The sequence below is a fragment of the Lepidothrix coronata genome, unplaced genomic scaffold (assembly GCF_001604755.1).
Source record: "Lepidothrix coronata isolate B3197 unplaced genomic scaffold, Lepidothrix_coronata-1.0 Scaffold279, whole genome shotgun sequence".
NCBI lineage: Eukaryota > Metazoa > Chordata > Aves > Passeriformes > Pipridae > Lepidothrix > Lepidothrix coronata.
The window spans coordinates 239,353-300,300 of record NW_016690459.1 but is presented as its reverse complement, the minus strand read 5'-3'; the positions used below and the strand labels follow the sequence as shown (position 1 = coordinate 300,300).

The window sequence follows — 60,948 nt, the reverse complement described above, 5'->3', positions numbered from 1 at the left end:
CTTCTTCCTCTTCTCTGTAAATAATCAGGTCTGACAGCTGTTTTCTCAAGCTGTGGTGGGAAAGTCATCTCCTGCAAAGTGCTGAGGCAGAGAAAGGCAGGATGACTGCTGCTGTGTGCCCGTCCTGGCCACCCCAAAAACACCCCCTGTACCAGTATCCCGGGAGTGATTCAGATGAGTAATGACAGGTGTAGGGCAGAAGTAAGAAATAATTAAAATTGGCAGTGCTTTGATGAGTCCAGTACTGACCAACCTCAGCACTAATAGGTCATGAGCCCCGGTCCTGCCAACACAGGGAAAACCACAGGCCAGGTCCTTGGTAGGTGCAGGATTGGCTTTAAAATTGCTTCACTTCGTGGGGTGTGTGAGGGAGTTATTTTCCTTTCTGTCTCTTCATTCCTGAGCCTGTAGGAATCGGGTTTTGAGGCGTTTTGCAACGATCACCAAGGACGGAGGTTTTTATGCGGAGGAAACTTTCACATGATGGGATGATTACAGGAAGTCAGGCTTTGAGAGGCAACTAAATAAACTAATAACAGCAAGTATCAGCAGATTTGTGATGAAACCGTGGAGGCCTGGCAAACCCAAGGCATTATTAGTTCCAGATGCTGCTCACAGATAAGTATCTCTGGCCTGAGCTTTTCTAATTACCTACAGAAACTAAGCTGTCACGTCAAGGTTCCTTTCAAAGCTCCCTGAGATTCGCTACAGTCCACCAGGATGGGCTGATATTCATTCGTATTTCCTCTTTTTTGTTTGCTACTTCGGAATTTACCGAATGAAATCCCATTTCTGTGCTGTGCTTGGGTTCAAGTGGGAACTGGTGTCTCCGCAGCGGCGTGAAGGGAGCAGACAGCGGGATCCAAACCCACTGGGTGCTTCAGCTGGAGCCTGAATCCGAGCCCAGTTGGGATCTGACAGTGCTGCCTGATAAGGGTAATTTATTCTGAGCAGCTCGGGACACCTCTGCCAGTGCCATTTCCATATCTCTGCTCACGGAGGGCTGATTAATGAGGAGTGGAGTCAACTGAGGTACCCGAGACCAGACTCATCTCTGCTGGAGCGTCACTGCCTGACATCAGATAACTTCCTGCAGGGAGGCAGCTTTGATCAGGCTGCAGCAGTGGGGGAAATGGTTGGGAGCAATACCTGATGTTTTGCATCTGGTCCATTGTAAAAACTGTTTTCATGTTTAAAAATAAGTTTCTCTCGGGGAGGAATCGCAGCGCTGTGGTAACTGTGGGCCCAGCCCTGAGCCCTTCCCTGCACTGCTGGCGTTGCTGACAGCACCTCCTGCTCCTGCTGGGCTGATCACCCAGGGGGAATTCAATCCCTTGTGTTTTTGCAGGAGGAAATGTGCTTTTGTGTTTAGAGTTGGATGGGAGGGAAGCCCCCTAAGCTGGTATGACTAAAGAGCTGCAGCATGTGCCTGCTGTTGGGTGCTGGGGTTAGGAGACAACATTTCCTTGGAGCCTGTGTGAAGTCCCTTTTAAAGAGGACACAGTTTTCCTCTGAGAAACCTTCCCCTGCCTCCTTCCCTGTACATGTTTGTAGCTGAACATCACAGGAACCCTGAGCCTGGGCTGAAATGGAGAACATCCTTATGACATCTCCAGCCAACACCCTCCCTTTCTAGACTAACCTGGGATGTCCATCCCTGCTGTGGGATCCTTCCAGCTGGGTTTGGATTGACAGTCAGCTCCAGAGAAAGCACAGGATGAGCTCAGGCCAGAGAACACAGAGAAAAAGTGAAGCTTCTTCCACCAAGAGAAGGTGGCTGGGATGGGGGGTCATGTTTGTTTGTTTAACTGGAGGTCCCTGCCCTGAAGACTCTCAGTTGGGTCAGTTGTTTGCAACCCAAGCTTGTTACTGCCTAAAAACTGGTAGAACTAGATAAAGACAAGAGGAATTTTCCTATAGCCCCGTGGGCTACAACAGATAATAACAAACTGGCCTGACTCTATTAAAAAGACATTTAAGCATCGGGTCATGTTGTTCAGTGGTGCTGGGATCCAGCAGAGCCAGCTGGATTCCCAGAAACCTTGCTGCACCCACTGGAAAGCAGCTGCTGGGAAAGGGCCAGTGAGGGGTTTGTCCCTCGGGCTTCAGAAGGCCAAATTCTCCTTTTCCTTTTCCTCGTTATGACTCTGACAATAGAGCTATAGAGGCACTTCTGGAGCCTCTGCTGTGCTGTACAAACAGAAGGAAGGGCAGTGCTGCCAGACTGAGCCTTGCAGCCCAGGGAAGTCCCAGCTCAGCTTTTTGTTCTGCCTTCCCAAGGAAAAGGCTGTGGGAGACACTGGGAAAGATTGTCTGCTTTGGATATCAAAGGTCTCTACAAACTTACATGGCACAAGCTGAGCTTTTTGCTGGAAAAGCACCTGAAGCAGCCACATCTCCCTTTGGAGAGCAGCTCACTTCAACCTGCTCCAGGCTGCTTCCTCTTACTGACTATTAATTGTTGAAGTGTTTTAATAACCTTTGCTCAAAGACAGCTGAAATTCCTGGCACATCACAGGACAGCTGGAGAGGATGTTTGACAGCTGTCAGTGGGAAAAGCTGTGTATCCTAAAGGGATTAAAGCCCTTGCTTTGAAGTTTCTTGCAGGTTATACAGAAAAGAAGCCAGGCTGGGAACGGGGAGTGCAGAATGACTTATGTGAGGTCACACTGCACATCAACAGGGGAGGGAAAAATTGGAATATTGGGATGTCACGGACACAGGGCCACTGTGCACCTTGGGCAGCTCCTCCAGGTGCAGCCCCAGCCCTCTCCTGAGGGCTGGAGACCCGCTGAGTGATGTTGTCCTCAGTCACTGAGCTGCTGATCTGTCCCCAATGAAATGCTGCTAATCACAGTCTGCCCCTGGATGTTTAAAGAGGGTTTAACAAGCCAAACACGAGTGCAACCCTGTTGCCTTAGAGAGGGTGTAGCTGTGAGCAAAATTTGGCCCTCTCTTCCAAACCTTGCAGTTTGTCTTGACTGCTGCATGCTTTATTTTTAGAGCATCATAAAAGGCTTTTGTTCCAAGGTATATTTAACAGGGGAGTGGAAGGGAAGTGGGAGGGTTTTGTGCAGGGAGAATGTATCTCTTGGTCTCTTTCTTCTAAACCCACCCCCTCACCAGATACTCTTGGAGGGTGGAGTATAAATGAAAAAAAAAAAAAAAAAGAAAGGAAAAGAAAAAGAGAGAGAGAAAATAATAATTAGAAATACTGAAATCACAGTCAAAGGGATTGTCTGGGCGTCCAGGCCTGGAGGCCTCTCAGGCGCCATAAAACACACACATTATCCCAGAAAAGACACACATTATCCCAGAAAAGGGGATGGAAGGGGCAGGGCAGGGGTGGTCCCGTCTGGCAGAGGCTGGTGGAGGAGGCAGCTCAGTGCCCAGGTGGGGAGGGCTGTCCCTGCTTCCCACCAGGACACATCACACCCACACTGGTGCGTGCTGGGCTGGCCTAAAGCTCTCTCAGGGCAGGCTGTGAGGGTCCTGTCAGGGGGGAGGTGGATGGGGAGAGGGAAACATTTTCCTCTGGCCTTGAAAAGGTGTTTGAGAGAGCTCTGGTGGTACCCAGAAGCAGCCAGACATGCACAGCCCCACAGAAGGGGCAGGTTGGTGCTGGGAGTGATGCTCCCCAGGCACCGTCATTCCCGGGGGCTGGGAGAGCCCCCAGTGCTGGGGACAGGGACACAGGGAATTGCATGAGGGATGAGGCTGGATGTGAGAACCAGCACGTGTCTTCCAGCCTGGCCAAGTCTCTTGTTCAGTAAGATCCTCTCAGGAAAGGAGGTGAAGTCCTGGAGCAAAGCTAAGAAGAAACTTAATGCTAAAAAGCAGAATTAGTAAAACTAAGAGAGTCATTCACAGCTGTCCTCGGGGAATCCCAGAGAATTTGTTCAAGGAGAATCTGTGCTTTGCCTTCCCACGAGGGACCTCGTGGCTCCTCAGGCAGATTCCAGACAGGGCACAAAGCCTTGCCAGAGACTGTCAGGCAGCACCAGGAGCCTGCTAAGGCCAGACTGGCCCTGTCTGTCCCAGTCCCACCCGAGTGGTGTTGAGCTGCAGGTGAAGCAGGGGTGGGCTTAGACCCCCAGAGGTGGAGCCAAGGCTGTGCCAGAAGCACATTAGTCACAGACCTTGGCTCTGAGCAGGCAGAAGGTTCTGGTGGGTTCATTTTCCTCCTGTCCCCTCTCCTAAAGCAGCAGTGTCATCCCTGCTGGTCTGCAAAAGGCCAAGGCTGAAAACCTGAACCAAATCCAGAGGTGGATTTGGCCTGGCAGTGGTGGCACAGGACACCTTTCACCCGGGCAAAGCCTGTCACTGCTCAGCTTTGCCAGGCACGTTTCTCCCCCTCTTTTCTCTGACATGGGCTTTTCCCCACAGAGGTCAGAATCCCATGCCCTGCTGTTCCCCTGCATGGGCTGGCTCAGGTAGTGTTTTCTCCTCCTTCACTTTTGTTTCTGGAATTCAGTAAGTCTCACTGAAAGGTCAGAAGAAACTTGGAAATCCCCTCAGGGGATGGTGCTGCTCTGCACTACCCAGAGTCAGTGAAATACTCTCTGCCTGGGTCCTGGTAAAGGACAAGTACCCAGGACTGTGACTCTGGTCATCATGAACTGGGCAAAGCTTCATTAATTTGGACACATAATCAGAATATTGATCAACTAATGCCACGACTGCATAAGATTTGTGCTTTCCTTGGCTTAACAGGACATGTCCCTGTAGTTGGTAGGGCAGTTGGGAGTGGATTATCTTAAAGGTCCCTTCCAACCCAAACCCCTCTGTGATTCTATAATTCTATATGGGTTCTCTTCTCTTCTTTCTTTGTACTCTCAGCACTGCAAGGTCTGTGCTGTGGCATTGGTTTGATCACCAGCCCTCATGCAGCTGACTTTTGGGTATTGCTGTCCTGTGCTGTGCAAGCTTTTGGCAGCTGCTGCTCTCCAGCAATCCCGAATGGAGTTTGCATTGCTCCAGACCTTTGGTTTCCATCCCCAGAAAACAGCCTTTGCCCAGCCCCTGGCTGCCTGGCAGGCAGGAGCTCACACAGCAGAGTGGAGGGGGATCATTGCTGGCTCAGACAAAGCTCAGCCCAGCAGGTCCTTATCAGCAGATACACCAGGGTCACTCCTCGTGCCGCGCTCCGAGCTGGCCCTGCTGAGCCAGGAGCCACAGAGATGTGTTAGAGGGTGTTGTACCCAAATTAATGTGCTCTGCCTTCACCTGTGCCTGTGTGGACACGCCTCGTGCCCGCCCGAGTGGGCTGGGGAGGCTGTTTGTCACCGGGGAGAGCTGCTCTGACTGTTATGTGAGCACCTCCAAAACCTCCAAACCTGTGTTCACCTGCTGAGCAGGAGCCCAGTGGGACAGTCAGTGAGTGAGACACGATGGGGGGTGAGGACGAGGGGTGGAAGCCTTTCTTTTTCCCTTTGTTTTAAGGCTTGTATCAACTTGCCTCGTAAAATCCTCTCCTGCCTTCCAAATCCAGTCAACGTTGAGTCACGGCTGAGCCCATCCTCTGCCTCCCCATTGCAACACGGATGACAGAAACCATCCAACAAGAGGGCTCGAATCCACGATGAGTTTTGTTCTGTTGCATAAAACCTTTTCCCCATTTACAGGTGAGTTGCTACAAAGGTGTTGCCTGCGTGGTATTCCCGCAGCCAGTTCCCAAAACGGTGCCTGGACTTCCCGCTGGAATAACGCTCGGCAGAAGGCAGGAGTGAACGGTATGGAAAAAGGTCACCCCACAGACCTGCTCCTTACACATCCAGTGTAATGCAAGGATTCCCTGGGCCAGCATGACTTGGCATCTAAAGTTAGGAGGGGGGAATGTTAAAGTTATTTTTTTAAGAGGAAAATTTTAAGGGGGGGGGGGAAAAAAAGCCTCCACATCTACAGAGACATTCTGGAGCGAGGAGCTGAGGGAAGGTGAGGAAAGGCAAGAAAGGGTTATCCTGTACAATTACCACGTAGGAATGAGAGGAAAATAAGAGCCTTTTCTTCTTCCCTAATTTATTCCCTTATATATATATATAGAGAGAGAGAGAGAGTATGTATTTTTATCTGTGTATTTATATATAAAGAAACAGCAAAGGACAAATCAACCCCCGATTCATAAAAATGACAGTTCCTTGGCATCGCGGGAGATGGGAACGCGTCCACCAAGCTGAAACTAATTATCACCCAGCTGAATACCTGATTCCACTCCTTTATCCTACCTCCTTCCCCCCGGAGGGCTTTTCCCTCCTTCCCCACCCACCGGCCCGTCCCCACCCTCGCGGGCCGGCAGGCAGAGGGTTACGCTGCACCTGTCTGGGTGTACCTGTCCCAGGGCACCTGTCCCGGCAGCCAATCCCGGCTCCGACCCACCTGTCAGCCAAATACCTGCACGGGAAACCTCCGCATAAATCAAACACTTCGCAGGCAATGTCTGTCTTCAGCAGGTACTAGAGGAGAGCGGTCACCGGGATTAGCTGTCTGCGAGCATTTGGGAGACCCAGGGGAAATATGTCCAATGAACTTGAGTAAGTGGAGTTGGTTTTTTTTTTCTCTCTCTCTCTCTCCTCTCCTGCCGGGGCTGCTCCGGGGCTGGGGGAGACTCCTGAGTTCTCTGCCTGCCCAGCTGTTGGCAAGTGCAGTTTTCCACACTTTCTGTCCCTCGGTGACCTGTTGCTGCTCTGAGGAGGAATCGCTCCGTAGTGGTTTTATTTAGGAGTTGTTTAAAGTCCTGGTTCCTTTTTATCCCCAGCCTAAAACTTGACACATGGGGTTTCTGTCTAGAGGCAAGTCTGCTCTGCCTCTATCCAACAAGATCTGACAGGAGCTACAGCATTTTATTTTATTTTATTAATTTTAGAAAATGCCTACCACAGTATTTACCAGTTTCTAGTTTTTGAGGGTAGGGGTTGTTGTGTCATATTCTTTTTTTTTTTTTTTTTTTTTGTCGTGGTTGGAGGAATTTTTATTGGGGTTTGTTTGCTTGTTTGGGAGGATTTGTGTTTTGCTTTCGGTTGGGTTGTTTTGTTTTGTTTTTAAGTAAATGGATTCACACTGTGACCCTACCAAAGAATTATAATTGATTTTTTCTTTTTTTTTTCCTTTTTTTTTTTTTTAACAAGAAAAAGAATTTTAACATATTGATCCTGCATAATTCTCGCTTCTAATTTTGGCACTTCCAAAACATTTTGGACTTTGGAGGCTGATGGTATCAGCGCAGCATATTATGCCTCACACCTCCGAAATAAAAGGAAACAAATGTCACATTGGTATGACAGGGTGTAAGAAGGGCTGAAGGAATACTGAATAATGCCGGGGAATGCTGCTGTCAATCGAGTGGTAAAGAGCTGTCTGGGCGTAGAACCCTGTGTGAAATACTTGTGAGTGAAATAATTCAGCAAGAAATCTATGTCTATATATATATATAAATAAATAAATATATAAAATAGGTATGATTACAGATATGGTGCTTAGGAAGGTGTTTTTTTGGATGAAAACCACATGCCTCTGTGTGTGTGTGTTTACAAGCCTGGCAGAGCTGCTGTGTCAGCTAATCCCTTCCTAATTAAGAACCCTGAAAAGGCGCAGCAGTAATTATTATTTTATGTAAATGCCGGGATCAATCTGCTTGGATTGATTAAGACCCAGTGACTTTAAGTTTTCGCTTTCTGAAGTTTCTGGGTATTTGACAGGCGATGCTTTACAGATTCGGGAGTCGTGTTTCGCTCTCAGAGTGCCCGGAGTGTGTGTGAAGGGCTGCGGAGGGACATTGATGTATTTATCACTAATTAGGGCCCGGGCCATTACGTTGCCTGCTGAATTACACGGTTGTTTGGCTCCTGCGCTGCTAACGGGCCGTTAACCCCGCGCCTTTCCATGAGAAAGGGGAGCCGAGGGAGCAGCACCGCCTTTGTCATTCACATCTCGGCTCCAAAGGCCGCTCTTTAGGACAGACCCCCGGGATGGGGCTGTGTTTGCTCACCCCTGAAGGTAAAGGGCCCTGTGCGAGGTTTTTCCCTAAATTGATGCCGAGGACACGCCTGCAGAGCTCCGTGAAAATTCCGCTTTAGTTCACTGGGGGGGAAAATTCCCTCGGGAGGTGGGTGCGGCGACCCCATCCCGCTGGTGCCTGGGCAGGGGGCAGGAGCTCCCCGGGGGGACCTTTTGGGATCACAATGGGCCTGGAGCACCTCATGGAAAACTCCCCAGGGGCTGACGGGGAGCACTGATAGGAGATAAGGGAGCTGGGAGCAAAGGAATGGCTGAAACCTTCGACTTTGGGTTTATTGTGAGGGGGGAAAGGCGTCAGGGGGAGGAGGATCCTTAAAAAGGCTGCTAAAGCCCCTCATCTGAGCAATGGGGCTCTGAAGGAGCTGTGAACTCCTGGGTGTAGCTTTCCAGACACCAGGAGCAGCGCTTGGAGGATCTGGAGTGGTTCTTTATCCACTCCCTACCTCGGAGGATGGATCTGAGCCCTGAACATGTGCCCAGATGTGGCTGATGTTAAGGGAGCCGTGATATCCCCATGGACTGGTCCTGTCACCCAAAATGACAGGGAGAACAATCTCATCTCTCCCTCTGGGACTTTAATTTCACGGGAAGGACGGGGGAGAGACTGGCGTGCCATGGGAGAATGGGATGTTTTGCCTATTGTAAAATATTCTAACTGATAATTTCCATAGTCTTCTAAGCTGAACTTCTGTCTAACTCTGGCAGTGTGTGGGCTTGAAAGAGTTAACCAGGAGTTACTCCCAGTTGTGGTTTTGTGGTCGAAACCATGATCGCCAGAAGCAAATTTTTGTCATGCATAAGGTGTGTTATTAAAACTTGAGTTATGCTCCTGGTGAATGAAAAGTTAAAGCCCTTTTATAAAATCCTGGCAGCAAAGCACACAAGGGATAACCAAGCTGGAGCAAGTGAGCTTTCAAGGGAGGCTGAGTTGGAGTTGTTGTTTTTTTTTTTTTTTTCAAGTTATGTAAAGAGAAGGAGAGATTTGTAAATTAAAGAAGCAACAATCAAATAACTGCTATGCAATTCCTAACAAAGAAGTAAAAGCCCTCTGAATAAACTCCAGACTCAAAGCAGGGGTAAATCAACATTTACATAGTATCTCTGCTTTGATGCTCTGGGTCACATTTTCAACTGATTGGTACATGGGAATGATTCCAGGGAAATTTGTGGAATAGAGACGGGTCACACTGATGAGGATCTTCTCCTGCTTTGTTCTGGCTGGTGTTTAAATTGTTGATCATTGTCGGGTATTCATCCAGAAATGCACTTGTACTTGGATTGCACCTGTGAGCACTTTGGTTCAGCTGCCTGGCAGGGAGAGGGATCCTGGAGTAGTGTGTGCTCAGGGATGAAAAACACATTAATCACTGGAACTGGTTATTTAACATATGGTTGTATTCCATCTGAGGCTCCGTTGCTAACAGCCAAGTTTGAAAGATGAGAAATGTGAAAGACAGTACTGGGAAAGGATGGATATAGATTGGATATTGGGAAGGAATTCTTCCCTGTGAGGGTGGGGAGGCCCTGGCACAGGTTTGCCCAGAGAAGCTGTGGCTGCCCCATCCCTGGAAGTGTCCAAGGCCAGGATGGATGGAGCTCTGAGCAACCTGGGCTAGTGGAAGGTGTCCCTGCCCATGGCAGGGGGTGCAACTGGATGATCCTTAAGGTCTCTTCCAACCCAAACCATTCCATGGTTCTGTCGTGGTTTGTTTCTTGTTGTTCTTTAGGTGTTGATGTTGTTCTGGCTGGTAGCTGGTTATGGGGGGTGAGGAGTAGCTCTGATCCAAAACTAGTCCTTATCCCCAGCGTGTTCTTAACCACGAGTGTTCAGAGGACAAGAGCAGCTGTCATTTACCCAGGCTCCAGCCTCCTGCTCTGTCAACTTTTTGTTTCTTTTCATCCTTCTGCTTTTTGCAGTCCAAGTGCTGATGCTTGTCCCTGCTCTCCAGAAATGCCTTGTTTCACAGGGTTATACCTGCAATGGGATGAATCACTTTTGTTTGGCAAAAACACTGTTTGAAGCACATTATGCTGGTTTGTTGTTTTGTTGGTTTGGTTTTTTTTCTATTAACCAGCAAAGCAAAAGCCTTGTTGACCTTGGGGTGTGTGTTCACAGGACACTCTGAATCACAACAGCTTAGAGGGTATGTGCAGAGTGCATCAGCCAGGCACGTTCTCAGAGATGAAAAGTCTCCCAGGATGGGAAGACAGAGATAAAAACCAAAGGGCAGAGCCCACCCTGGCTGTATCCCAGCTCTGCAGACAGTCCATGGTGCAGCTGAGGGAGGAACAAGGATGGAACAGGACAGGGCAGGGGAGCAGCTGCTCCGTGTCGAGTGTCCTGCCCTGACACGGCCTCCTGGAGCCTCTTGGGCAACAGGACTCACCTTCAGCCAGCCTAAATCCAGGTGCCAGGTTTGATCCCTGACTGAACTTGCAGGCAACAGGGAGAGGTCAGCACATCCCAGACTAAAACAGGAGGACCAACTGTCCTGTTGGCTCTTGGGGCACGTTGGGAGTCCGAGGCTCAAACCAGGGCTCTGGAGTTAAAACCTCCTGGGTGTCAATGTCCATCTCTGCTCTCACTGATTCCTTAATTCTTAATTCCTTAATTCTTCTTTTTCACACAGAAACATCATTTAGTGTGTCACTGCAGGCTCCTCTGATAGGATGTGATGAGGGAAGCATGGAAACTTGGGTAAAACTGGGCTCTGCTCTCAGTACAGTAGCACATAATAACTGGATTAAAACCAGATTACCTGAAGAGCAGCAAAAAAAGAAACACATTTTCTTAAAGAAGATTTCACGTCCCTTTATTGCTGCCATTTTTTTTTTAATCCAAGTCTTGTAAAACTGATTTTTTTTTTAATTTTATTTTATTTAAAAGCCAAAGCTCTTGGAGTTAGGGACTAACAAAAATTAAAAAAATAAAACAGCAAGCAGGAGGTAGGATTTTGCATGTGAAAGCCGGGAGAGAAATTCATAGGCACTGAAAACAAACAAAAAAATAACTGAAAGCACCTAAACTCTTGGAGTTATGAAACTCTTCTCATTGTGTGCAATCTTCCTTATGGTGTGTGAGGGACTGGGAGCTTCAATGCAGAGTGTGTTGTGTGTTGGTGAGATGAAGGTTTGTGTCCATGAATACATGTATATAAGGCATCTTAACTGTCCATAATGAAAACAAGAGAGTGAAGTTTACACTGATATCTCACAAGTGCCAGGTGGCAGCAGATGCTCAGGGCCTGGTTTTGTGCCCTCCCTTTGGAGGCAGATGGTCCTGAAACTCAGGGCACCCCGAAAAGGAACTGTCTGACATCACAGACTGCTTCTGGGAAAAAAAAAATCAGCCGTAATTCCTGAACTGCAAACTAATTCTGTGCTGTAATTTGTTTTGTTAGGCAGGGGAGGCACTAAAGCAGGAATCATTTGTGAAATGGGATTGTGTGGGTGGATCCCTCAAGGGTGATGTTATCAGGTAAAACACAAAACCAGCTGGTGTCCCCCAAACATCACTCAGCAGTGGATTGTCTCCCGGAGCCCTGCAGGCTGAGGAGGCAGGAACCAGAGCAATGGGAAGGTTTATAGCAGAGGTTCAGGGCTGGTTCTGTTCTCTCATCTTGGCTGGGCAGCCTGGGATAAGGCATTTTAAAAATCCCTGTGCCTCGGGTTCTCCTCCTGGGAGAGTGAAGAGCTACAAAAGCAGGGAGTTAGGCTGCTGTGGAAAAAAGGAAGAATATTGAGTTTAAGGGTTATAAGGGTCCTGAAGAGCTGTAAGTAACCTAAAAAGGCCAGGAGACAGCTGAATTCCCTGGATATTCCCCAGGTAGCACCTGCCCCTGGATGGTTTGTCTGGTTCCACCATGGATTCAACCCTGCAAACTGTTCCAGCTGGTTCCAGCTCCACAGGAGAGCTGGAGTTGGGGGATTCAGTCCAAGAGCTTGGCAGGGCTCTGCCTCCAGCACAACACATCCCCAGTCCCCCCTGCTCCATCCCATCACATCCCACCGAGGACACACCACACCTTCCCCATGGCATGGCCAGAGCCAACCCACCTTCCTGGGGTGCTGAGCTCCACTGGCCACCCACTGAGCCCTTTTGGGAACCAGGAGCCACTTCCCAAAGATGCTCACGATGGCCCCTTCTCTTCCCATCCCATCCATGGCACTGTCCTGCTCTGCTCTCCCTGCAGTCCCTGCCCTGTGCTGTGCCCTGTGCAGGGCCCAGGCTGGCTGGGATGGGTTTCCTGGCTCGTGCCTGTGCCACACGGGGCTTCCAGGGAAAAGAGAAGCTCCTGCTCTGTCTGGGGGTGAGCCTTTGCTGAGGGATGGCTGGGAGCACCAGGCTGTGCTGAGTTAACAACCTGCACTGCCCCAGGGGCACAACCTGAAATGCCCCTGCAGGACCAGTGACAGAGCCCACATTGTTCTCCAGCTGCCAGAGAAAATATTCCAATCCCTTTGGCAGAGCAGGTCAGGGGCTGTGAGATTATGGTATCCTGGGCCTTTGCCTATGGATTGACACTCTGTTGTACTTGGCATGTAGGCAGAGCTCTGTGTCATTAGTCTGTGTTTGTTGTGTTTCTTTCTGTGTTTTTTTTTTTCCTGGTTCTGTCTCCGTTTGGATTTTTACCTGACTGGGAATGGGCCTGTGACAACACACTCACTGCTGGCTGTGCTGTCACCTTGTCTCCAGGTGTGCTTGTTTATTGAACTTGGGCAGAAAGGGTAAAATCAGAATTTAGCCGAGAAGTTTGACTTTGGTTACGAGGCCACTTTGTGGGATGCTCTTCTTCCTTGACAAGGGTTTACAGGCCAAAATCTCCTCCAGAAAGCATTTCACTGGCCTTGCTCTCTCCAGTGCAGTGTTGACCCTCCCTGTATTTCTGATAAGAGGCTGCTGGGGAACCATCAGGGTTATTCAAGAGGGAGGTGAGTGCAGTGCACAAAGCCAGAGCTAAAGAAAGACCCCTCCTGAGCTGCCTGGGGTACCCCTAAAGTCCTCCAGGCCAGGGTCTCTATTCTGTGGCTTTGAATTCCTGCTGCTGGTTGCCGTGGATTCCCTGCTCCGTTTACAGTGTGGTGTTGCTCTGTAGCCATCAGCATCTGGCACGGCTGATGTTTAGGTTGGAGGCTTAATCAGTTGTAGGGGAGAGAACAAAGACAAGCAACACAAAGCTTAAAGGCCGGCAAAACCTCCCACAGAAACCCAACAAAAGGCAAAAGGAATACAAGGGTTTCTTTCCTGCTTGGCTGATCTCCCCACTGAGACCCTTTGGGCACATTCTCCTGTTTCAGCATAGCCCTGAGTGTTTATTCATCACCAGGAGGCCACTGTTATGGCAGATAAACAGGGGAAACAGAGATGGGGTGGGATGGAGCGGGAAAGGGGGCCGAGATCACCTTGTGTCAAACTCGGAACTGTTTGGAAACAAACAGGCTGCTCCCTTCCCAAAACCCTGCTCTGCTTTGCACATGACCCCGAGGCTCCAGCAGGCAGGGAGGGAGGGAGGGGGGGAAGGAGGCTGCAGGTCCCACGTGTTTGTGTTTCCCTGGGTTTGAGCCACAGCACCGGGAAAGGAGCGTTTGCTTTGCCAAACACAGCAGGGAGTTTGCAATGGGCAAACACGGCCCAGCCACAGGGAAGGGGCACCGCAGGGAGCGAGGAAAGTAAAGTTCAGGTGTGTTTGGATCTGGATTTGGGTGCCTCTTTCCTGCATCTGCCCTGCACAGAGGTTCCTAATGCGATCTGTGCAATCTCAGGTGCTGTGGGAGCAAACTGGTGGGACGGGGTCCTGTCATGTCATGGACTGAAATGCATCTGGTGTCAAAAAGGTGCCTTAAACACGTCACCATATCTGCTTATCTCCTCACATCACCCTCTCTTCTCAGGTACTGGTTAGCCCTGTTGACCTTCTGGAGTAGGGTCAGAGCAGAGCTGGAAAAGTAAATGGGATGGGGTCTGCCCTGCACCTCGTCTGCAGAGTGTGCTGAGGTGATTCCCGTGGCTCCAATCACGTAGTTCAGCGACTTCAGGGATCATACAGACTCTGGAACAGAAACAAGGTGGAATATTTGTGCAGTCCCCATCATTCCACCTCTGTCCAAGTCCTCAGCGGGTTCCAAGCATCACAGGGTGCCTGAAGCTCCCAGTGGTCCTACTGGAGTATCCTAAAATGCTGCTATCCTAATCCTCCCATCCCTGGAGTTTCTGCTTTGTGACAGAAGTGCCACGAGGCAAAGTGTGCCCACATTTCAGCTCTCTCAAGTTCACTTTAGGACAGTGCCTTTGCTGTGTGCCAGGCTGAGGGCGAGGCAGGTTTCCCACTCTGCTCCAAGGATGGTTCATCCCAGCAGAGTTGTGGGGCAGGCAGGGATGAGGGGGAGATGTCTGTGAGCTGCCCCATGAAGCTACATCTGAAAATGAGATGCTGGGTCCAAGGGCACTTTTCAGAACTTTGTGTTCTTCACTAACTGAGACCTCAAGCTCCCCCCCAAACTTCCCTCTACCCCCAGAGTGCAGAGCAGGTGAGAAATGCTGACAAGGGGACAAAGCAGGGAGGCAGGAGGGAGTCACACAAGGAATGCTTCGGGTGAGGGAGAGTAAAGCTCCAAAGCATTTTTTTTCCTTGTCATATCTGTGCTTTTTCAAGCTCCTGAATGCTCTGTTGCTACATCTGGCCCCGGTGTGTTTATCTGTGTTGATTACGAGTGATAGGAGCCGAGTCTCACCCTGAGCAAGCCCTGGTGCTGCCTGTTCTTCCTTGAGAAGATGGGATTGAGAGCGGGTGAGGATTCCTGTCCAGGCAGGACCCAACAGCCCATCGCCGAGTCGGCAGCAGCGAAACCTGAGTCACGGCGACTGCTCTGCTCGGAGACAGCGGCGGCACTGGAGGGGAGGAGGGAGGGAGGGAGGGAGGAAAGGAGGGAGGAAGGGCTGCGTGAGAAACGCTGGGAGGAAAGGAGGGAGGAAGGGCTGCGTGAGAAACGCTAAAGACAACGAAACTCCCCAGCCACCCGCTGAGGTTTCATGGTGCTGGTGCATCACCCCGGCGTGAGGGAGAGGAGGAGCAAACTCAGCATCCCCGTTATCCTGCTGGGCGAGGGGAGCAGGTGGAAGAGCTGCTCCCTGGACCAGCCTGAGCTCAACCACGTGAGCACAGAAACCAGCGGGATTTGGGTGCCTCGGGCCGCCAGCAGAGCTGTTTCCAGCTTCTCTCCCGTGCAGCTCAGGTGTGGAGGGAAGAGCAACTTATTCCTTAATATGAGGTGACAAGGAGAGCAGAGGCAGCCCTTGATGGCCCCATCCCTGCTGCTCAGCCAAGGAGAGCTCAGGAGCGTCGCCAAAGCTATCCCTGTGTGGTTTGTAAGTGTATTCCCTGCTGGAGACGTGGCAGTGGGAGAGACGGGGGGGTGTGCAGGAGTGAAGCCAGGCTGCCAGGGAGGATGGACCAGCATCCTTCACCCCATCCCAGGTCCACCTCCGTGCCCCTCCAAGGTTCCATCCCAGGAGCATCTCCTGAACCCTCAGCTTTGCCCCTGCCAGCGTGGGCAGCTCCCACAATGCAGGCTGGCACTACCTGTCAGGGTTTCCAGTCATGGAGAGTTTCAGAGGTGCCAGGTTCCTTTCAAGAGGAATTATTGTTCTCCCAATGATTCACTTAAAAGTCTAGACCAGGACTTATTATAAACACAAGGAGAGTAGCTTAATGAAAACAACATATTCCTTATAAAAATGCCATTAAAATGCAGCATTCACTGCCTTAATTCCTGTAGATTTTCTTCACCTTCCCATAAAATACATCAGCAACTGATGTCATGATTTAACCCCAGCTGGCTCTTGGCGACTTTGGAGATTTAAAGAAATCTTCTTATGATTTTTTTTTTAAACCTCTTCTGCTAAAAAACCCCTGTTTGACCCTGCTGAGCATTTCCACTTGGAGGTAGAAGTAATTTTTGTCCACGGACTTGTTATTTTATGCTGAATAGTGTGAGCTGTGGCGGTGACACCGTGTACACGTGGCTGAAGGGTGTGACAGGAGCACAGCCAATGGCTCATCCTCTGTGGTTTGGTGGGTATTCAGTCAAAGGTTGGACTCCATGATCTTAGAGGTCTTTTCCAACCTTAATGATCCTGTGATTCCATGATTCTGCCCTCGGAGCAGGGGGAGCCTCCAGCACGGAGCACCCAGGGAATGCACGGAGGTACTTCTGTGCTGGCTGCTGGTAGGGCTGGCTGGAGGAAAAGGAAAGATGACCAATGTTTGGGTAATTAAGTGTCTGACAGTTTATTAACATAAGATGGAGAGGCCTGGAGAAAGTGCCAGAAGAGAAGACAGGCAGGGCATTACTTTGGTGTGTTGCTTCCCAGCTCACGTAGTCCCATGAGCCTCACCTCTGCCAGGAATTTTTCAGTGGAAGGGAGGGGGTTGTGATCTGCCTGTCTGCTTCCCTCAGAGAAAAATCACATACAAATGATGGAAAAAACCCTAATTTAGATTAGGACTAAATTTAAAACCCGTGAACTGCAGCAAAGAAAAATGATGAGGTTTGGTTTCGTCTGGGCAAGGCAGGTTCTCTGAACACGGAGTGACAGTGTCTAACTGTGGGTTGCACTGGCCTGTAGCTCCAAATTCAAGGAAAAATTGTGAGTTTCCTGATCCCTTTTTACTGACCAACATCCCCCTGTGATGTGTGTGATGTGAGTGGCTGGTGGTGTGTGCTGAGGAAGGAGCAGGCGCAGACAATGCCGTGGTTCTGCATCCGTGGGGCAGGAGGAGGGAGCAGAGGCACAGCTGCCCCTGCACGGCCTCATTTTGGACACAGTTACAGGCAGGAGAGCTGGTATTCCCAAAGACTCTGGGAGTTAAGGACAAGAAAATCATCCCTCCTCCATTCCAGAGTGCCTTTGGGAAGCCCTTTGTGTGTCCAGCTGGGTGACAGGGAAATGGCCGTGTGGAAAATTCTCATCCTTCACTCCTGGTTCCCTCTGTGTGGCTCAGTTTTAGGTCTGTGCGCCTGATGAAGAATGACACCATGAACTTCCAGAAATTCCCCTACACCAATGAAGATGAAGCCTGGAAAACCTACCTGGAGAACCCCTTGACTGCAGCCACCAAGGCCATGATGAGGGTGAACGGGGACGACGACAGCGTGGCCGCCCTGAGCCTCCTCTATGACTACTACATGGTACATCCCCCTGGGAATGGGGCTGGGGGGGCTTTGGTCCCAAAGGAGAAGTGTGAAGGGAAAATATGTGTAAAATATGTGGAAAATATGTGTAAAATATGTGTAAAATCTGTAGCACAGACCCATCTCCTGACCTCCTCCTGTTGTTTGTGTAACGATCCTCAGAAGACCCCCCAGTGCCACAATTACCCCAGGGCACACAGGGGGTAAACTGAGGCACAAACCATCATTTTGAGGGGATCCAGAACATGTTGAAAAACTGAACCCAGGTGTCTTGAGTCTCAAGCTGGTGGGTTTTTCACCCCACAGCTTTTGAGAGATGTGGGGCTGGAATAGCTGTCACAGACCCCAGCAGCTTTATTTTTCCAGTGCTGCTGTAGGATGGAGCTTCAAGAAATGTGGATATGATTTATCCCTAATTGAAACCAATAGGACTGATGTTCCCACTCACTTGGGTGCTTTTGAAGGTCCTTCCCAGAACAAGATGATGTGGCTTGCCTAAGGTTACTTGGGAATCCATGGCAGCAGCCCAGCAGGAGAGCCCAGCTCTGCTGTGTTTGTTATTCACACAGTGTTTTATCTCTGAGACTTCACTTGCTCACAGACAAGGCTAATTTTTGCCTCTGTTTTCCATTAATAAAATCTAACAATAAACAAACCCTTTGTTCTGCCTCGCTCCAGGTCCCGAAGGAGAAGAGGATTCTTCCAGCTGGAATGATGGGACGCAACGAACTAGGAAAGAGGTTGGCTGCAGTTTGTGCTCTCTGTAGCTGTCTCCTTCTCCTGCAGCTGCTGGCAGGATGGGGCTCTTAGCTTGCATAAAATAGACATCAAAGCACAGTGTTATTACCAACAACAGTGCAGGTTATTAACCCTGAGACATACATTAAAATTCTTTAGGCCAGATCCCAAGCGGGCATAAATGGAGCTACACCCATTTACACACCTGAGGATCTGTCTGGCTGTGCTCAGAGGGGTTGTGCTGATTTGCAGCAGCTGAAGAATTTGTCTTTATTTCCTGCTTTGTGACAGCTGGAAAGGGCAAAAGGATTAAGCACTGGCAGCAAGAAGGGAATGGCCAAGCCCTCTCCCATTCCCTGGGCTGATAAGGGTTTCTGTTTCACTTCCTTACAGTCTCCCAGGGTTCTCTTCCCGTGACTCCATTTGTCCTTTGAGGTTTTCAGATAATTAACTATTAAATTAATGGCTCATTTGCCACTGTGAGTTCAGCTCCCCTGGATGTTGTGTACTTTGGCAACCTTTTCTGGTCGTCAGTTTTTAACTACTTGACAGAATAAGCCTCTTGAGTGATACTTCATTCCTTCTTCATAAGTAAACTGAGTTGAGCTGATTTCTCCTCTCTGAAAGGCCTTTGCATTCTGGGCAGTGCTACAATTTTTATTAAGTGTGGATATTTCAGCAAATACCTGAAGGTGAAGCTCAAAGTGGGTGGGAGCTCCTGGCTCACCCTTGGGGTGGCTCCTGCTGCCAAGGGGTTGCTACTGTGGGGGTTGGTGTGTTTTCTGAGCCTGGTAACAGGGGCAGTAAATCCCCTTTTCCCAGCTCAGCCAGAGCTGCAGAGTCAGCAGGTCATGGAGTCACTGCTGCAGGAGGGACCAGTTTGGGATGCTGCACAAAGGGATGGTTTCCCTGTGCAAGGAGGGTGGTTTTGTAGGTTTTTATCACTTGGTAGCTCCTGCACTTTAAGTATTTTCTACTCTGAAGTGGCCACTTCCAACACTGCAGCCTTGTTAGATTTTCACTGATCTTGTTCTTTGGGAATTTTGCTTCCTAAGATCCTGGAGTTTGTGAATTTGTACCAGAATTGTTTTTCCTTTAAAAAAACAAAAGCAAAACCCCAGAATATAATAAAAAAATCAACTTTAAGCATCAATGAGCCCTAAAAAGACTGAGATGCAAAGACCACATAGCAGTTATCTTTCTTACTGTCCCTGCTGCTCTGAGCATTTAATAGCCTAAATAAAGGAATAATGGATGTAGGCCCTGGTTGTGCAGCCTCAAACCACGTCTAAATCATATTCTCTGATCCCATGTGATCATCCCTTATCTGCTGAGCACCTCTGGCTCTTGCTGATTGCACTGGGAGGTGTGGGTGGAGATCACCCAGGGGCCTGTCATGTCTCCCATGCCAAGCAGGAGCTGACTCAAGGTCACCTGTGCAGTTTGCTCCCCAGCAGCACATCAAGGCACTTGGTTCCTGCTGTGACAGCTCACTGGGGTTGTCCACGCTCTGCCCCAGGCTGAGACAGGCCCCTTTCTCCACCAGGCACTGCCACGGGATGGACTACGACCCGGAGATCGGCTCCTTCGACGGCTCAGCCCATCTCATGAAGCTCCTGTCTGAGAACGTTTCCATGACCCAGGAGTACTGTGAGCCACAGAAGAAGAACGGCTTGAGTCTGGAAGGCGTCCCTCCTCCTCCTCCCCCTCACAAGCCAGCCCTGCTCCCTCCAGGCACCAGCAAGCTGGAGGCCACCCCAGACAACTACCTGGTCCCTGCTGGGGACGTGTACGACAACAGCTCGTTGAACTCCCTCTTCGAGAGCCTCCCCATGGCCCCGGCGCAGCAGCGGTGGCAGCCAGACAGCACCTTCAAAGAGGACCCCCAGGAGGTCAGAGCCCTTTCACTGCAGGATTTTGGGGGTCTAGTTTGGGCTCTGCTCGTGCTGGAGTCAGAGGGAGCTTTGCTTTTGCGTTAGGATGCTGCTCCCATGGGATCGTTGGGTTTGGAAATGGGATAAGGCTTTGAAATGGGGGTCTGTGTTTTATCTGTGGCCTCCGTTGGGGCGTCTGGGAGAAGGTGGATGGAAAAAGCAATGGAAGGTTCTGCTTCTGACTGTTTTGTTGGCACTTGTCTGCAGTCGCTGCTCTTCAGTGACATCCTCAAGCCGCAGCCGGAGCCGCCCTGCCCCGAGAGTTACAGCACGGACGGTGTGAAGAGGTAACTGCCAGTCCCTGGGCTTGGGCTTTCCAGTGAACACTGGGCTCTGTGTCCCTTCCCTGGGGAATGACTTCATCCCTTCCCTCTCCCCACTCCAGTCTGGGCAATGACCAGTGCAAATTATAGGGCTCGTGCTTTTCCAGACAATTTGTGTCTCCCCGGTGCCTTTGGAGCAAGTTGCTGTCCCATGAGCTTTTAGACCCAAAGCAGTTCATGTTCTCTGTACAAACTGGTGTAAATTTGGTCACATCTCATGAGCACCTTGGCCCTGAGGTGTCCATGTGAGGATTTTTGTGTTCCAGCCCCTTCCCAGGGAGCACTGCCTGGCTCCTGTGATACAGCCAGATCCAGGTGGCTGCACCATCTTCCCACAGGCTACTTGGAATGGGGCAAATGACAGAGAAAACAAGGATTGCAGTTGATGAGGGTGATAATTACCCTCCTCCTAATCTAAGGTTTAGGTTCTCACTTAGCACTGTTAGTCAACCTTGATTTTAGAGGGTGCCAGTGCCTCTCATTCCTAAAACATGAGAGGGATGTCTTCCTCCTTTCCACCCCTCTCTCAGGCAGAGCCTCACTGCTCTAGATACTGCACCAAACCTCCCAGCAGGTAACATTATTTCACCTCCCACTTTTTATTTGCCTCCTGAATCAGCTGACTGGGTGACTCAGCTGTCAGACGTGGGGATGTTCACACAGACACCAGCTCGTCTCCGGGAGCGAGAGGCTCTCTGTTCCCTATTTGTGCACTGGAGTTCTCTGGCTCTCCTGGCTCTAGATAAGAGGAGCTACCAAGCCCATCTTCAGAGGTGGAGCAGGAAAAAGATGGGTTGGTGACTGAACAGGGCACTTGGAGGGTCTGTGTGAAGACTCCTGCTCAGATTCCTCGCAGCAGAAAGCAGCTTGAGCTGTGGCCTCCTGGTTTGAATGCTCAGAGGTGCTGGTGGATGCCCAAGAGCTTTTGAAAATCAGGATCTTCTCTCAGATTTCCTTGTCCACAGTGACACCTTTCTCTGTGTGACACAAATCTTTTCTAGCTTAAGACCCTGCCCACCAGGCTGAGGGTTCCACAAGCTGGGCTTCTTAGTCCAGCTCTACCTGGATAATCAAGCAATGTCCTGCAGGTCCTCCTGCTTCGACAGGACCATCAAGGGACAGTACTCCTGGCTCAGCCATTTATGGGTGTGAATTTGGAGACAGGAATCTGAGTTTAGCACGTTGTAAAAGTCTCATTGTGGGTACCTGGTGCTCTGGTTTATGGTGTTGGTTGAGCAATGGTTCTGTTGCCATCCACAGAAAAATATTGGTTACAATCATGTCCAGGGATTTTTAAGCCAAAACCAAAGGGTAAAATGAGCCTCTTGGAGAACTGCTGCTCCCTGGGGTGTTGGGGAGGATCAGAATGTGCTGTGCTGGGAGGTGCTCGGTGCTGTCGGGGTGTGTGAGATGGGGAGCAGAGCAGAAACTCCTGTGTGTGCAGTGTCTGCAACCTGTAACCTGCAGGGGTGGAGGCTTCCACGGCTCTTGTTTTGCTTTTTGGAGTGAAACAGCAGCGTGTGCTTATTCATCATTCTCTCTTTGTTCCGTACAAGTGACTTTGAATACACGCTGGGGTCACCCAAAGCCATTCACATCAAGTCTGGGGACTCTCCCATGGCCTACCTCAACAAAGGACAGTTCTACCCCATCACTCTGCGGACAGCAGGAGACAGCAAATGTTTACACTTGTCCTCAAATAAAGTGAAGGTAAGAGCCAAGCTGACAATTCTGCTGACACGCGGAGTCGGACATGCAGCAATTCCACGGGCCTGGGAACAGAGCTGAGCGTGAGGAGTAATGGCTCTGTGGCTTGTGTTGGCTTGAAGGGATGAATGGCTTGGATTCACTCACAGCAAGGGAATCCTCTGATGCACAGGCCATGTCCCTGGGCAGCTGGAACCTCTCACAGTGAGACCAGGGGTGCACAAAGGGCTCCCGAGCCCAGGGCTGGCTGGGGGCCCTGCTGGGGAGATCTCTGAGCTAGGGAGAGGTTCCTAGTCTTGTTCCTGGGATGTGTGGCCAGGCCTCAGAGCCACCCCTGGGACTGTGCTCAAATCCCTTCCCTTGCCTGCCTCAGTTTCCCCAGGTATAAAACCTCCTGTTTTCTGTGACACTTGGCCGGGGCACGGATGGAAAGGGCAATGCAGGCACCAAGCCCAGCCTGCTGTGTGTGCTGACCTGGGCTGTCCTGGCTGTGTTACAGAGCGTGGTGATGATCGTTTTTGACAACGAGAAGATCCCCACGGAGCAGCTCAAGTTCTGGAAGCACTGGCACTCCCGCCAGCCCACGGCCAAGCAGAGGGTCATCGACGTGGGTACGAGCTGGGTGGGCTTGGGGACTCCTGGCACCACTTTATTAAATCACAAGGCTTTTTTTGGCCTTGGAGGGGCAGGATTTTGGGGAGCTGGGGAGCCTGGGGGATGCCTTGCAGCCTGAGTATAAACTGCCTCTCCACTGCCTTCCAGCTGACTGCAAGGAGAACTTCAACACGGTGCAGAACATCGAGGAGTTGGCCTACAACGCCCTGTCCTTTGTGTGGAACATCCACGAGGAGGCAAAGGTACGACCTGTGCGTGGAAGAGGGATGTGGGAAGCCTTGGTCTGCAGCAGCAGCTCCTCCCTGATGGCCCAGATGCTCCCCCCACTCCTCAGCTGAAAGACAGGGAGAGTTCCAAATCCAAACAGTGCCATTCCAGCGGCCCCAGGGAGTGTTTGCCCGCCCGGACAGCGGGGAGGACACGGGGCTTCTCTGTGTGTTTAAGCATTGCCATTAGCTAATAAACACACTGGGTACACCCCAGACAGGCTCAGAGATGTTTTCTTAGTGCTGATGGATAACTCTGAAGAAAAGGTTTTTGCAGCAGCTCAGGGCTCTGCTCACATGTACCTGAAGCCTGTTTAAATAACCCCCAGCTCAGGGAACAAAGACCCTCCTTTCAAGGCAGCAGTTGGTTGCAGACATGACTGACCACCCTCCCGTGCCTTGTGTGATGTGGAAAGGAGCCAGGCAGGTCACAAGATCCCTTTTCACCTTAGAATCTCTATAAAGCTTAGAGCAACAACTTTCCAGCTCTGCTGTCTCCTCAGAGCCTCTCATTAGCACTTTGTGTCGGGTGTGGATTGAGAGGAGCATGTAAAAACAGATGAAGGAAAGAAAAAAAGGAAAGCATAAATACCCCATGTCTCTGAAGCTTGGGAAAACTCTGCTTTGGGACCTCAATAAGCCCTTCTTTAGCCCAAAGGCAACGTGGGTCTTTTACAACCCAAGAGGTTAACAAATGTCTTCAAGGCAAAGTTGTCAGAAATGGAAATATGTCAGGTATGTGGCAAGCCCTGGGGGCACCTCAGCAAAACTGGGTTTAACTCTTAGCAGAAACTCTGTCCCTGCACTGGCCTGGGGCAGGTAAAGGTGAGACTTCAGAGAGCTGGGAGGGCTGGGAGTGAGACAGGAGGGGTCAGGAATTTGGGTCGTCTGTGGCACCTGTTACTTCTCTCCTTCCAACTAAACTTCACACCACAGTTGAGTGGTTTTCTTTCTCATACTCAGGTACTGACTAGAGCTGACACTGGGTTTCAGGGCTGTAATCCTCAGCTGGAGCCTTGCTGAGGGAGCTGTGGGAGCTTCTCCAGCTGCAAATGTGTCCCCAGAGTCCAGAGGAATTTCAAGATCGTACCAATGAGTTGGCAATTTGGAGATAAAATGTGAATTATAGCTGTGCTCAGCTTTTCTTCAAAAGCTTCCACTGGAGCTGACTCCATCCTCCTGATAAAAGAGACCAGTGTGTGATGAATATTCATTTAAGCAGCAGCACTGCTGTGCAATTCCGAGGCTGCAGCTTATCCCTCCTCCCTTCCTCAGGGGCTCTGCTCTCTGGGGGTCCCTTGTTCAAATGAAAGCTCAGAAATATCACCAAGAACATCCCCAGGCAGAATTTTGGGAGTGCTGAAGAGCTGGAATAGGTGTAGGGGAACAAGACTGTGCTCAGGGTGGGAAACCAACAGCTCAGGTGCTGGGCTGGCACCGGGAGGGTTGGGAGGAGGCTCAGCAGCTGCTTCGGTCCCTTCCTGTCCTCCCTTTGCTGGGTGAGAATGTCGGTGCTGAAAACATCATCCTCTGTCCCTGCTTGCAGGTGTTTATTGGGGTGAACTGCCTGAGCACAGACTTCTCCTCCCAGAAGGGGGTGAAGGGTGTCCCCCTGAACCTGCAGATCGACACGTACGACTGCGGCGGCAGCGGCAGCCAGCTCGTGCACCGCGCCGTCTGCCAGATCAAGATCTTCTGTGACAAGGTACAGCTCCAGCTGCTCCAGCTGCTGCTCCAAGGGGGGCTCAGCCTGGTGGCCAGAGGCTCCAGGAGGAAAGGCAGAAAGGTTGTGAGAGCCCAGAAGAGCCCAGAGGTCAGGGCTGAGGACCCCTCACCTGAGCGGGACAGGACGGCGGGGTTGGGTCTGCACTGAGGCCTTTGCAGAACAATCACTGATGAGTTCTCCCCAAATCAGACCTACCTGGGGTTGTGCCTCGCAATAAACTCTGTTTTTCCGAAGTTTTTAAATATCAGAAGAGGTGAGAATTTCCTTTGAGGTTCTTCCCCCATCTCAGATATTTTTTCCCCGTGGAAAAATTTCTCACTGCTATTTTCGTCCACATTTTTTCATTTTTAAAAGCAAATTCTATTTTTGTTGTTTTTTTTTTTTCTAATTGATAAGTTATCAGAGTCTTGGATGGCCTGTAGAGCCTCTGAGGTGATCATTTTTGAATAAAGGCTGCCTTTACCTTAGTGTGCTCCCCATCCAAGAGGCAGCCAGTGAACCCTCTCTTGGAATTCCCAATGTCCTGATTTTTGCCCGATCTTGCCCACAGGGAGCAGAGAGGAAAATGCGGGATGATGAAAGGAAACAGTTCAGAAGGAAAGGAAAATGCCTGGACTCCAACAACAATGGTCAGTGCCTGTGTTTGTTACCTGATCCCAAGTGTGTTGAAATCCATGTCCGTTAACTCCCACGGGATCTGGCCCCGGGTATCCCAAGCCTGATGCAATCAGCACCACTCGGAAGCAGCCTGTCAGTCAGGTCCTTGCTGGGCTCCTACCAAGTCTCCCAAAGCCTTTTATTGACACCAACCAATCCTTCTGAATCCCTCTGGACTCACGGCAGGACCTTCCCCAGGGCAGCCAGCACTGGGCAGCCCTGGAGACCCAGTTCCACAGAGCCCTGTCTTCATTCCAATATTCCTGTTGGGACACCGTGGGAAGGCGCCTTCCCCTCTCTCACAGCTGCCTCTCATGGGGCCATCTGAACTGAGATGAACTGGACTTTCCATCTGTAGGTCTGAAAGGCTGTTTGCTCTCTGGCTTCAGAGGGAACGAGATCACGTTCCTGCGGCCGGAGACCGACCTGGAAACGCAGCCGGTCCTGTTCATCCCCAACGTCCACTTCTCCAGCCTGCAGAGGTGTGGCACGGTGAGTCCCCGCAGAAAACAACCAACCTGTCGCCCTCACCTGTCACCCCCATCATTTCCAGGCTGATCAGTCTCCCACACATGACTTGTGTCATGCAAAAATCCCAAACCAAGCCACAATTCCTTGTGGAAATGTGGTGAACTCAAAGACGTGGCTGTCAGGAGTGGCCCAGTCATGCAGCAGTGATGGGCAAGATAACCTTGCCAGGTTCCTTCCAGCCAGATATTCCTGTGGTTTCCAGGTATCACCTGCAGCTTCCACAGAGGACTGGAGTGGTAGCAAAAATATCAGCAGAAAGGAAACTGTAGAAAAATATGATTATCAGTCCCTGCATGTGTGGGACATCTCTGCCCTTCTCTACCCCCTTGAGCCGAAGGAAACCTAAACCCAGTGTCCTTCAGAGCTCATCAGCATTCCTTGCCTCAGAAACAACTGTCCAGTTTGCCAAAAAGAAGGAATCTAGAGCAGTTCTTTACATCAGATTTTGTTTGATCTAAGAAACACAAACAGGTGTTTGGGTTTAACTGCATAGGAAAACTGATGGGCTGGGAGGAGGGAAATCACGTTTAAACTGTGCCCCTGTTGCCCCAGCCCAGCTTGTCTGGCTCACAGTGGTGCTGTGCAAACTCACAGATCCACGTTCCCTTTCCGTTTCAGGCGCTCCCTCCTGCTGCTCCCAACGCTGCAAACAGGTAAGGATTGTGTGCATTTCCCACCCACCAGCTGCTCTCTGCCTTTGGGAATGTCCTGGCTGGCTGATATCCATAGGCAGTGTGTCCATGGGTGCAAAATAACACGGCACAGTGTCTCCCTGATGCTCTTGAGAGTCAGAAAGTGTTAAACTTGGGCCCAGAATGGACTCAAGGGCTGCAGAAACACGGATCCATTTCTGTCCCTGTCACTGAGCCCCTCCAGTGTGAGCTGGTCCCTGACTGTCCTGCTCTTCTCATTGAGACAACGTTAGAAAGGGAAGATAAAAGATCACAACCATCACTGGAGGGTTCAAGCAACCAGAGGCTATAAAATAACCTGGAATGAAGTAGAAATCACACTTGTGCTGTGTCTGAAGTGGGGGGAACCAGTATCTCCCCCATGATCCACTGTCTGGTGATATCAATAGAGAGACAATGGCACAAGGGTGCAAAAGACTTTTGTTTTTGGTGTGACACCAAACCCTCTGTGGGTCCTCCCTGAGCTCCCCTTAGGCAGGAAGTCACAGCTCTGGTGGACACTTGCTGCTGCAATTACAGACCCATATTTAATTGCTGGTTGGTTGCTGGGGTAATTGGTTATTCAATCAGAAGTTCAGTTACTGGAGTTATTTTGCTGGCTGTTGTTTCTGTGCTCCTGAGAGAGTTGTTTCCTTTGTCTCAGGCTGCCCCTAAAGCGGAGCGGTGCCTCCTTCACGGACGAGTTCGACCCAATTCCTCTGAAGCAAACCAAGGAAGAGGATCCCCAGAGAGGTAATCCCTGGGAGGGGAACCCCTTCCATTCAGGCAAACCTTGGGTCTTGAATTCCACGAGGCCACGTGGCTGTGGGACCCTGCTGGGGGGATCCCTGAGTCAGTGCTGCCCCTTCTCTCTTCCAGTCCTGCTGTACGTGCGCAGGGAGTCGGAGGAAGTGTTTGATGCTCTCATGCTGAAGACACCGGATCTCCAGGGCCTCAGGACAGCTGTAAGTGCTCTCAAAAGCCCCCTTGGGGAATGAGCAAACTGCAGAGAAGAGGGCATGGTGCTGGGGTACAGCGGGGTGGAGGTAAGGCTGCTCCCATCTCCTGTCTGCTCTCCCTTGGGAATGGAAACGGAAAGTGTGAGCAGCAGGTGAGTTCTACCAACAGCTCCTGGCACGGGCTGTGTTGGAACACACCTCATGGCAAGATGTTCTGCTCAGAGCACAACAGAACCTCCTCCTGTGGCAGCACATTCATATTTTCCACCGTAAAACACCTTTTCCGTTCTCAAGGCTGGAGATGTGGGAGCTGGAGTCAGCTCTGGCCTCCTGCTGGAATTCCCTGGCTGTGTTTGAGGAGCACAGACATATTTCTGTGACGATTATCAGCAGCATCTCTGATAACCCAGCTCTCTTTGGAGACTGCTGGGAAGGAAGCAAACAATAAACCTCCCAGATTTGGGGTGGCTTTATGGCTGCACTTTAAGCTCTGTTGGTTTTACAGATTTTTAAAAATAGAGAGTTTGAAAAATGTCAGCACAGAGGATCCTTTGCCATCTTGTCCCTCGCCATCCCTCACCACAAAGAGTAAAAAAAAAACTCTGTGGAAAATGCTTGGGAAAAACCTACAAACCTCTTGTCATCCTAAGACCAAAACTGAACTTCCCCAGGAGAAAGTTCAGATCGTGGCTTTGGCCCCTTTTTTCTTGAGTAAGAGGGAGGGGGATCTTTTGCTGCTGAACACCCCTGGCTTGGTGTTATCTTTGATTTTTATCATGGGAATTTTGTTTTACAAGTACAAAGATTTGCCATGTTTTCTCTCACAGATTTCAGAAAAATATGGGCTTCCTGAAGAAAGCATTTATAAAGTCTACAAAAAATGCAAAAGAGGGTAAGCTAATCTCTCATCTGCTTTCATGCCGTGCCTCCAAACCCCCCATCCTCTCTGGGACGCTGCCATAGGCTCAAACAGCATTTTAACAAGATAATAAAAGGCAAAGCCATGTCAGGCTGTGCCATTTGGAGCATATAAAACTCAGATCTCTCTGGGCTTTAAAGATTTTGGATAATACCTGTTTGTATTATATTTGTTTGGAGGGTGAAGTCTCCCAAGGAAAGGAAGTTGGGTGAAGGAGGAATTATTTGGGCAGTTTAATGGGTGATCCTTTGTGTCTCAGTCTAAAAGCCTGAGGTTATGGAGAACTTATCAAACAGGGATCAATGTTTGCTTCTCCAAACCAACTCTGAAATGTCCCTGGCTCAGGGGGAGACTGTGCTGGCTCAGGTGATGCTTTCAGGGGGTGACAGGTGAGGTTTGTGGTAAATGTGAAATGGCTTCTCAAGTTATTCCAACGTGGTGCTTGTTAGGGATGGATCCCTGTGGATCTGCCCCATCCAGGCAGGGAATGGTGTGGGTTTGCAGGAGCTGAGGAGCTGCTGAGTGTTCCCTGGAGGGCAGAGCTCTCCATGAGGAGCCAGGTGCTACTTTCAGGGATGCTTTCTGGACTGAGAACCACCCCCCCTGTGCTGTCCCCAGCTCTGGTACCGAGTTCTCCCTTCAGCTGATGGAGTGGGAACGACTCATAAAATGCCAGGCTTCTTTTCACAGAGCCCAGCTTAGAGCCCCTCCTGCAGAGTGAGTGAGATACCATCAGGCTTGGGCAGCAGCAGCGACTGCCTGGGAGATGAACTCATTGTTGTTGCTGGCCCTGGCCCAGCTCTGAGCACGGGGAGAGGCAGAGACACGAGGCTGACGACAGGTCCTGTGTTGGGCAGCTCTGCTGCTCCCACCAGCATGGCCCAGAGAGGTTCTCTGTGTGACAGCAGGGCCCTTGGGATCTTGGGCTTAGCCCAAAGCCCTGCTTCTGCATCTTCTTCCTGGTGGCAGGGGCGTGAGAAAGTCCTAAAGCTCCTGGGTGGGATCTTCCACCTCGTTTGGTGGCACCATAACTCGATCCCAGGGGACTGGGCTGGTTTGCTTCGTGGGGGCAGAGCTGAAGGGAGGCCTGGAGGCAGCTGCAAGGTGGGAGGGGAGAGGCAGTGCTTGCTCCTCCACACTGGGATGTGTCACTGAACTGGGAAGCTGAACCACCTCAGCTCCAAATCCAGAACCGAGCAACCTTTCCCCCTTAAAAATGGTTTTTCAATATGGCCCTAATTTTAGGATGAGGGATGGGCCATAGTGAGGTATCCAACTTTGTCAGGATGTTCTTCCACCTGTTCCTGAGCTCAGGGCCCTCAGCTCTGTCAGATGCTGCTCATCCATTAGCCCCAGAAAGTGGAATTGTCTCCCCAGAGAAGAAGAGCAGCACTGGTGGAGGAGGGGGCTGTCCCTGCTCCTGCAGCCAGAGAGGGCCTCGAGTCTGACCTTGGAGAGACAGAACAACTGTGAGGGACAGGGGAGGTCAGTTTATTGTTCCAGCTCCAGGGCTGAGCCCAACCCCGGGCGTGTCAGCGGTGCTGGTGGCTTGTGATGTGGCCACCACAGGTCACCAGAGTGTCATCAGGCAGCAGCTCCTCTGAGGTGACTCCAGCTTGGGCTGGAGTGTCCTGGCCCAGCTCAGTGTCAGCATGTGCAGGGCAGGAGAGGTCCCAGCCCTGATGAGTTTGCAGGTGGACCAGGAAACAGCAGTGTTTCAGGGGAGAGGTCTCCTTAACTCTGTTTGGCTTTGATTCTGTTCATTACTTGGTCTGATACTTAGTGAATGTTGTTTAATAATGACTAGGAGGGAAAACAGGCAGGTGTCCTTCCAGCTCTTCCCCAGGATGGAGGAGCAAAGAGGTGTCTGATGAAGAGAAAAGGCCACGCCTGGAAATTAGTTCAAATAAATAATCTTGACACCTGGTTTGATGAAAGCTGGACGTGACCAGTGCCAGAAGTTACTGCTGAAGCGTGAGGGAGATAAAAGACACCTCCAGTGTGGTACAATGGCAGGGTCAGGCCCCGTTTCCTGCTCCCCCAGATTTAATTTTCAATAATTTCATCCTATTGCTCCACCCTAAACAATCGTCCCTCGGTAATTACAGCTTGGGGGGCAGATCTTCATCTGGTGGAAAGTAGTGAAGCTCAGTGGTCCTGCCTGGCCTGATGGCAGGTGAGGTCCTACCCCAGCCACGGGCCTGCCCAGGGCGATGAGCTCACGCAGATGAACTCGGGCCCAGGGTGACTCAGGAGCAATAATAAGCAATTCCGTATCTTGGTGAGGTTTGGTCTAGAAAAACAATACAGGGCTCTCAGATTCCTAATCAACAGTGCCTGGAATCCTTTGTGGTTGGGAAATCAGATGGAAGCACGGGAGCAGCAGGCACAGGTGACTCCTCTGGCTTCCTGCACTGAGATAGGCAGAGATAAAGGGAGCAGCTCTGCTGCTGCAAAGCTTTTTGTGACATCCCACCCTTGGGAACCCTCAGAGACACTCTGGGGCACCTGTGGGAGGCCAGACCTGGGATCCAGGGCTTGGGGACCTGCCCCTGGGTGCTGGGGCTGGGGCTGGGGCTGGGATACAGCCACGGAGGTTGTGATTCCCCAGGGACACCCTGGATGGATCAACCCCTGTGTCCCAGCCTCCCCCTGTGCTGGGTGGGCTGTGCCCCCCAACTGTGCCCTGACAGAACTCCCAGCCTTGGGAAATGTTCTGGGCACCCCTGAAAGGCAGCACCGAGCCCTGGGCACGGCTCAGAGCAGAGCAGCCCAGACAGGAGGGCAGAGCTGCCACTCCAGGGCTGCAGGGTGGGCTGTGAGGAGCCTGCCCTGCCCCCCGAGGGGTTCCCTGGGGGGCACCAGGGCCCCGTGTCTGTGCTTGTTGAACTGCTGGATCTGTCAGAGGCTCAGCCTTCCTCCTTTTCAGTCTTGGCTTGAGGAGCGTTGCACAATTAACGCTCTTGCCCCATTAATGACCCCAGTGGGAACCTGGAGGGGTTGTTGCTTCCTGCAAAGAAAAGAGCATTTGTTCTCTGTTTCCTCCAAATTTCACACTGGTTTATGGGAACACTGTGGGGTGATGCCAGGCTGCCCCTTCCCGTCACAGGAACAAGGGGCTCTTGCCTGGCACAGAACCACAGCCTGGGGTTTAAATCTGCCCTGGAAATGTTCCCTTTTCCTCGTGTCTCCATGGAATTGATTCCTGCTCAGGGAAGCTGAGGTACCTGCAGCAGGGCTGGGATCCCTGGAGCACAGGGGGGGATTTGCCATGGGCTGGGGGAGTTCCTGCAGAAGGGGGTTCCAGGCAGCACTCGGAGGCAGTTCTGGAAAGGACAAAGGCCTGTCCCAAACCACTTCCATGTGCTCCCAAAGCAGCCTCAGCTCCTTCAGAACAGCCCTGGGTGGGAAGGGAGGAGTGAGCAGTTCTGCTCTGAATTCACACCCTGATAATCCAGGGGGATTTGCCTGTGGAGCCAACGCTGGGCCAAGGCACGTCTGGGAGAATTGTGAAAAGCTCAGCAGGACCTTCCCTTGTGTTGTGCTGTGGCTTTAATCCATCAGTTAATTAATTGATTAACGGTGGCTAAGCCCCTCGGGCCGGGCAAAGTGGACCTGCTTTCAACGTGCTGACCCAGCCCCTCTCCCTCTCCCGTAGGATCCTGGTGAACATGGACAACAACATCATCCAGCACTACAGCAACCACATGGCCTTTCTCCTGGACGTGGTGGAAACAGAGAACAAGTTCCAGGTCATCCTCAAGGAGCTCTAAAGAGCCTCAGGCAGCACTTAACTGGGACTTCTCTCCAAGCCCACGGAGCTCAGCCTCATGCCCCTTCTTGTTGCCTTGACTTGAACCCCCCGTGGCCGGGGCAGCCTCGGGGCCGGGCCACGGAACTGCCTCGAGATCAGTGATGGATGTGAACGTGGAACTTCGCTCTGCTGGGTTTATTATTATTATTATTTTTTATTTTATTTTATTTTATTCTCTTCTGGCGCTGAGGGCCTGACCTGCTGTTTCAGAGCTGGGGACACCAAGTGACATTAACAGGCAGAGAGACCAGAGTTGGTGGCCTTGGCTGTGACTGATCCTACCCCAGGTCTTGGGTTTCTCCCAGACCACAGAACCTTCTGACTGTTTCCAGCTCTGAGCTTCTCTCTGTCACAGAGACTCTCACAGATGCATTTTCAGCTCCCTGTTGAACGGACACTGCCTGCTCCAACCCCCCACCCTGCCACATCTCTGACTGTAAATACCACCAAGGCCTCCACAGCCCTTGTTTATACATTTCTGATGTATTGTTCCTTTTGTATTTTATATATGTATAAATATGCATTGTTTTATATTGGACTCAGTACGGTGACACAGAGCATTTCAAACACAGGCTGCTTCACATTTCTCCGTGAACTCCTTTTGTAACTGTGTTGTTGGTTTTGTTGTTTTGGATATTCCGTAGCAATAAAGGTTCAAAGACGGAAAATGAGCTGTTTCACCCAGCTCTGGAGTCGGAGTTGGGATGGGCTGGGCAGGAGCCAGGGCAGGGACGTGACCTCAGAGGCACCCAAAGGACTCGAGGATGGTTTTGCACCACACGTTCCCCGGGCAGCCGTGATCCTCCTGCCTGTCCTGCTGGACTGTTTGAACTCCTCAGTCTGCCAGCCCTCAGTCCTTCACCCCTGTGCTACAACTGCTTACAGCTGATTCCCATTCAGGTAATCCAATGCCAAGGGGAGCCCTGTATTTTCTAATTAATCCTCTGACCAATGGAAACTGGGGCCTTTCCTCCTCCCTCCTCTTCATCCTCTGCTTTTCCTCGCCACGTTAAAGATGCACCTGAGTCCCTTGACTGGGGAAGAGAGAACAGCTCTGCTTTCACTGGGAAAGAAATGCACCAGGTGGGTGAATTTTGTGTTACTTAAGTGTTGGTAGAGGCCTCTAAGATGAAGCTCAGATAAGTTAAAGGCTTATCAACCTTTGAGATCTCTCCAGCACTCTGCACTCCCTCATTTCGTATCACAAACTCCTTCTTCAGCAGGATTTCTCTGATTCACTGTTGGTTCTGTGAGGCTGTGCCTGCAGTCCTCCTGCAGAACTTCAGCTCCAGTTCAAACCAGTCACACCAGGAATCCCCCAATGCTCAGCGTTGCCCATCTGACCCCCTTCTCTCTGACTCCAGTGACTCGAGCAGCACCACTCCTAATTTACAACAGCACAAACGTTGTAACCTCGGGTTCCCAGCAGAACAAAGCTGGATTTTGCTGGGTTTCAAGGCGTCCCATCCCACGGGACACCACCCTGAGCTCTGCAGGGCTCCCTGAGTCTGCACCTCCCAAATAACTCCCCGGCTTTCTGCCGGTGGGACGGGGGCAGAGAACCAGGGGCTTTTCCCGGGTGATCCTGGCTCTGGGAGGGTTTCGGTGCCGGTGCCTGCTGCGGGCAGGGAAGCGCCGGTTGATCCAGGGCAGCGCAGGAGCGGAGCCTCCGCCCGCTGCCACCCAGAGGTGGGTGTTTTGCTGACTGGCTCAGTATCGCTCATCCCTCCCAGCCAAGGGCGAGGAGTTGCCGCGGAGGTTGCGCAAAGCAGAGCTCCCAAATATGTGAGAGCATTCCTGGCTCCTCGCCCGGAGCCCACCAGTTCCTTTTGAAGATCAAGATACGAGAGAAGGACGGAGGCGATTCACACACACCCACACCCACCCCCGGCGAGCAGAGGTCGTGTGAAAGTGGGAGAAGTTGTGTTGTGCAAAGGGCTCCTGCTGACACAGGAGGGGCTGCCCCGGACAGCTGGGAGCTGGTTTGTGCCGACTCCAGTCAGGAACACGAAGTAAAGTGGTTTGGGAGATGGACACTGCAGGGGCTGGATGTGTGCTCTGCACAGGGCAGTCAGTGTGTGACAGACCCCAGAGCCCATCCCTGAGCTCCAGGATCTGCCCCCTTGCCCTTCTCCCTTATTCCTACCCTGCTCAGGAGGGACCTCCCCTTCCAGGGTAACATTCCCTATGGAATGGCACGGTCAGCCTGCAGCACTGGTGTTCTCAGCTGAAAACACAGAGGAGGTTTTTTTTTTTTTGCATTAATTATTATTTTGTGTTAATTATTCAACATCTACAAAACTGGAAGCTTTCAAACCAGCTTTAGCTAATGGCCATTCTCTAATTCACAGAGCCAAGTTCCACCAATGAGCTGCTGAGCTACCAGTGATCCAGCCCTTCTAGGCTGAGAGCAGGACTGCTCACTGTGTGCTGTGCAGGGTTTGGGGGAAATCCTGGTGGAGGAATCCCACTCTGGCATCCCAGTCCTGCTGCTCACAGGCTGGGAGCCACTTCTTCCCCCCCCTTCCCGCAGCTGTGGAGGAAGGAACACTTCCAAAGTGCTCCTGGTGAATGAGTGCCCACAAAGTCGGGGGTGCATCCAAAAGAGAAGCAGCAGCATGTGAGCTGAGTTGTGCAAGAGCTCTGGTATCCCCGGCGCTGGGCGGAGGGCTCTGCTCTTCACTTCTGCAAACAACACCCAGTTTCTGTGTCTTTATTCGTGCTTATTCATTCCTTGCATCATCAGCCAGGCAGCCGAGGAGCTCGGTGCCTGGTGTGGTTCTGCAGTGCTCTAAAGGGAAAAGCAGCATCCCGTGTTTTGTTGGGACACCCACAGGCCGTGCTCGGAGAAGCCCTGGCACTGTGCTGGGTATCTGAGGAGAGGATTAAAGACAGGAAAATGAAGCCCTGTCTGCATCTGTTTTGCAGAGTGGAAACCTTCCATAAAGCTGCTGAGGGTCCCCCCAGCTCTGCTGTCTCACCTGTTTCCCCTTGGGTTTGGATAATTAAATTTCTGATGGGCCCAGTTGAAGTGCTATGTTTATTTTACAATCTATTTTACAATGTTTATTGTAAAATACGTGGATTTGCAGTGGTCCAGCCCTGCAGACACATGCCAAGTGACTCCAACTGGGGGTCCCTCCTGTTCTCTCCCACTGCCTGGATCAGGAGAGGGCACAGGCTCCAACCCCTGCAGTTGGGTGTGGAGTGTTTGTGTGTTTTCTGATAACAGAGACTGGTGATCTTCTCCCCTCATATTTAATTTGCCCTCTGTCCTCATCAGATGCCTCTTGGCATTGCTTCCCTCCCAGCCTGCAGCTTCCCCCTCTTTTACCAACCCCCTGTGACAAGATACAAGTGCTGAGAGATGTAGTAAAGATGTAGTAAAGATACCCCTGTTGGGTAAGGAGAGCCCTGGGCTTTCTCATGGGCTCATTTTTTTTGTTTTCCATGGTCAGGAATTTATTGTTGATCTTAATCTTAGGCCAGGCAACGTCACTGCACCGGGACAATAAACGCTCTTGAACAGTCTGCTGATGGATTTATTTGTCTTCTCATGAGGACTCTGAGGGGCAGGAGGGCCTGGGAGAGGGGAGTTTCCGTTCCTGCCTTTCCATCTCTGAAACAGTGGTGGGATGGAACACGTGGGAATGGCAGTTCTGGCTCAAAGGAAGCACTTGAGACTTTTACAAGCCTCTCTCCAGCTCTAATTCCCAGCCCCAGGTTTTACCCTGGTTCCTTGCCATGCTGGGCAGCCACGAGTATCCCTTGCCATTCCTGCCCAGTGGTTCCCAGCTTTGAGTCTTTATGCCCAGTGTGTTCCTCTGGGGGTGAGTTCAGGCACAAAACAAACACAGCCTAAATGTCTAAAGCCCCTGTTTGGGATATGAGGGATCTTTTTCCAGGTCGTGTGTGCTGTGGCTTCTTGCTCCGTGCAGTGGGGATAAGAAATTGCTCCCCCATCTCAGGGTGGTGCAGGATTTAATCACTGTTTGTACCTGTCTGGGGCCCCTGATCCACTGCTCCAGGCTGTTGTCAACCCACACTCCCCTTCCAGGTACCTCAGAGCCAGTGCCTGTGGATCTATGGCAGTGACAGCCCCCTTGGAGCAGGATGGACAGTGGGACACTCTGGGATGGCTCTGCTCTCTGATGTCTTTTCATCCATCCCATCAAAGTGGTGTCTCCCAGGCTGGACTCGCCTGGAAGGAGATTTCTTTGCTTCCCTGGGAGGTTTGTGTGGCTGAGAGGTCGCAGGCTCTGGAATAACTCTTAGTTCCAGGTCTCTGACTTGCAGCAGGGTGTTATTGCCTTGGAAGACAATCAGTGTTGGAGTGACCTAAAGGACAAACAGGCAAGGGGTGCAAACACCAAACCAGGCACTGAGAGAGCAGAGTGCATCCATCAGGGAAGGTGAGAGAGGAAAAGGAACCGGTGTGACAGGACTGTGTGGGGAAGCTGCTGCTGGATTTAAAAGTGCTGTCCCGGGCAGAGCTGATTTCCAGGGACACTGATAAGGCAACACTAAACTCTGTCCCGAGCACAGGAACAAATGGATCATTAGCAATGTCAAAGAATCAAGCAGGAGGAGAACTCCCACGTGGTGGAAGTTGTGAGATAAACTCTGTGCCCTCACGCTGCAGGTCCCAAACCTCAGCAGGCAGTGGGCCAGCAGCACATGTTGGGTGCATTATGCACTAGTGTGGCTTCTCCTGAAGTCTCTGGCTTTCACAGAGAGCTGTGGGGTGTTCTAGTGATTCCTTAAGGCTACTCCGAACTTCCAGGGTGGTTTTCAGGTGGTTTTCTCAGCAGAGCTTCCAAGGGTCGTTCCCACAGCTCACGGAAGGGAGACCCACCAGTGTCTGTGGCACTGACATCAGACATGCCCTGAGAAGCTCTGAGGCAGCTGGATTTGTGTGTTAAGGTGCTCTGCACCATGGAGGATCAGAACCAAAATCACCAGCAGCACCTCCCCTCCCAGCTCAAGGCTCACGGGTCCAGAGAAGGCTGTTTTCCAAATGTTTCCAAATGAAATCCTCTTGTGGTTTGGGACATAAACACTGCCTGGCCAGAACTGGTGTTGCTTTGCTTGCAGAAAAGCACAGAGGTTTGTTTCAGAAAGAAAAAGGGCTTTGTGGACGCCTTTGAATTGCCTTTTCCTGTGGGTAATGACCAACAAAGGAAAACCCACATTTAAAATCCAGTTGTCTCCGCTGTGAGTGGTTCTAATGGCAGGGCTGTTGGCAGCACCAGGCCCAAAATCTCGGAGAGCTTCCCAAGTGTGGGTGGGTCTCTCTGTGCCTGCCCAAGATGCAAAGCTTGCATTCACACAGGCACTGAGGGTTTGAGTCTCTGGCAGAAAATGTGTCTCTGTGTGTAGCTGTCACACCCAGAACTCTCCCTCAGCTCCAAGTGTCCAGTTTTGTTCAGGGCACCAACTGAGCACGGATTTTGAGGCCCTGAACTAATTAACTTAGAGATTCAAACAAAAAACCATGATGCTTTTTCCCTGGTTTTTTTTGCCCTTATGTTTCCTATGCTAAGCTGGTGAAATGCCTCCAATCTGTGATGTTTAACTGCCTCTGTTTTAACAAAGGGTTTGGTCCCAGAGCTGAAGATGACTTTGAGGACAGCTTGGGACACTGTTTTCTTGTTTCTCACTCCTTTTTTTTCCCTCCCAAATTTGTCACTTTTCAGCTGTCACTGCCTCAAAAGCAGAACCTGCAGCTACCAGACAAAAGTTCCTTTTTGCTGAGGGAGAGCAGTGACTACGAAAATTGCAGGATTTGTCCACTCCTTCTTCTCAGATGTCTCTTTGTCTATAGCCATAAATTATCAGCCACTGCCATCTTTTAAATAGATAGTTTCCTGTTCTGCCTCTTGTAGGTTAGATATTATCTCCCCCAGTAAATCATGAGTCAGTGATTAATTCAAGAAGGCCGTTCCCAGGAGCAAATTCTTACAATGTTAAAATTAATACGATGCGAAGCCATTATACTGTGATATAGAAAATAATTATGGCCTGCAAACCAGTTTAATCAACTCAGAACATGCTGGGGCAGGTGCTCAGCCAGAGTGAGTCATTGTAAGAAAGTTCACAGTCTCAGTGTAAGGGCTGTGTGAGCAAACAGGATTATCCCCTGTCAGCTGAGCCTGGTACCTCGCCGTGTGTTCTTTGCACACCCAAACTGTGAGGTAAGACACCTCTGCTGATGTTTCAGCTGTGTCAAATGGCTGCAAAAGCATGAATTGCTTCAAGAGCATGCATGCAGCCAGTTAAGATGTCTCAGCTGATGAGTGGCAGCTTATTAAGCTGATTAAGTTGTGTCTTCACTCTGCCTTTAACAGCTCTGCAGAGTCATCAGATACCAGAGAGTGAGCAGGCTCTGCCTCAGCACAGGGATGTGTCTGCACCCAGTGCAGTTTGAAAGGGGACAAATCACTGGGAAGCAGCTGCTGTGCACAAAGGGAGAAAAACTCCTTCTAAAATAACAAAACAACCCCAAAGCAGTGACAGATCCAGCGAGACACCATGGAAGGGACGGGTAAGTCCACGAGCAGCGTGTGTCACTATGAACCACCTAATTAATAACACTGTGCCTCACTGACAGCTCCCGTGTCTGAGAACACTGAACTGCTGTGGGTTAGAGCTGGCAGCACCCCTGTGGAGCCTGGCAGGGGTGGGGAGCAGCAGGCACAGGACAGTTCAGTGCCTTGCACAAGGGTGAGTCAGCAGGACTTGAGGAACTGAACCCCAAGGCAGGTCCTCGCTGACAGGAGCTGGCACAGCTCCACGGGCAGGGCCAGCACGTGGGCACAGAGCTGATCCCCAGCTCTGGGGGTGAACCTCAAAGGCAGGACCTGTTGAAGATGTGACTCTGACCTGCCTTGAGCTCCCCCTCTAACCCACCCAGGCAGGGGGGATGTTGGTAGGGCAGGGGAAAGATCCCACCTGGACCATCAATGGTAATGGGATGGCTCCAGCATATCCCTGCTTTTCATCCTTCACAGGCCAAGACAAACGAATTTTTATAGGAATTACTCTGAGAACAGTAATGCTGGAGCACAACCATGGTCCATCTAGTCCATACGTGTCCATATGTATATAAACAATTTTTAAACTTTGCTTATTTTGAGTTCCACAAACGAACTACTATTAATTACTATTTTATTTCTCTACCTGTTGCTCCCAACAGCTTTCATGGTAAATGATCATCCCAGTTTACACATGGAGAATGAACACTGTTTGTGCAATTACTTCCTTCTTTCAAGTTTAAATTTACTGGGGTTTAAGTTTATGCTGATATCCCTCTGGTTTATATGGTGTGGGAGAAGCTCATTATTTCACTTTTCTCAGTTATCTCCCATACACCTTACTTGCCTTCTCTCTAAATTAAACATCTTCAATGTTTTCAGTCTTTACAGGGACTCTAATATCTCTTATTTATAAATTATATGTGCCACTGCCTTTCAGGGTTAGTGTGGCCAGAACTAAACACAACATCCCAGCTGAAGATGTACCAGCACCATCACTGATGGTATTATTGTATTTCCTCTATTGTTCTCCAAGTCACATGAATTTTAGGTTTTGGTTTTAATTTCAAAATTATGATCCTTTAATGCAAGTCTCCATGTTGCATGGAAAGTTGGATATTTCTGGGCATGAGGAGGATCAAATTTCTCTCTGTTTACATGGCAGTTTGTACAGACTGGGAGCCAAGGCAGACCTAAAATCTCACTGTAACATCTGAGTTGGGCCTAATTAATTCAGCATGTGGGCAGAAGGCATTATTTGCAGTACCACACCTTTCCTGCCTCTCTTCTCTTCCTGGGCTTTTCAAAAAGAGGACTGGGCAGGATTCTATTTATAGAGCCAAATAAATCCCAACCTGTCTCAGCTTTTCAGACCTGGTCCCATGAAGTGCTGAATGCCCTTGTCTGCCAATCCCAGAAAAAAAAAGTGGGGTTTGGAAGGTCTGGGATCATGCAAGGTGAAAGCAGCAGCTTTGTATTAATGTAAATATGAAATTATTCCAGTGTGGAGGATGGGGAGAACTGGAGTTCCTGATCTTTAAGAGCATCCTGTGGACTTCATTAATTGTCTTGTCTGCCAGTTGCCAAGGGAAAATGTTCTGGAAGGGACTTAGCTCCTGTTCTGAAGGCTTGAGAGTTGGATTCTGGCAGGGATCTGATGCCCCCTCCCCAAAACAGCACGTGTGTGACAGTGAGGGAGGGAGAACAGGATGCCTGGGACTGGAGAACAAGGAAAAGTGCAGTTGAAAGGAGAAAATAAAGTAGTTTGGGCGTTATTGCACTAATGGATGAGGGGATTTAACTGTGTGGAAGGTTTTGCAGGATCAACCAGGATGGTGCAGGGTTCAAAGGGGGAAAATGGAAGCCTGCATAGGATGAGCAAGGGGTTGATTAAAAACATCATCCAGGCAGGACCTGTGCTGGTATCCACAGCAACAGCAGCTTTGGAATTACTTGATCCCCCTTAGGAAACAACCAGGAATGGATGGCAGGGAGAGGAATGGAGGCTCCTGCTCTGCTTGGTCTTGCAAAATTCTGAAGGGAAGAGGAGCTGGGGGTGGGCAGGCAGTGCTCCTGCTGGAGAAGGTGCTGATTTATGGTGACATCACAGGCAAATCACTTCCCAGGCTGTTTTCCTGAGCTGTTCCTGCTTCGTGCACGGACAAGTGTAACAGTGCTAAAAATAATAAACCCCAAATATGTGCCACCTCCATGAAAGCTGGAAGAGCTTTGCAAGGAGTCAGATCCCGAGGAACCAGCACACAGTTCTCACGTGCATGCACAATTCCTGTGGATTCAGCCCTTCTGGTAAAAATGCCACTTACCAAGCAGGTGGCCACGAATAATCCTTTCCACTTTAATTTTTCTTTGTAGGAAAAACTCTTCAGGACAGACCAAAGTTTGAGGTGTGTGATACAACTGGGAAGTTTCTGCAGGGCTGTGCTTCCCTTTAAGCACATGGGACACTCCCGGGGTGCCAAAGTGACGGGGGGAGGTTTCTGGCTGTGGTGTGAGGAGCAGGGATCCTGAGCCAGCTATTCCTTATCAACCCCCAGGAGCAGAACAGCCCCTGCCCCTGGCTGTGGGCTCCCATCCCTGCCATGTGGGAGCCCTGCCACGTGCCTGAGGTTCTCCACCCTGGACAGGAGGCCTGGGCTGAGGGAAGCAAGAGCAGCCCAGTGTGCTGGAACTGGCTATTAAAATTGCAGCAGGTTTCCACAGCAGCTGATAAAAAACTGCATCTGCAAGCTCCGTTCCCTGGTGTTGGCAGGCTTGGCTGCTCCTGCTGACCAGCCTGCTGAGGCTGGGATGCAGCTCCATGCCCAGCCCTGCCCCACAAGGGGAGTTACTGCTCTGGCAGCACGTTCTTGATTAGCACCTTCCAGGACAGCACGTGTCAGGGAAGCAGCCACAGAGCCCTTCTCCCATCCAGTGCATCCAGCTCTGGGTTTGGCATGTCCATCATCACCTCAGTGCTGCTGGAAGTAATTGGAGATTAGGCATCTACACACCCTTGGAGGTTTTTTTTACCTCTTGCTAAAGTGGCTGCACCTCAAAGTGCCCTCAGAACGCCTGGAACTGTGTTTTGGTAACACAAGGGCCACTGTGCTGAGAGGTAAATCCCCCAGAAACAGCCTCCCCCCGTGTCCCCTGGGTGGGAGAAAACAGGGCTAAACTGGCAGAGCTACAAAAGTGGGTCAACTCACCTGTTGGGTGTTCTAGGTCAGGGAGGGAGAAGCAAATAAGCTCCTTACGTTGCCTAAATTACCAGTGGGTAAACTCCATGTCCTGGCATCTATCCCTGACTAAAGGAATGTGCTCTGGGATGGCTCGTGCTGGAGAGGACACAGCCAAGTGCTTTTGGTGGAGGGAACTAAGTCAGCAGCCCCCAAAAGGTCTGGTGTTAATGGATCCAACTCTTCCCCTCCCCAGGCTGCTGCAGGAACCTTTCTCCAGGGATAAAGCCCACGAAGGAACCAGCCAAGCCCTTGTGTAGCTTGTGGTTTGGCTCCCTGCCCGCTCTGCCCTTCGAGCAGGAAATTCTCAAAGGGAAGGGAGTGCTTTGAGAAGCTGCCTCCAGACTCTGCCTCTTCTCTTTTAGTCACAGCTCAGCACCAGGTCACCTGGAACTGCTGGAAGCTGACCAGGCAGACTGACGGCGCCTGCAGAAGGGACTGAAGCAACTTCTCCACCTTGATCATTTTCCCTCATCTTTTGTCCTTTCCATCCTTGATTGCTGTTGTTCCATCCCGAGATAAAACACTCCTGATATCACTGAGATGGGAGAGACAAGCAAGGGGGAAGAGATCAAAGGAAGGAGAAGAAAGAGAAGATGCCAAAGGCAGAAGAAGAAAGAGGGAAGATGTCAAACACACTTCCTTGATTCACCTGCTTTACATACCCGGTGCAAAGTTTCAGAAATTCTTAATGTACGTGATTTTTGGAGTTCTGGGGTTACCACGTAGTCACCAGACAGCAGGAGGCCGTGGAAGGGCATCCTCCTTCCACCAGCTGAGGAAGTAGCTTGAAAGGTGGATCCAGAAAGCCCAGGAGGCCCTTGGCACCTGTGAGTCTTGGCTGGACTTGAAAAGGAACCCGGGCGAGGGCAGGCTGGGGAATCGCGGGGGTTTGAAAGTGTCTTTCTGCTTCCCTCTGCTGGTCAGACAGAGCTGTGCCCAGGGAATTCCTGAAAATCGGGGATCAGCGGGAAGGAGGGCAAAAGATAGGAGGGGTTACCTTGTGCTGTCAGCGCACAAACATTAACTCCACCGAATTTCTTTGAATGTGCTCCTGAAAAAACGCAACGTGTGCGTGTGTGTGATTGTGTGGGTGGGCGGGAGATGGCAAAAATGAACAAAAATTATTGAATTACCATTTTTCTCATCCTGTTATCAGCCGTGATTACAAAGTTAACTTAACGACCTTAACTTAGTTGCTGTTCTTGTTACAAACCAGGATCATTATCAGTGGCAAAAAACCCCTCCAAACAAAGGCTTAAACTTCAAACATTTTTGTTGCTCACTTGGTTATACTGAAATCTCTTTGACTGAGACTAAAATCTGGTTTTTTCCCCCTAGTTTGAGCTCACTTTCCTATGGTGTTTATAAGGACTGGAGGAAATCTTGAAACCCCAAAGGAACAGCCAATGATGATGAGATTCTGAATATGGAGATACAGGAAAATGCAAATCCAAGCCCAGCTTTCATTTTAAATGGGAGGTGCAAGAGAAAGGCAAATCTAACATTAGCACAGTGTTCCAGCCAGGAAATCAGCAGTCACTTCTGCATTTCATTTCCCTGTTTTATTTAAGAAGCAAATTGAGGGGGAGTGGGAGGATAAAGAGCCCTTGGAAGCTCTGCTGCTGCTGAATGGGCTGTGACTCAGTGCTCTAAATCACTTTTGCAGATTGTCCTCATTTAATGAGTCAGGGACTTGAACAACCACGGGGATGACCCTCCCCAAACTGGAGAGCTGAGGGGAGATGCTGAACATCCCAGATCCTGCCCAGAGAAGCCGTGGCTGCTCCATCCCTGGAAGTGTCCAAATGCCAGGTTGGAACAACCTGGGATAGTGGAAGGTGGATGATCTTTAATGTCCCTTCCAATCCATGGAAATGTAAGTGGGATTGTGCCCAAGGACAACACAGGCCTTCAGCTGAGCCCTGCAACTGCAGGGCAGAGGTTTGAGTCACTGCTGGGACAGGGGAGGTGGTGGGATGAGGAGCTGGGCAGTGCCACAGGGCACATTTGATGGCATTTCTTAGTCCCTTGTCCTGATTTGACCCCAAGGAGAGAAATTTAGGACCTCAAACAGCTCTAACCTGCTGTGGATATAAATAGTATCAGGTATCACTTCATTTGTTCCATTAATGGACCCTCTGCTGTGCCTTGAGTGAAAAACCTTCACGTGGTTGGGGCTTTTACTCCCCCGCTGTGCTGTAAGTGCTGTTTATTTTGGGGACATGTCACCAAGCGATGCTTTTGCGTTTCACGTGCCTCGCCCTCCGGGACATCCCTGAGCACCAGTGGGGAGGCAGGAATCCAGTTCAGATCCCGTTCCAGTGTCCCTGCTCAGTGTGGCACCGGGATTTTTAGTTCTAAAACCAGTCCCAGGCGCTCAGGGGCTGCAGGGCAGGGGCTGAAGGGCTGTTTTGACAGAGATGGGACAGGGCAGCCTGAGAGCTGCCAGCACACGGGGCGATGGCTCAGGGGCCAGAGGAGTCAGGTGAAGCCCCAGGTGAAGCCTGAGGAGAAGCCCCAAGCGGAACCCCAGGTGGACCCTGGGTGGCGACACCGGAAGTCCGCTCGGGGCCGCGCCCCGCCCAAGTGAGGCGCCGCGGTGAATGCCGGGAAGGGCACCGCTGGGAGCGGCGGTACCTGTGCGGGGAGCACTGTGCACACCCCATTGCCCCGCCCCGGTGAGGTGTAGGGTCGGTACGTCCCGGTACCTCCCGGTACCTGCCGGTGCATCCCCGGCCCATCCCCGTCCCCCGGCGGGGCCGGCGCGGAGGGAACGCGGACACCCCGTTGCCGTGACAACCTCCGCCCCCGCTCTCCTCCAATCACCGCGCCCGTTACTTTTGGAACGGAAGTAGGCGCCCAATCACAGGCGAGCTCTCAGGGCCGCCGCGGCTGATTTAAGGTGGCTCGTCGGAGGAGCTTCGCGCATGCGCCTTAAGGCGGCTGTGGCTGCGCCACCGGACACATCGCTGTCGCTGTGCCCAAGGCGCGCGGGAGGGACGGGTTCCCCGGGGCAGGGCGGGGGCCCCCAACTGTCCGTGCGGCCCTGGACCGGGGAGCTCCCCCGGAGCCCCAGGAGGGGCCCGCGGGGCCTCCCCACCCCAACCGAGCGGCGGAACGCGGCTCCTTCCGCCTCGCCCTTCAGAGCTCTGCGCCCATTCGCTGGGCCGGGTCCCGCCCCCGCGCGGCAGCCAATCCTCCCGCACAACTGCGGCCCGGCCGTGGATTGACAGCGCTGGCGGCCAATCGGAGGAGCCGGGCGGGGACCGCCCGCGGCGCTGACCGGGACCCGGAGTTGTGGCCGAGGCCGGGGGCGGCGGGGGAAGGACGGGCCGCACCTGAGGGACAGGTCAGGGACAGGTGAGTGGCGGNCCCCGGGGCAGGGCGGGGGCCCCCAACTGTCCGTGCGGCCCTGGACCGGGGAGCTCCCCCGGAGCCCCAGGAGGGGCCCGCGGGGCCTCCCCACCCCAACCGAGCGGCGGAACGCGGCTCCTTCCGCCTCGCCCTTCAGAGCTCTGCGCCCATTCGCTGGGCCGGGTCCCGCCCCCGCGCGGCAGCCAATCCTCCCGCACAACTGCGGCCCGGCCGTGGATTGACAGCGCTGGCGGCCAATCGGAGGAGCCGGGCGGGGACCGCCCGCGGCGCTGACCGGGACCCGGAGTTGTGGCCGAGGCCGGGGGCGGCGGGGGAAGGACGGGCCGCACCTGAGGGACAGGTCAGGGACAGGTGAGTGGCGGGGCCGTCCCGTCCCGGAGTGCCCGGGACTCCGCAGGGTTCGGTGGGGAACAACCCGGGGCTGGGCTGGGCAGGGCGGCCCGGCCCGGGGGTGTGTGGGGACACCCCCTGCCCGGCCCGGGCTCTGCGCTGGGGGTTCGCTCACACCGGGAGGGGGATTTGCCCCCCCCCCTCCCCTCACAGCGGGGGTTTTTGCCGTTTCCTGCCCGGACTGAGGTGCTGCCCCTGTTCCCCCCGCGCTGGAGGCTCGGGGCGGGTTAAAGGCACCAGGGTGGGCTCAGGGGGGTTGCGGTGCCCAGCCCAGCACAGGGCGGTCCTGCTGCCTCATTTTCCAGGGTCCCGTGCTGGGATGCTCAGTCTGCACCATTCCCGGGGGTCTGATGGCCTGAGGACGTGTCACGGGTGGGGGGGGATCACCCCCTCTCTGCCTGTAAACCTGCATCTCCTTCCATACCAGGCAGGGGTGATGCCGGTGCTCCCTGAGGGAGAAGGAGCCATCACGGTGTGCAGGGAGCTCAGACAGACTCTCTGTGGTGCTTGCCAGACACTTACGATGAGTTTGACTCCGGGGAATTCCGGCTCCTAGGAATTCCGGCTCCCCACTGCTCACAGGGATTGCACTGGGATGACCTCTGGGAGCAGCTCTGTCATCCCCAGCACGTGGGGATGGGGTGACTCATGTACTGCTGGTCCTCAACAAACCCCAGGGGTACAGGCAGGAGGAGAATGAAAAGCAGCTCTTGCAGGACTTCAGAGACTTTGTGGTGCTGTTAAATGCCAGCTGAGTGTGTCACCCCTGGGGCCCAGCCAGCTCAGAGCTCTTGTAAAGCCAAGTCTGTAGGAGTTTCTGTCCAGGTTTGTAAGAAGACATTTAAAATCTGCTTTCTCTGCTGAGAGTTTGTTTCCAGGGGTGGTTTTTTTTCTGTGGCCTAACCTTCAGCAGGATTTCACTGCAGGATTTTGGACCACTGATTTGATTTTATCTAATTCTTTTTTTTTTTTTTTTTTTTTTTTTTTTTCCCTTAGTGTCACCTTGGAGGAATATAACCCTACTGCCCCACTGACTGGTGGCAATAGTGGCTCATCTGCCCTTCTGTCTGTTCTATCCCAGTGTGGGCTGGTGGGGAAGGAAAGCACTGACAACCTGCAGAGAATCTGTGCTTCACTGAACTAATTGTTGCTTGGCCAAGGAAACAGGATGGATGGGAAGGAGAGGTACCAAAAGCTGGTTCCAGCAAGGTCCACGTCTCATCTTTAAAGAGAAGTTCCAGCATCAGAGAGGCTGAAAAGCAAACACTCCAAAGAACCAAAATGGAAGGAGGCAACAGCCCAAATCTGCAACTCCAGCAGCTCCCCTTGGCCACAGCAGCAGTTTCTGTGCAGCCACACACAGACTCCTTCTCCTACAAGGTCAGATTCCCACCCCAGTCCACCCCTAGAAGGCCCTGACTGTTGGATTGAGCTGATAATGCTGCTCTGTTTGGGTTACTCTTTGCAGAAAGTGCTCTGTGTATCCAGCCACTTCTGGGTGTTACATGCTCCTGTATAGTGAGAGAAAGAAAGTCTGTGTCTGCAGAGCAGCCAAAGTGAAGGAAGGGCTGGCAGTTAAAAGATGGGGGTGTCTGAAGGTGTTTAAGTGCAGTAAATTCTGCCAGGTTGTTCTGGTTTGCTGTGTATTCAAGGGCTTGAATTTCGGGTGGGTCAGCCCACAGCCATGCAGAGCCTGCACTTGGGATGGGATGTGTTCTCCAGCTGGGAACAGGGCTGTTCCCAGCTCAGCTTCCTCTGAACCTCTGGTTCTGAAGGTGCTCAGAAAACCTCAGCAAGAAGGGCTTTTTTTTTTTTTTGCTGGACAAAGTACTCAGAGCCCACAGTCCTGGGTCCTTGTTGACCCAACTGCTGGTGACCTGTGGCTCTCACAGCCCAGAAAACTCTGATCACACAGTGACATCCTTGTGCCACCTTCACTGTGTGTGGGGGGAGATCTCCCAGGTGGTTTTGGGTGAGTCTGATTTTTGTACATCCCGATGAGGAGATTTTTGTTCCACTTGAGATCTGAGAGTTCTTGTTTTACTGTGTATGAGAAAATCAAGATTCCTACATTCACTGTGCAGGGAGGGATGTGAGCTGAGTTATCCCAAATCAGTCCAAGGGGGGACTGGACTGTATTTTGGAGACCAGCACTGAATGAACAGTGCTAAAGACATCTGGTGAGATTTAGGCAGTTGTTGGGAGCACACAAATGCTAAAAGGCCTGGCTTAGCCTCAGGCTCCTCACTCCTACTCCACATTTCCTTTGTGACTCAACCTGCTTTACAGCCTGTTTTATTTCAAATTCCACCTTTATAGATCGTGGGAATTATTGCTGAGCTGGGAATGCCAGTGCAGAAGGAGCCGGGAGTCTGCTGGGAGCTGTTACCAGTGACTTTTGGAATAACTGGTTCATATAAACAGCATAAAATCTGTGACAATTGAGCTGCCTCATCAGATGGGCTGAATTACTGAGTGAACCAGCAGCTGTTACAAGTGGAAAAGAGCAAAAGAGGTTCCTGATCCATACTGTGGAATTCCAGGACAATAAACATCCTCATGAAAGGAGTTTTCTCAAAGGGAATGAGTGACAGGATGGTTGTGTTTGGCTTTATCTTCCTCCCCTGAAGTCTCTTGGAGAAAGTGGTTGTTAGGGGTTTTCACCTGAGTTCACAGCTTTGGGACTCAGGGACTTCTCTGGGTTGCCCCAGATCAGCAGAAAGGGAGGAAGATAAACAGGTTTTATTGACAGGTGGGTGTTGGACTAGATGACCTTCAGAGCTCCTTTCCAACCCAAACTATGCTATGTTTCAGGAACAGTTTTAAAAGTCTTTCTTCCAGAGTGTGCAAAAAACCCTCCCAATCCCTTGGCTGAACTGAATGCCTGTGTGTTCCCTTTGTTTTTACAGGAGAACTTGATTGGGGCATTACTGGCTATTTTTGGGCACCTTGTCAGCAGCATTGCACTCAACCTGCAGGTGAGTGTCCTGAAGCAAATATTCATCCTGCACCAAAAACATCCACCACGACCAACCTGCTTGGCTTCTGTTCCGTTCTCTTTTGCAGAAGTACAGCCACATCAGGCTGGCAGGCTCCAAAGACCCCAGGGCCTACTTCAAAACCAAGACCTGGTGGTGTGGGTTCCTCCTGCTGGTGCTGGGAGAACTGGGAGTGTTTTCCTCCTATGCCTTTGCTCCTCTCTCCCTGATTGTGCCACTCAGTGCAGTGTCTGTCATAGGTAAGGAGGAATCTGAGTGTGTTCCAGTGGCACATTCCTGGTTGATCCCACAACTCACTGTTTCTCTTTCCTTTTTTTTTTTTTTTTATAGCTAGTGCAATCATAGGGATTATATTTATTAAAGAAAAATGGAAGCCCAAGGAATTTTTGAGTAAGTTCTACAATTCCTTTTCGGTTTTCCTCTCTGTCTACAAGCCATTCAACACACATAGCATGGCCTCTCAAGAATTATACAGTCATTATTTTATATTATTATTAGAGGGATGGCAAGGTCTCCATGGTATCTGTTGGAATAAAGGTGTCATCTCATCCACTGTTGGTTACAGATGGATATTTTTTTCTCAGACTTGTGCCAAATCACCAGAATCTCACAGATCTTAGAAATTCAAGGAACTGCAGGATTTGAGGATCCTGGCTCTCCAGGATGAAGCTGCAGCCCTAAATGTGAGGCACAGGGAAATCAGTGTTTGCAGAACTGGGGCATTCATCCCTGCATTCCCTAGGAAAAGGGCCGTGCAGGGCAGGATAAGCCCCACATACACATTTGTAGCTCTGTTTGTTTAGCAGATCCTCTCTGGGCTCAGCTGTTTGTCCCAGCTCCCACACACCCACTGCCCAGGGCTCGATGGCTCTGATATTTTGGAAGTGGGGCACTGAGTCACCCCCAGGAATGTTCAGGATGGTCAGGTGTGGTGTTAATTCCACGCACCCACACCAAACTCCTTAACTCTGCCCTCTCTCTCCTGTCCTGGCTGCAAGGACGTTACGTCCTGTCCTTCGTAGGCTGTGGTCTGGCAGTTGTGGGGACTTACCTGCTGGTGACATTTGGACCCAACAGCCACGAGAAGATGACAGCAGAAAACATCACCAGGCACTTAGTGAGCTGGCCATTCCTGCTCTACATGGTAAGGTGGCCCAGGAAATGGGGGATGGTTTTCTCAACGTGCCTGATTTGGGAGTTTCCCTTCAAGCATTATTTTTCCTTCTGGTTGCTGCCAATGTTCCTTGTACTCACTGATGAACCTCTGGCAGCTTTTCCAGGTGTCAGGCACAAGCACAGCTTAGAACTCTCCCGTTCCTTCTCTGAATTATTCTGTTAGGACTTAAAAGATATTTAGTTTGGAAGTTACTGTGCTTGCAGCTGGGCTTTTTCTACACTGATTTTTCTCACTGGAACCATTACTTTCTCACTGAAAATCTTATGAAATCTGTCATTTTATATTTGAGAGGAGCTTGGCCATTAACTGAGACTTGTGCTTCAGGGATCACTTACAGAACCTCGTTACAGAAAGCAGGCTGAGATCTCTGATGGGAATATTCAGTCAGGATTATTTGATCTGCTGCTTTACCATAAATATAATGTCTAAAGTGTCCCATGTTTCCTGTTCTGCAAGAAACCACTGAATAGCTCATTTAACTGATTCTAAGATCATGCTAAATTTAATCTATAATTGTGGGGGATCCCCATTTTCCTTTGATTTGCCCTGTTGTGTAATTCCAGTGTTTGTCTGGCTCAGAATCCCATTTACTGCCAACCCCATCATTTTTAATATTCTCATTTCTGTCTTTTGTAGCTTGTGGAGATCATTGTTTTCTGCCTGCTGCTGTATTTTTACAAGGAGAAAAACTACATTGTAGTTATTCTTCTGCTGGTGGCTTTGCTGGGTAAGTTGATGTGGAGTTGTAAGATCTTTAAACAGTAAACTACAGTAAATTGAGGCATCTCTGGCATTTAGGGGATTATATTGACCTAATTAATGCCATAAAATGCACCAATCTGCTCCAGAACTGTTACTACAAATGCTGGACATCTTTGCAAATGACCTTTGAACAATTAAGGCTTATTTCCCATAAGGAGGAATAATCTGCCAAGCACAGAAAGTGCAAGTTATTTATTTAATTTTAATTTTAATCTGTGCACACAAAGCACGGTATTCAGTGAATAAATGGGGCTGGTCCAGTGGAGGAAAGAGAGGATCTGACCTACAAGAGTCTTCTTGGCTCTGGGAAGATTTGCTGTGAGGGTAAGGAAATGAGAAATACTTTGCCCTGCCAATGTGTCCCTGTTGAAACTGGGAGAGTCTCTGGGCTTGGAGTCAAATATATCCCTAAAGTGTACACTGGGATCCTGCAGTGACTGTGGAAAGGGCAGCACTTCACTGGCACCTTTCTCCACATTAATCTGGGTTTGTTTTTAAAGAAACTCTACTCAATTAAACTTTAAAAAGGGTGAATAAAGCAAGGCAGTGACTCAGTCTGACACACTTAAATCTGTGTCTCAGTCCTCAGTGTTTGCTATTTATGCAACTTCAGTCACTGCAGTGTCTTTTACTCTTTTTTTCTTTGTTTTTTTTTTTTTTTTGAACTGTTTGGGGCTGGATTTCAGTCACTGATACCTCAAAGGCCCTGTGAATTACAGACAAAGCAACTACACTAATTCTGAATGGCTTTTAAAAGAGGGAGAAGAAGGTTCTTTCTGAATCTTGCTTTGAAAACTTCCTCAGCTTTTATGAACCAAGCCAGATGAAGATTTGTATCCTTCCATCATGTGACAGCACTTGGAGAAGAAACAGTAAATGCTCTGTAGACATGGGGATTGTGATACAGAAAGGTTCAGGGACTTGCTGAAGTTGTTGGGAATAAAACTGGCAGAGCTGGTGCTAAAAGGGGCAGTTTGCACCCCTCGTTTGGCTGGAAAAGGGGGGGTCAGGTTTCTGTAGGTTGTTTGGAGCTTCCTGCCGGTGCTCCAGCTGAGTGTGGTGAACTTCCATGACCTTCCCCAGGTTCCATGACGGTGGTGACTGTGAAGGCTGTGGCAGGGATGATTGTTGTCTCCATCCAAGGGACCCTGCAGCTGGACTCCCCCATATTCTACATCATGTTGGTGTGTATGATTGCCACAGCCATCTACCAGGCCACGTAAGCCCTTCACTCTTTGTGTGTCTGTCATTGTTCTGGTGCTTTGGGCTGCTTGTTACCCCTCCAAAAAGCTCTGATTAAAACTATCCATTCTTCTCTTCTGTGACCTGTCCTCAGATCCACCTCACAGCAGCCTGGGATAATGGTGGGCTTTGCTTTTTCCGTGCAGTGACACTGCCAAGTAGTTTTAATCCCAAACGTGGATACACATCATCCAAGCATTTGCAACACAATTTTAGGAATGAAATGGTGGTAAATCAGATCCAGTTATCTGTGCACTGGCTAAAATCAAACTGTAGAATCAGTGTTGTTGAAAATGTGTCTGTTTTTAGCTTTTTTTTTCTTCCCCTTTGCACTTGCAATAACATGAAAACCCAGTAGCAGCAGGGATAAAAAGCTTCTCAAAATGTGAGTGGCCCTGAGGTCACTCATTCCAAGGGATGCTGCTGCTGCTGCTTTAGTGAGAAAAATGATTAATTTTCTAAATCTATGCATCACTTCTGCAAGGTGTTTCCAGAAAGAGTATCCCTGCAAATGAAGCTGTGTTGTCTGTGACTCTGTTGCAGGTTTTTAGCTCAAGCCTCACAGCTCTATGACTCAGCTCAGATTGCCAGTGTTGGCTACATCCTGTCCACAGCAGCAGCAATTTCAGCAGGTAAGGGCACAAACCTTCCCAAAAGAAGGGCCAAAGATTTTGGAAAATAATCCTCACTCCCAACTGAGGAAGGTGAACACTCAGCAAGATGATGACTTGTATTTTCTTGTCATCTTTGTTTGGTTTTTCCTTCAAAAAAACATGAACTATCCCATTAGACTGTGTTAAAATTTTCTGTTAAGTGCTGTCACTTTATTAAAACTGCAGGGGATCTTTAGATTTGAGACTATTACTACTCATTCCATGCAGGGTGATGTGTGATCTTAGATGTGCAGTTCAGTACACAGCTCAGTTTTCTCCTGGTTGAATTTTATCTAGATTTTGTGCCACACAGTGTACAAACCTGTTTGCTTCCTCTGCTCAGAGGTGTTGGGATCTCTCCCCAATAGTCTTGTTGTTGTATCCAGAGTGCAGCTGCTCAAAAGAGGCTTTTTTTTCTTTCTGCATTTCTCCAGTTTCAGCCCTTGCCCACGGTAGCAAAGCTTTGTCTGCAGGAACAAAGATGAGCATTTGCAACCCCTGGGGCTCAGACCTGAGGAACAGCCTTTGTAAGGTTTTGTTCTCCTCACTTAAACATATGAGCAAAGCTGGGGGAAACAAACACACAAAAAACCAAAGCCCAGCACTCAAGAGAGTGCATTTGTCTGGCAGTGCTGGATACTCTGTGCACAGAGTAGTTTATTTCTCTGCTTGGAATAGAGGGCAATAACTTCCCCCAAAAATTGCACAGGGCTTTTTAATGCTCCTCTTCAGTGTCATGAGAGACTCTGTCCTTGTATTTATTTCCTGTCATGTCCCAGGTTCTCAGATCCATCAGCTTATTTACTTTACTTCAGTTAAAAATGCAAAGAGTAGGACCCAGAACATGTGTCCTGCTGACACCCAGGACACCAAGGATGTTTATCTCGAGAGGTTTGAGCTGGATCTTAATTGTTTGGGGTCAAGAGTTTGTATCCTGTTGCAGTTAGATCCAGTTACAGCAGTGGAGCTGTTTTGGGAGCGAAACTCTTCAGAAGATTTGTCAGTAATTTTGTGTTAAAACAGAAATCAGGCCACCTTTTTCTATTTCGAGATCATTAACAAAACAAAGGTGCTGACTATAAAAATAGGGAGCTTGCCTGCTGTGGTTTCTGGAGGGATTAGTGCTGGAGGTGTAACTGGAGGGGGAAAGATGTAATGACTTATTTCCTTTTGAAGGAGCGACTTTTTACTTGGACTTCACGGGTGAAGATGTTCTCCATATATGTATGTTTGCACTGGGGTAAGTCTTCGAGTTTCCTTGAGAGAAAACTGGACAGTATTGCTTCATGTGACTCAAACTTTAAAAATACATCTCTACTTTAAAAATATGTCCCTGCTGGAGGTACAAACTGTCTTGGAGGAGGACAGACTGCAAACACTTTCTGTGGCAGAGCTCAGTGTCGTGTCTGGGTGATGCTGGGAGCTCTAGAAAGGTTGTGTAACACTCAGTAATGCACAATTACAACATTAATCACTAAATCTTTTACTGGCTGTCCTGGAGATCAGCTCAGATGTTGGGTCATAGGGGCTGCTTTTCGAGCTACCTGCTCATGAATCTGGAAGAACTGTAGAATAACTAAAAGAAACCATTTCTGGGGAATCTGTTTGAGGTTTTGCACCTTCACTGAACTGTGACTGACTTCTGGAGTCTGGTTCTTGGGGCACATAGATCAGTAGAACATTTCCTGTGTCTTGATGTAATTAGCTCTCCATAATCAGGGGACATTCTGAAATGGCTTTTAGATAAGGAAAGAAAAAAAAAAAACAAAACACAATTGGGAGATTATTGTTTTGAACTGCACCTTCCTCTGTGGACCCACTGGAAAAATCCAGATCAGTGGTTGTTACTGTGTTTACCTACGGGAAGCCTTTCAAAGGTCAGGCTGCTAAATCCTGGAATTTCATCAAAGGAAACCAAATGTTGACATGCTGCCTTTCCCCTTCAGTTAGTCAAGGTTAATTCATTAATTAACATGAAAAATTTCCCTGTGTTCTGATAAGGAAGAGGGGACATTGTGCTGAGTGCTGGGTGGGTTTCAGTGCTGGTGGAGGGGGCTCAGCTGGGGCAGTGCTCTGGAATTCTGACTTTGCAGTTCTTGAACTTCATAGCTCTGAATCCTCTCTGGAGCTACAGAGTAGGCACTGTGGAAAAGCAACTTGCAACATTGTGTGCCCTCCCTTTTCAGTGATCTCAGTAATGTTGTCCTTCTCCCTCAGGTGCCTCATAGCATTCCTGGGTGTTTTCCTGATCACAAGAAACAGGAAGAAGCCTGTGCCCTTTGAACCATACATATCCATGGATGCCATGCCAGGTAACAGGAAAAATCCAGGGGTTCCTCACTCTTTGGGAGTGTTGGGTTCCCAGTGAGAGCTCAGGCTCTGGGCTCTGTTCAGTGTCAGAGGGATCAGAGAGTTGTGGTGTTTCCTGTGGTTTTCCTTCTGGTTTTTTTGTGCCTCATGAAGGGTTTGTGCATGTTTTGCACAGAGCAGACAGGGGATGATGATGTGCCACTGGGATGCCACTGGGTCCCTGGCACCAGGGGATGTCCTGTCCTGTCACAACAGCCTTGTCCAGTTGGCTGCTCTCCAGGGATATATGCTTGGGATTGGGATTGGTCCAGCAAGAAGAGCTGATTATTGGGGAAGGCTGAGATAGTGCAAGAGGCAGAGGCCAGGGGGAGCAGGAATTTCCTTTGGGAAGCACAGCTAAACTCTCTGGTGAGCTGTATGAGAGTTATGCAGCACTTGATGGATAACTGACTGCCATCCCTCATTCCCTTGGAGCTCATTTCCCCATTAGCTGCTCCAGTGCTGAGCACAAAACCATCCTGTCTTTCATTTAACACTCGAGGAACTGCTGAGCTGGAAAACAGGGAGACCTGATAATTCACTGATTGAACAGAGCACAGGAAAGATGCATTTTTGTCCCTAAGCATTGAATCTCTGCTCTCTCCAGGCATGCAGAACATGCATGACAAAGGGATTGCAGTCCAGCCTGACCTCAAAGCTTCCTTTTCCTACGGAGCCCTGGAGAACAACGACACCATGCCTGAGATTTACACTCCCGCCACGCTGCCCATCGTGCAGGAGCAACACGGTTCCAAAGGAGTCTCTGCCCCACCCTACCGGGTGCTGGAGCACAGCAAAAAGGAGTGAGTGACCTTCAAAGGACTGATTTGAATCCTCAGAAGTCTGACCTTTTATTTATTTACCCATTAAAATACAAGCAAGTGTGAAGCCAACCCTGACAGAGCTGAAAGCTCGTCTCCAGCTGAACTTTCCAGGCTGATTATTAAAATAAGCAACTCTTTATAGCTGTGAAGTTGAAAAGGAGTAAATCCCAGTTCTGCATGGAATTGTGCTGGCTGGAAGTGTGAAATGGGGAGTGCAGCACCATGGAACTGATGAGAGAGCAGATGCTGTGGGAAGAGAAGTGACTGTGCAATTTTTAGTCCTGCTGGGAGTGGGTTTATCTCCAGCCAGAAGTTTTCAGGAGTGGCTCACAGAGAGAGAGAAGAGCAGGATTTAATCTTTCATTTATAGAGACAGATGGATTTGCAGGAAGGCTGTAAATCCTCTCGTGTCTGGTGTGACCACTGACTTACTTAACACGGCAATAAATGGAATTGTTTTCGAGCACCAACACTGGAACTTACTGGTGGTTTTAGAGCAGCAGAACTGCTCAGAGTGAACAAGCTGCTCGAGTCCTTCAGACCACGAATTTTTGGGCACTTCCTGTACAACTGTTCTCTGGCTGGTGTTGAACACAAGCACTGAGGATGTTGAGTTGTTTTTAGAGCACCACTGGATTATATGTCGGCTTAGAACAAAGATTATTTGCCAGTTTTCTGTTCCACGGCAGGAGCTTCAAGTTGGATTAACTGGTGCAGAGGGAACACTGAGAGGTACAAGGGCGAGGAGAAATGAGGATAATGTGACTGGATCTGGTGGGGAATTTTATATAATTTTTCATGATGTCTTAATTATTTATCACGTTTATTTTTGTTCTGCTTGAGGCAGCGTGTCCAACTTCAGTGGTCCCAAATACAGGTGGTGACATTCCTTAGTTCAAAAGCTCAGTCTGGGTCTTATAAACTGGGATCCTCCCCCCCCCTTTTTTTTTTTCTTTTAAAAAAAGGAAGAAAATACTTGTCTACTCTTATGGATGACCTAAGGAGAAAAGAGAGGTGTGCACAGGACTGTAACAATAACTGAGCTTTGTGTACTTGTGATATTTATCTTTCCAGCTTCCAACAGATGGCCAGGAGCTGATATGGAGGGAGAATAGACAGGAGGGGGGGAGAAGGGGGACTTGTCAAGTGAAAAAGGACAAAGTACAGCGTTTACTGGTATAGCCAAGTTATCCTGGCACTTTGGTATCCTTGTCCTCTCTAAAAGTTGGGTTTTTTTTTTCTGTGAAACTCAATTTTAGGTCTGTTTGGTGTGTCTTGGGCTGTAAGCACAGTGAGGTGTCTCCAGGACCTTGGAAGACTGTATTTGAAAGGAATTGTGCATTTTTAAGTGGTTACTCTAATACCAAAGTGTTTGGGAGGATCCCGGACTTGGGACAGTTTCTTTCTGCCTTTATTTATTTTTATGTCTTAAATTGACTCGTGGCCAGTTTCTGTTCCCACTTCCAAAGATCCCCTGATTGTGCTGGCTGACTCCACTGACTTGTACAGAGTTTTTCCAGGTTCTTGCTGTTGTGTAGGACAACAGACCTGTTCTTTTGCAGAGATTTGCCTTGTCAGCTCCGAAGACTAAATTAACCTGGACATACTTTTTGCTCTGGCATTTTTGTGCAGCTTAGAAGAATTAAAACCTTCCCCCCTGTACAGAGGAGGTGTCCAGGGGCCCTACCTGGGTGAAGTTTCTTCACCAGTCTGACAATTCAGATCTTATCAGTGGCATCCCCTACACTGCAACCTCATGAAACCTCGAGAAATAACAGCTTTTCTTTTCCCCTCAATCCCTTTCTGTGTTTAAGCAAGATCAGGATGTTGATGGGCTGATGCTGCCAGAGCATTCATTCATCTGCTGGAGCTGCAGTGACACTGATTTACTGCCTTTGGATCCTGGTAATCAATGGTGAATTTATGGGCAGCTTTTGTTCATTAACAATGCCAGATGAAGTCATGCAGGGAGGCTGAATGGGAAGGGCACAGGAGTGCTGCCTTTCCTTATCTCTTCCCTTTTAATCAACCAGGCAGTGGCTGTTTTGACCTATTAGTTCTGCCACCACAGAACACAGCTTGAAAACAGGCTGTGCTAAACCACTGACAGCTACAAACACCCTTAACGTGGCAATATTCTCTGTGTTTAATTATTACAGATGCTGCTGTGGTATAAAATAATTCATCAGAAGGGCCTAAATGTTTTGCTGTTGACATCTGTCTCAGGATGGTCCTGTGTGTAACAGAACGTGGTTTCTCAGTATTTAAAAAGTGCAGGTGACCAAGCACAGACTTTGCAGCAATAAATGATTGCTTTGGGGGTTTTTTTCTCCTCATCACAGGCCCTGACATCCTGAGAGGTGGGCACAGAGTGCTCTGCCAGGGGACACAGCTGCTCTGCCTGGCTTGTGCTTCTCCTGCAAGCTGCTCTCTGGCCTGAATCAGGGATTTCTTTTTCTGTAAACTCCCCAATTTCCCCAGCCCTGACTGACTCCTGACCTTCCTCTCTGCACAGAGCCCTCAGGTGTGTCAGCACTTCTGCTCTGAGTGAAATTTCCTCCAGCCATAACTTGAGCTTTTGTGTCACTGTGTGGTTTTGGCTCTTTTTTTCTTTAGAATCTTTGAAAGAAGAGTCTTGCTCCAAAGCTTTACATAACCATGTTTTATTTACACAGTCTCTGTGTGTTCAAATAATTCTGCTTAATAATGACAGTTCCATTTACCTGCAGCCACAGGGAAAAACTCCCTTTATCAGCCTTTGGAGACTTCCTGACAAAGGACTCCAGGGGAGGTGGTGTCTTGTTTCTACAGCACATAAATCACAATATTTTTGATTCTCCTGCCACATCAGTAGAGCCTGAGGTGTTCCTTGGGCCTCAACTCCAGGCACTGAGGGAGGGGTTGCATTGTGGGACTGATGGATTGCACCTCACTCCTGTTTTCTGCTGGTGTTCCACACTTGAATTTTAAAATGTGGGGGTTTTGGGGGTTTTTTTTGTATCATGTACTTCCCCCTTTCTTGCTTTTTCTCCCAGGCTTCCAAAAAATCTTATTTTCTGCTCTCTAGCCCAGTCTTACAGCTGAGAAGGCACAAGCAGGGCCCTGAGAGGCCAAGGATCTTATTTAAACCTGACTTGTAGGACTTTCTGTCAGTGGCAGGGTAGAGCTCAGGATTGAACTAAACTCCTCACCTCCCTTCTGGTTCAGAGAAGCTGAAACAGGGAAGGTACTTGTACCTTCAGGTCTGAATTTTGAGTATTTGTTAGTCTGAGGTGACAATGGCCATGCCCAGGATTGCAGCAAATATTTACAGCTGAGCAGCACGGGGAGGTTTAAAGGAGAGGGAAAAAGAATAAAACTGAGGCACAGCACATTTTTAACATGTGAATGTCAGCCCTGCAGTGTGACCCCCAGGGAGGCAGGGCCCTGCTCACAGCACAGCACCCACAGATTCCCAAAGGTGAAGGATTTTTCAGCACCAGGAGCTGTTTCCTTCACTAAACTGTGGAACAGCTCCTTGGCTCTGTCTCTGGCTTCTTCATCCAATGTGAACTGTGACATCTCTTTGCCTCCACACTGTGTGGCTTCTCAATGCACCAGAGCACTTAATACACTGTCAGTGTGTATTTTATGTGTAATTTAATGCTGTGCAGCACAGCTCCTGTGCTGGCTGAATGTATAAAATGACCTGCCTTCAGTGTTGTCTCGTTCACATAAAAGTGTGTAAATAAATCAAGCTTTACAGTATTGCACTATCAGGATAACTGCTTCATTTTTCACAAGCAATGTTGCATGTCTGTTTAATTCTGTTTGTCTTTTAGGTGAGGCCTTTGGAAATGAAACTTTAAATAAAAAGATTGTGGTAAAATGAAACTTTGAATAAAAGGTTGTTGTAAAACTGATAGAATTCTGGCTTGCTCCATGCTCTGGGAATAGCTTTAATTGGCCTTAAATGTCTTGAGAGAAGTTAAGGCAGAATTTATTTTACTAAAATGTGTATTGAAAGGCCTGTCTGTCTGTTTTTTAACAGGGCACTCTTAAATGAAATGCAGATTGATGTGTTTTGGGGCTGCAGCTTTACATGACAGCTTTACATGACATGTCCAAGTATTTGGTGTCAGCTGTAGGAATTGGGCAATTTACTTAAAAAACTTTGTTTTACAGGGCTTAAAAAAATAAATTAGCATTTATTATTTTGGAGAAGAGCTTGAAAAGGTGATCCAAGGATAATCTAAAGGAGTGGGGAGACACAACCCCAAAATCACTGGTGGCTTGACTCATGAGTTTTTTACTGAAATTGTTCTCTGAGACAGCCAAGCCCTCTGATACAAGCTGGGAATGCTCTGCTGGAGGAGTTGTCATCCTTCAGCTCCAGGGCACAATGTCTTTGATACAGGAGCAGCTTCACTGCCATTTAGAGATCTAGAGACAGTCGTAAATAAATTTAGAATAGTGGGGACGCAGCTTAATCGACTGCTTGCCAACTTAATTAACACTTAACAGATGGGTTTTAGTCCAGGGGGATAAGAGGGATAACCCTCAGGATACTCCTAATTAAATGTATCTCTTGGGGTCCCAAACCACAAAGGGAAAAAAAACCCCAAAAACAATCCAAGAGCAGCCTCAGCTGCTTTGGTGTTAAAGAGCTGCACTTGATTGAATCCCTGGACAATGCTGGCAGAAGCAGCTTCCCCAAGCCCCAGAATTTCTGATAAATGTGGTAATAATTTGTTGACATCAATCATTTAAGGGTTAGTGTCTTGGATAACAGACAAGTGTTTTAAGTGCTAATATCAAGTGATGGCAATTGAGCCAGATGTCAGGAGCTTTACAGAAACACGTGCTACTGAGGAGGTGTTATTTCAAGTAAGACAGAAGTATTTAAAATGCCTCTGAAATGGCCATAAACGTTGGGAGTTTGTGGTATTAAAGCAGAATATATTGCTGGCCAGGGAGGAAGAATGTGGTATTGGAACAATGAAGTATGTGACTGCAGCAAGGGAAGGCTGAGGTAACTGAGAGTAACCAACTACCACCTAAATTTGCACGGCATCCAAATTGCAGAATCCCTTTACCTGGGCAGGTGAGACTGATCTTACCTTTCTAAAGTGAGTTCTGCTCTGCTGTTTTCTTATGAGGGAAAGGCCTGCCCTGTGCACAAATAAATCACCAGCCTGGTGGAGAAGACCAGCTGAGAGCTGCTTTATCCCCTTAAAAAAATTTAGAATAAAAAGCATTTCAACCACAGAGATTTATAGTGTTCGTGTCTAAAGCCCACACTGTCTTCTGGCTTTCCAAGCGAGGACAAAGCCGTTGAACTAAATGTTTGCGTCGCCGAAA

General features: G+C 49.9%; 2 protein-coding genes across 3 annotated transcripts; both read left to right on the top strand.

Moving 5' to 3' along the window:
• The first annotated feature begins 5,635 nt into the window (after nt 1-5,635).
• On the top strand, nt 5,636-32,617 carry GRHL3 (grainyhead like transcription factor 3). Its single transcript, XM_017836527.1, has 17 exons — nt 5,636-5,732; nt 6,447-6,530; nt 17,016-17,202; nt 17,884-17,945; nt 19,490-19,835; nt 20,085-20,164; nt 21,757-21,910; nt 22,407-22,518; nt 22,670-22,764; nt 24,335-24,493; nt 25,065-25,143; nt 25,530-25,663; nt 26,321-26,355; nt 27,038-27,126; nt 27,253-27,338; nt 28,160-28,224; nt 31,910-32,617. Exons 2-17 carry the CDS (start codon nt 6,514-6,516, stop codon nt 32,022-32,024), a joined length of 1,815 nt encoding a protein of 604 aa, XP_017692016.1. The 5' UTR covers nt 5,636-5,732; nt 6,447-6,513; the 3' UTR covers nt 32,025-32,617.
• A 12,193-nt stretch (nt 32,618-44,810) lies between these two features.
• NIPAL3 (NIPA like domain containing 3) lies at nt 44,811-59,510 on the top strand. Of its 2 annotated transcripts, none has more exons than XM_017836581.1 (12): nt 44,811-45,197; nt 46,599-46,982; nt 48,512-48,580; nt 48,669-48,840; nt 48,932-48,991; nt 49,600-49,745; nt 50,415-50,505; nt 51,624-51,759; nt 52,326-52,414; nt 53,612-53,675; nt 54,653-54,747; nt 55,392-59,510. In XM_017836581.1, the coding sequence occupies exons 2-12, from the start codon at nt 46,884-46,886 to the stop codon at nt 55,589-55,591; spliced, it is 1,221 nt and encodes a 406-aa protein (XP_017692070.1). In that variant the 5' UTR covers nt 44,811-45,197; nt 46,599-46,883; the 3' UTR covers nt 55,592-59,510. The 2 variants fall into 2 exon arrangements, with proteins under 2 accessions (XP_017692070.1, XP_017692069.1); XM_017836580.1 differs by lacking the exon at nt 44,811-45,197 and adding an exon at nt 45,234-45,563.
• Nucleotides 59,511-60,948: the final 1,438 nt, after the last annotated feature.

Coding starts and splice junctions, on each gene's coding strand:
- NIPAL3 (XM_017836581.1), top strand. CDS start 46,884: ATGGAAGGAGGCAACAGCCCAAATCTGCAACTCCAGCAGCTCCCCTTG. Junction 48,581..48,668: donor GCATTGCACTCAACCTGCAG/GTGAGTGTCCTG, acceptor TCTCTTTTGCAG/AAGTACAGCCACATCAGGCT. Junction 53,676..54,652: donor ATATGTATGTTTGCACTGGG/GTAAGTCTTCGA, acceptor CTTCTCCCTCAG/GTGCCTCATAGCATTCCTGG.
- GRHL3 (XM_017836527.1), top strand. Junction 20,165..21,756: donor AGCACGGACGGTGTGAAGAG/GTAACTGCCAGT, acceptor GTTCCGTACAAG/TGACTTTGAATACACGCTGG. Junction 21,911..22,406: donor TGTCCTCAAATAAAGTGAAG/GTAAGAGCCAAG, acceptor GCTGTGTTACAG/AGCGTGGTGATGATCGTTTT.